The sequence below is a fragment of the Camelus ferus genome, chromosome 14, assembly GCF_009834535.1.
Source record: "Camelus ferus isolate YT-003-E chromosome 14, BCGSAC_Cfer_1.0, whole genome shotgun sequence".
Lineage (NCBI taxonomy): Eukaryota > Metazoa > Chordata > Mammalia > Artiodactyla > Camelidae > Camelus > Camelus ferus.
In genome coordinates this window covers 24,181,206-24,253,294 of record NC_045709.1, presented here as the reverse complement: position 1 = coordinate 24,253,294, position 72,089 = coordinate 24,181,206, and the positions used below count along the sequence as shown (strand labels likewise).

At 38.3% G+C, this 72,089-nt stretch overlaps 1 protein-coding gene across 2 annotated transcripts; it reads right to left on the bottom strand.

Annotated features, from left to right (window-relative positions):
* Positions 1-13,776: 13,776 nt before the first annotated feature.
* Positions 13,777-67,196, bottom strand: PSPC1 (paraspeckle component 1). Of its 2 annotated transcripts, XM_032496532.1 has the most exons (9): positions 66,679-67,196; positions 61,893-62,194; positions 54,854-54,949; positions 51,561-51,757; positions 44,251-44,335; positions 40,092-40,197; positions 20,153-20,210; positions 16,608-16,777; positions 13,777-14,636 (listed from the first exon to the last, which is right to left on the bottom strand). In XM_032496532.1, exons 1-9 carry the CDS (start codon positions 67,033-67,035, stop codon positions 14,451-14,453), a joined length of 1,557 nt encoding a protein of 518 aa, XP_032352423.1. In that variant the 5' UTR covers positions 67,036-67,196; the 3' UTR covers positions 13,777-14,450. The 2 variants fall into 2 exon arrangements, with proteins under 2 accessions (XP_032352423.1, XP_032352424.1); XM_032496533.1 differs by lacking the exons at positions 16,608-16,777; positions 20,153-20,210.
* Positions 67,197-72,089: the final 4,893 nt, after the last annotated feature.

Here is a 72,089-nt window from a genome sequence, read left to right as displayed (position 1 = left end):
TTTATCAACTGGTGCTTGCTTTGTTGACGACAATCAAAACTGTCGAGCCAAGACCATTTCCCAAGCAACACGATTTTACATACTGAACAACTCTTCTGGACGTCACAAGGTCTGAAGACCTTCATCCTGACCTTGCTGTTCTGTTGCTGGGAAGCTGGGAACACCAAAATTATGTGCCTTGGGGATAAAAACCAGTCATTCTTGCGTTTCTTCCACATAATCACCCCAACATTCAATTAACCACCATGTCCTGACCACGTTGTAATTAACTGATGTATCTTGATTTCTATTCCCTCTCCTTTTCCAGGTCTCAACTGGTTTCCCTGCCTGCAGTCAGAGTTACTACAAACGCATCCTTCCACAGTCTAGTTAACCTTTCTGAAATACAAAGCTTACCACCAACACTCTTGCCAAAACATTCCTATGGGTTCCTTATCACAGAATAAGATCTGACTAGTTTTCCAGTCTCTTTTGGGGTAACTACTAGCGTCATAGACATGTATGAGCCGCCAACCTTTGTTCCTAACTTCCCTGACACCACCTGCTCCCAGAACAAGGTATAACTCACCTCAGAGATGCCACCAGGACATCTCTACCTCCCCAAATCCTTGGACACACCCCTCATGTCCTCCCCCTTGTGTCTGACAGGGTCCACGAACCCTCCCAGCCTAAGCAGGTATGCTGTCTCCCACTAACCCTATGTGAACCCTCCCCAATTCATTTACCCTACTTTCTTTTATCTTCTCCAAACTCCCTCGAACAGTTCTGGACAAAGGCTTTATGTGTAATATGTCAAGTCACCAAGTAGAGCCAGCACTGCTGCTGAACCGTGCACACGGCAAGTAATGCTGTTAATGGGTCCTGGGACACCAGGGGACCTGCTGCACATTGCTCCAACGAGCCAGTCATAGCAAAGCACGTTCCTTACTGACCACACGGCTCCAAGGTTTAGCTGTATCCACACGTGCTTTCTTCCACCTGCCCATGCAGTTGTAATGCACATCTCAAACTGGTTATTAAACGTGCTACCCCTGCTGACGAGGACCGTCCTCTGCGCTGTGCTGGTCACTCAGCCTGGTCGGCAGTCTGGCTGCCGGAGCTCTGAAGCCACTCAGGAACCGGAGCCCTGCACCAGCCCCACCGGCCGCCGAGTCTCAGTGAAGCCGGCGTCTGCCAGGGGAGCTCACGCTCCTTCCTCAGGACCCGTGACACAGGCTCCTAGGCCACTTACAGCGCAGCCTGCCCTAGGCTCTTCCCCAACACAACAATACTATAATCCTCTACAGTTCATTTGCGGGTCCTATTTGTGTTTTAAAAATCACTCATTTTATTGAACAAATACAGTATGAGCATATATCCAGGCATCGTATGGCACCAACAAAACAAATGCATTAAATTATCATTTTAATATGTTATTTTTAATGTTATAAAACTTTTTTTTTAAAAAGCAATACTCATTATAGTACTAGCATCCTGCTATTTGTGTGTGCACGTGCTCAAAACGCTGTCGAAAAGAAAATAAGTCATAAAAAAAAAAAGAAGAAAAGAATCATTATTAGGATAAGGGCAAACGGGAAGAACTGTAGTGACTGTCAAAATGGATTCTCGAGTGATCACTAGTGATACGCTAGCCAGGAGCACACCCATCCTGGGAGAGCACCGAGGTCCTAACGGGAGACAGCACTGCTCTGATGGGAGCAGGAGGTGGCCCCCGAGGGGCTCCTGGGTGAGAAGGGCGCCCAGTAAAGAGCACGGGGAACTGAGGACGTGGTAAACATAAAAAGGACGCTGGGGACAAATTTATGAAAAACTACACAAAATAGGTCACCACACAGCCACTCGATGGCCTTAAAAACCAATTCTCTTCCCAAACTATGAAGTATGAATAAATTTTAACTATGGTTCAAATAAATGTATTAAAATACACGTGTATCTCACATACTACATATTTGCTACACAGAAAAGACTAATTTTTGGCTAACTCAATTAGATAACATTTCTCTAACTTCCGTAAAAAGTTAGACAACATATACTATTGTAACATGTTGATTATTAACCAAAATTGTACCATAAACTAGAAAAAATTTTAAATCCTTTCCAAATATAGCATTGTACATTTATCTCTCAACTTTTCACCAGCTGTGAGGTCAAGGAGAGAAATCGCATGACAGAAAACTGTTTCTTGCAGGTGCCCAGACTTGGTGGCATCCCCATTCTTCCTAACTTGCACATATTAATTTGCAAAATACATAGCCCAGGAGATCTACAAAATATACTAAATATACTTAACAAATGAAAGACAAAACCCAAAATGCAGGAACTGTATCTACTAAGTAAGTAAGAAAAAAGTTAATCTGTCTTCTTAGAAACATTTCAAAACACTGTTTTAAAGGCAACCCACAGATTAACAGCAAGGTCCTACTGTACGGCACAGGGAACTGTATTCAGTATCTTGTAGTAACTATAATGGAAAAGTATGTAAAGGAAATTATGTGTGTAAGTATATGGCTGAAACACGATGCTGTGCACCAGAAACTGACACAACACTGAAAACTGGCTATACTTCAGTAAAAAAGAGTAAGAATTAAGAAAATAAAGGCAATTCAGAAAAGCAAACAATGCCTATTTTATACGTAATTTTAAAAATCCTTACAGTTCATCCAGTTGAACAGTAATAAATATTAAGTAAAAAAGCATAAGGGAAGCAGGCAGTGAAAACAGTCTGGGCAGGAGAGAGCCAGGGGCCTGCATGCCCCTCGGAGCGCAGAAAGGATGGCCCACCCCTGAACAGGAATTATTAACACGGGAGACCAACAGAGAGAAAAGTTTCTTCAAACTGTACTACACGCTTCTCCCGGTATCTGTACAAAATACTACTTGACTCTTCTTTTGGTACAACTTACTGCAGAAAGCCTCTGGGAGGACCAGGCGTTCCCTTCGTAACAGACAGGTTTTCCTCAATTATTTCTCCTGGAAATCTTAGCCACTGGGTGACAGCAAAGTTCAATTACTAGAAGAACGACCCTAACCAGACCTTCAGTGCCGGCTGGCAGGTGTGGTGCTGCGTGTCAAGGAGGCAACGTCGCCAAGTCTCAACGTGAGACTGTCCTCAGGCTCCTGATGCGTGGCCCTCAGCAGCCACTTGCCCCCTTCGCTGCTTCTCACCCCTCAGAGACACCAACGGGGAACATACAAGTAACCTGTGATGACACCCCATCAGAAATGGCCAGGCTGTCCTGGAAGGACACTCGCGGCTCCTCTGGGCTCCCGCTTAGGGCCCCCCAACCCACCACCACCACTACGTGGGGTTCTGCCAATACGGAAAAATGTGCACTGTGATCTTTTTTTAGGTTTAACATTTTTAAGGGCCCCTTTGAGTCCTGCTCCAAGTGCTGAAAACTCATTTCCTTCCACACTCCAGGCTCCCCACCATCCAACCCAAGTCCTCCCTTCCTGCCCCCTCTCCAGCCCTTCCTTCTGGTCAGCCTTCCACACAGACACACGAGAGACATGTCTCTCAAATCCTCACTCCCCATCTCTGCGCCCCTCCTTGCTGCGGATTTACCACTTCTTCCCACGGTTTCTCTGGCCACAGTAAGAGGGACCAATTCTACTTTCATTATTTTACACACTCAACAAAAACTGCCATTTACTGAATGAATAAGCAACCTGGGGTTCTCATCCACACGCATTAACTGGTACCGAAAACTCTCAAGTCTACGCCATTCCTATTTTTACATTAGTTCAGAAATACCGAGTCCCAGCTGGGCAGTGACACTGGGAACTGGCTGAGATGAGAGACATGGGCACACCGCACACAGACAAGCACGGCCACACGCTGACAGCGACAGCAGTGAAGGAAGCAGTGTTGGGTCCCACTGGGAAAGACTCTTCCTTCAGAGTCTGACAGAAGCCCCAGACAGACGAAGGACGCCCCCCAGGGCTCAGTGAGCAGAGCAAGTGGGGGGCTGCAAACAGACCGAGAGCAGCTCAGCTAAAGCCCTCTGCCGGCAGACAGCGGGGTTCAACTCAGATGGGAAGCAACTGCATTTGAACAGGAGAGAAGGTGATCTGATTAGTGCTGTCAGACGAGGCACAGGACAAGACCTGGAAAGCAAAGAAACGCAGGACGGCCCGGGGGTGCGGGGCCGCCTTCAGGGATGAATGACAGGGTCTTAAACGGTGACTGTTTACCAGGTAGGCAAGTTTTATACAGTTTTTAAAATCCCAGCAAACCACCACAGGAACTCAAAACCAAAACATTAGAAACAGTCCAATGGATAACCGCCCCCAGCAGCTGCACACCCCCACCCTGACACTTACCTTCCGAGTCTCAGCAGGCGCATCACCCCTCCCCCAGCACTCAAACTACAGACTGCTGGGCCCTCCCGCACCCTCCTCCCGCCGAGACACCCAGCTGACCCTCCGCATCTGCAGGCACCGGATCCAGGACCCCGCAGGTACCAAGTCCAAGGCTGCCCAGGTCCCGTCTACAGAACGCGGCAGGATTGGTGAATAATCTACGCACACCCTCCTACACTTCAAGTCATTACCTCTAAGCCACTCATGACACCGAATAGTGTTACTGTTACATACATACTTGCCTGCCCATGGCAAATTCAAGTGTTGCTTTTTGGAACTTTCTGGGATTTTTTTCCCCCAGAAAATTTTCAATCCATGGTCAGTTGGACCCAAGGATGTGGAACCTTGCAGAAACAAGAGCCAACTCAGTCTGTTAAACTCCCGTCTGGAACCCGAACAGCCTGCACTGACACTGAGGACCCTGCCCAGTCCCACGTGCAGGGCTGGGTGGAGATGGTCTGTGTGGTCCCTCTGTGTCCCAGTGCTGACTCAGTCACTCCTGCACTTAAAATAACTGTCCCGACTCCCAGGCACCTGGAGGGTGACAAGCAAACCCCAACACCTGCAGCAGCCGTGTGACCCACACCTGCCTCCTCTCCAGCCTCGCATCCCGCCCCGGGCAACCCCAGGTTCCTGCTCACAGACTCTCCCCTCAGCGCTGTGACCTCACCACCCACAGCCCTACCCCCTCCCTCCTGAAAGCCCACAATGGGCAAATCCGTACTCACCTTTAAGACTTGCTCAAAAGCGATCACCTTAGTGACGTCCTCCCAACAGGAGCAGACATTCGCTCCAGAGTTTTCAGAGCATGTCCCGGCTGCATCATTACACCCACTGGTCTAACAGTTTGCTCCCAGCTCTACATACACCCATGAACTCCAGTTCCCAAGGGGCAGGGGCCAGACTTGGCTCATTTTTGTGTTCTCCTTGGTAAACACACTCTGCCCTAGAGCTGGTGTCATTCATTCACTACAGAAACATTCAATGAGGACTTGTCAGGAAATGAGGATAAGTCACTAAATGATGGATAAGGTCCCTGCTCTCTCAGAGCTGACATTCTGAGTTAAATGAGGTAAATAAATGAATAGGAAAACTTCACCAAAGTTTTAGGAGAAATCTTGTATGACAATAAAGCTTTTCAGGACTTAAAATATTAAATATTTTATGAAGAGAATATCAGGCAGATAAACAGAAGAGAAAAAATAAGTAAAATGTGGACAATGTGTACAATTTACTTCCTGAGAACCGGCAGACCAAGCCTTTCTGCGGCACAAACACCAGGTAATTAAGGATCCGACAAGAAAGACCTCACCCTGACACCAAATGGTGGTGAATCATACAAACTTAACAAATTCCAAAGTTCAACCTCAAATTCTTCATTTAAAAAGACAAAAATAAAAAGATTACATAATTAAAGACCATGTAACAAAATTCTGGGCACGTTAAGAAAAGTTTACAGCTACTATTCTACACCAGCATTGCCCAGAAGAAAAATGCAAAAAAAACAAACAAACAAAAAAAAACCTTTTAAATTTCTTAGAAGCAACATTAAAAGGGGAGAAAAGCAGATGAAATTAGCTTAATAGCATATTTTAATTAACCCAATATGGCCAAAATATTACTTCAACAAGCAGACATACAAAAAATTGGTATTTTATTTTCTTCACACTAAGTTTCTGTAACTGTGTATATTTTACACACCTAATTTCAAATGGTGAGTTGTCCTCCATACTTATGGACAGGTTTCACTAGTTTAAGATACAGAAGTAGACTCATATACTCAAACGTCCCAAATATGCTTGATACTGTACTGATTAACTGAATCTCAGGTAACTACAATAACATTAAAACTTACGCCACAATCTCACTAGTCCCATTCCAAAGATTCAACAGCGGTCTGTGGCCACTACGCTCGACGGCACAGCTCCAGTGGCAGACTCACTGCACCGCGTACTTCACAACCTCGTCTCCTCAGCACAGACTAAACCAGACAGGCTGCTGTCCCTGGATCTCCTGAGATGGCCACTTTCTGGTCCCCTGATCTAAACCAGTAGCTGTCATTTTTTCTCCACCCTTATGACCACATGGTAAGTTACCTGAAACACCTGTCACTGTTTCTCTGGGTCTAGAACACAAGGGCGAGGGAGCTGCGGGCTGGTCTGCGTGGTGCACAGCTGTGTGCGCAGGGCCAAGACCGTGAGGCACGGCTTAACTGTCAACACAGCAACTGCTGGAAACCAGTACTGAGTGTTCTACATGCCGCTAAGCTGTACATCGTACTTACATGACCTACAAAAAAGAATGGCTAGAAGCTGGTTGTGACGGGTAGTCTCCTCCCGTATTGTTCAAGTAAGTGCAAGATAATTCAAATATGAGATCTGTATTTTCAGTCAACGCAGGGAATATTTCATCCATCCATTGGTCTGAAAGATCTTAACATGAGCCACTACCCCTTACTTTTACTTTATCTCCAACACTTCAAGAACAAATACGATACAGGTTAACTTTACTCTTCCTTACATACAAGCACATCATACTGCAAAGCAGAAATGGAAAATCTGAATATGTATTTTCTCTGCCGCACTTCCCACCCCCAAAGTGTGGAGCCTGTCATTTGTGCTCAGGATCCTCCTCTTACCAATATTTTAAAAGATTTAATAGGTCCAGATAAAGGGCCACTAAGCATAATACAGAGTGAAGAAGCAAGAAAAACAAGATCCTTTACATTTTCCTAACAGACCATCATGCATAAATCCAAACAGCAGCAGCAGATCATAAAACTTTCAGAGCTTCCCAGCAGGACATGATGGGGCTAGGTATTGGCGGGGGTGCCACGGGAGCACAGGGAATCATAATCTGAATCAGGAAACTTCAGTAACACACAGACTGGGCACACATACCCAAGAACATGTCCTTTTTCAAAATGTATCATTTTCTGCATTCTCGTGCCTAGAAATAGTGAAGCACTGACTTCTGCAGATGCGCGGTGCTCAAGTACTGACCCAGGAGTTCAAACCACTTCTGGGTTGAAGAAAATTAGTGATAAATAACTGAATAAGAAAAACAAATGTATCTAGAAATTGTAACATGAATTTTTTTTAGAAGATAGACGAAACAAAGCTTTACTCTCATTAGCCTGCAATGAGAAATCCTGTTGGAAAACAGGTTAGTAAGACACCTTGGAGTAGAAGCCCTGGGCTCCCAAGGAGCAAGGAACCTAACTCTTTAACGAGGATGCCTTCCCTGATCACAGAGCCACACCCATCTCTAGTTCACAGAAACTGAAGTTCTTGGTCAAAGTGGATTTCCTGGGGAAACGGAGAGGGCGCTGTGTCAGGGTCAGTCCGTGGGCAGCAGAGCAGAGAGGCGCCCAGCGCACATCTGGATTGTAATCAGAAACTCGTCTCCAGAACTGTTTCCTTTACAGATATTTTTGGCTGACGTTCACCACAATGTTGCAGAAACTACCTTCTGAGAGGCTTAGAAGGCTGCAAACCAGGTGGCTGTTCCTCTGCACTGACAGTCTGTTTTTTGGAAGAAACCCCTGCCAACACGGCTACATGCCCTCATCACGGACCAATTTCATTATTCCAATGTACTATATAATTCTGATCAGATTCTGAATCAAATATACATGTAGCGTAAATCTTTGTAAGGTCTCACGAGGCAGGCTGTAACTCTTCACATTAAAATTACTTAACAATTCCCATTTATTGAACTTCTTGGTGGGAATCACTTTCTAAGTGACTAACAAAAATGGAAGCTGCAAAGCAAAGGAAATTACATTTAATAAACACACTCATGGTCTTAGAAAATACATTTATCAAATCTTTATCTTCAATCTAGAAAAGGAAACAATAAGCTCAAAGAAAGCCCAGGCCATCATTTTAATCCATCAAAATGGTGTCATTCTGCTCATATTTACCAGGAGGGGAGCAGAGTCAGGGAGGGTTTCAAGCCACGTGAACCATCCTCTGGCACAAGCACGTTCAAATACACTGACACAAAAAGAAAGTATTACATTGTTTCATTCTCATATTGGCAAGGATACTGAAAATGAGCTAAGGTGAAAAACCTCTACGAAATTTTTAACGTTTTTTTCTATATTCCCTCCTCACTTGAATTAACTAGGTTTGTGAACACAACAACAAAATCCTAGTTCAAAAAGAGCATTACATAATAAATACAAATTATGTCTAAGACTCTGCACTCAACAGCAGTGACATCGCCTGGTCAAGACTTGTCACACTGTCAGCAGGCCACAGCTGGCAAATCTGCGTGTTCCAGTTTGTCTCAGCAACTGCACAGGGTCCTACACAGGAACCGGGGCAATCATTCATGCCACCACCCACCAAAATCAACCAACCAAAAATGGTACTGTGTCTCTTCTGAGTAACTCTCTAGAACAGAGGTTTTCAAAGTGGGGTCCCCAGACCCAACGTCAGTGTCACCGGGAACCTGCTGGCAATGCCCACTATTTGGGTTTGCTGAGACCTGCTGAATCAGAAACTCTGGGGTGGGGCCCAGATGCTGGTGTTCAGAGGAGCACTCTAGGTGACTCTAAGGCCCACTGAAGGGCTGTCCGAGCTGTTGTACTGAGTTCGGAGCAGGGACTCCCGCTGCTGTACCTCAGCCCTGGGAAGGGCCGGGACAGAGCAGGGGCCCACAACACCTAACTGATACAACAAATAAACGGTACCGTTAGATTCTGAAAGACACGCCCCTCATAAACTCTCTGTGACTGAGAAAGCATCATTTTGTAGACAGTTACTCAACTATTATGCTCAGTTTCCTAAACTGCTGGCTCCATAGTTATTCCAGTGTTTAAAATATTCTAACCAACTTAGAGAATTAACATTATAAACTAAATAACCACGGAGCGAGGTAAGGCACTACTGCCTCCAGCACTAAAACGGTCAGAAGTCATTCAGAGCGAACTATGGAGTGAGGTTGTTTGCTTCTTCTCATTACATAAAAAACACCAGGTAACATCTGCAAATCTAAGCAGTTACACATTTGGTATGAATTTACATTATCTGATAATCTAAGGAGGAGAAATTAACTAGAATTATTCTTGCAAAATGTACAATAAAGTAAGATTTCTTTTTTTCTCATACATTAGATTAAGATTAATTTGCAGAAAATAAATTATTTAAACAAGCATACAAAAATAAAAATCTACATAACCCAGGCTGAACGTGGCAAAGACAGTGATGACAGAATTATATTTACACAGTTCTTCCAAAACCCCAAAACATACACAATATCTCATTCACAGAAGTCCGGCTGGTTGACATTTTGCATAAAAGAAGACAGAACTCCAGGAAGAATGTGTCTCAGAGATCCGGTCACAAATGACATGAAACATTATGGACTTCTGTGTCTACTCATTTAAGTTTTTTCATACTACCTGATATACATAAATTTTCTAACTTAAAATGAGATGTATAACATCTAACAAGAATGAATTTGATTCTGCAATGACAATTCTAGAGCTAGAAACAAAACACAGGTATAAACGTCAATTCTAAAACCTTCCACATTAATGCACTTACAAGGAGCATTTATGGCATAAGGTCCACTTACATTACTACTGATGCAATCAATACAGGGCCCTTACGCTTAATGAATAAGTACCATTTATTGAGTATATGTTTTTTTTTAAAAAAAGAGCATTAAAAAGAAAAAAATCATGTATTCAAACTAAACATACTTCTTAATTCTACCTAATCCTAGTAATTCCGGTCTTAATTTTGAAACAGAAGCGCCTCACATGAAATTGGGGTGATTATATTCCATGAAAAGATTGAAATTTTATTTAGAAACATAATACCACCTCTTGTGAAAGTCATTTCTTTAATTCAGAATGACAAATTAAACAGTAATTCTAACAAGATTTTTAAATAAACAGTCAACAAAATACAGTATCCGTTGCAGTATTATAATGGTGATTTGAGTCATTAATACAATATACTTGAAAAAGAATTTTTTAAAATGTGTATTATGAACTCTGGCTACATTACTTTAAGAAATGCAGTACCCTTTCCATCTTAAAAAAAAGCTTCTCTTATTGAAAATAGTGTAAAACCAAAAAAGTACATATTGCTAATTCCACCAGGTAAACAAAAATATGACATAATAAGTTTCAACCAAAAGGAACCCTTAAAGATATTTATAATCTAAACATGGTTTCATAGAAAAAAACAAAAGGTCAAATAATATTCCCAGGGTCAGAAAGCACTCTGGAACTTTAAATATTCAGTCATATAAGATTCAAACTTCAACCATTAATACTGTTACTCAGTAATCAAGAAAACAAAAGAAAATTTCAAAGTATTTTTCCTACACTCAGAAGATAGTGCTTTTGATTCAAAAAAAAAAAAAAGCTAATACAATATATAATGCATAATCCATATTTTAAAGATCAGAAACTATTAAAATAGTGAAATTCTTCACTATTTCTCCAGAGAGACATTCTGTAAATTACCTGACCACATTCAACTGGGATATGCACCCTTCATCTTCCACAACTGGGGAAAACGCTATTTCACACGTGCTGAAAGTGTTTCCCTTTTTACAAATTTAGTAGCGAGGGGTTCTGGAAAGGAAATAAGGCTCTTGGTAAAGTATGAAATGACGACTCTCAATTTATTTAATCATGATTTGTTTACAAGGAACACACCAGGTGGGGCTACACCACCAGAGATGGCGGAGCAGTGCCCCAACCCCCGTGAGCCCACGGCTAGTGTCTAAGTAACCTCGCCAGGGAGGGAACACCCACCACTGCTGAATCTGGGGCTCAGGAAGGGGGGAGGGAGGGTTCACTACGTTATTCTTGAAAGCAAGAAGTCTGACTTTAAAATCACTGCTAGCCTCTCAAATTTAAGGAAAAAATTTTAACATTATTAGATCTTGTAACAAAACTCAACACACACACAAAAAAACATTTAAATACTACACTACTCCCCAAAAAACTCCATTTTTGCAAAATAACGTGTCCCTTTTATTTCTGACTAGTGACATTTAACACTAAATATCAATATTTTTAAAGGTCTGAACATACATTTGATCACATTCATTCACAACACATTTCCTCTCAATCACATATTTATGTTCTTTCTCTTTTAGAATCTAAGTTACAATTATAAACCCAACCCCAAATTATTAATAAGTGACTATTAACCATTCACAGTAACATTAAGCAATTATTATAGACTTTACATGTAAACATCAAGTAACTGAAATACTCAACAAGTCTGTTTCTGAGTAAAATGTAAAGGTATAATTTAATCAGCATTTAGGAAACGAGCCAATGTTTCAGTCACGGTCATTATTGATAATTTCTATTTCCATTAAATGGCAATTTTAGGTAAAGCAGATATTTCCCCCCATTATTGATACTGTAGGATTAAAGGCAAATATTTAATCTCTTTCAAAGAATGCTCAGCACTTATTTTAAACAGAAAAATCCAAAAACTCAAGCAAGAATAACAAATAGTTATAAAATACAAATGAACCAAAAGTCCTTTAAAAACTGGATCTGTCAAGAAGCAAATACATTTATTTTCAAAATAAATAAAAATGGGGAAATTGACAAAATACATTGCTGAAATAAAAGTTAGGGAAATGGGTATTCCTTTATTTTGTGCATATTAATAACAGCATGAGACCTAAATCCTGCAGTCTTTAAAGCCAGTGTTTCAAATCATTACACAAAAAGAAACATAATATCGTGATCTTGTAATACTAAAACTGTTTCATATTACCATTTTATGGAAAGAATCATGGGAGCATGTATAACAAATCCACGCTTACCTAGAAAAGCTAATACTATACTTTTATACCTACCAGTTTTAAGCAAATGACATTCAAATGTCTTCCTTGGTATACTAATCCACAAGAAAAATTACAACTGATTGAGCCACAAAGTTGTTTAACTATTAAAAAAAAAAAAAAAACACTAAAAACTGAGTAACTAGGAGTTCACAGATTCTCCACTTGACTGTCACTCAGAAGCTGACTGTCCTCAGGGTACACTTGACAAGCACTGGAACAAGGGTTTTCTTGATGCAGGAAAAGGCTGTGTAGAGCTCTGTTCTTGGAGCCAGAGTGAGCCGGACACTAGAATGTTCAGGAGACTGGGGCATCTCTGTGCAATGCTTTCAAATGTTCTTGAATGAATCTCACAGAATTTCTCAGCCTTGGTCAAAGTTAGCTTGGTATTAACATCAAAGGATAAAGTTTCTCCCAATCTTTTCCCACTATGACACAAAATACAATGCTAAAAATTACCTAAAGATTATATGAATAAAAATACAGATGATGGGAAAGGTATATTTAGGTGGAACAGATCTCACTGTAAAATTACAGCTGATGTTAAAATTCCCTCCACCACAATTAATGGTCACAAATTAAATCCCACTCCCTGCCAATTCATACTCACGGAAAACACAAGAAATAGTCTTTGAGTATTGTTTTATAATATCCAAATCATTTTTTCAAAGATTTGCCGAAATCAAAAAAAAGACTACAAATTTTAGAAAACAATTCCATCTATGCTGTTGTACCTATAAAACAGAACATAAAAGGACGTAAGAAGAATGCACCTCATTGCGCTTTGCACACAACTGCTTTTATGCAAGAATTTTTTTAAAAGGAACCAAATTTCTTTCTTGCCAAGGTATGCCTTCCCGCAGAAACAAAAACCATGCAAAGATGAGAGGTAATATTTACATACTGTTCATTTAAAAACAGCACATTATTCTTCAGAAAAATGCTAAAAGCATGGTATATTAACACACTGAAACGTTATGTGAGAAATAACTACACTATGACCAATGGCGGATGCCTTATATTTGTGGTTTATGTTAAATATGTGATTCCTTAAATGTAATTTTAAAGTAAACACGGCTCACACTCAAGATTTAAAATATAATGAGAACTTTGTTTTGGAATAAAAATTATAATGTGGTAGGATGTTTCTCCCTACTACTGAAAGTCAAACTTCAAACGTGTTTGACAGTAGAGGGAGCTAATCTGATTCCAATCATCTAGCCATTCAAAGTTCATTCTGTTTTGTAAAACTGCCACTTGAGCACGGTACTCCCTGGAGACAAGGACACCTAACCTGTCAGACAAGTTCTGCAGGAGAGACTCCCGACTACAGGAGAACATGTACCACAGGCAGAAGAGCCACGTCATCTTGAACACTTCCAGAAAACTATACACTCAAAAAATGCCCAGTTTCTTCTAAATCACACAGCAAATCCTCACTTAACATCCAACCTAACAGTACTGTTTGATTTTAAAGAAAATTTAAAGTGTAAGATCTAGATACTGACATCAAATAAAAAATGGCAGATAAGATTAAAAATAAACAATCATTTTATAAGTAATAGATTTGCCTTCAAACAGTTTTTTTTTTCCAAGATTCAAAAGATTTATTTGAAAAAATCAGCACAGGACAAATATATCCTTAATATTCCTCCTCAGAATATTTGAATACTCAGAATCTATATGAAATGTAAACAGCAACTCTGGTTTCACAGGACATCAATGGTGCATACAGACGTAGATTCCAGCACCCGCCCTCCCCAAGGTACTACTCTGTCGGCCCCTCACTGACATCAGTTTTCACTAAGCTTCTATTTTTAGGGCAACTTGCACAAACTAAAAAACAAAGTCATTTTTATTTTTAAATGGCTGGGATTAGTCAAAGAAACCAAAGTATTACTGCTACAGCAAAGTTTAGTAAACCTTTAAGAGAATACCACTAATAACATTTTTAAATTATCCAAAATGATGTCTTTATTGAGATTAACTACACAGAATTCACAGTTCTAGGGCATACTTGTATTCAGCTAAGTCACAAACACATTTGAACATTCACAATGATGCGTGTCATCATTTCCATTCTAAACTACAAAGCTTATGAATGAAGAAAATACAAAAACCTCAAGTTTTACAAAAGAAAAACTTTAAAGTCTACATACAATAACAGTAAAACCATTTCTTCTAGGTAACAAGTAAAAGTGTAAAGGCATACCAATGAATTTTTTTTCTCTAAATAGCCAGGAATGAAAGAATGTTTAGTATCTACGACGCTTATTAGGGCCTTCAAAGTTGCTCCCTTGGCTCCCTCTGCCAAACCCCCCCGGACCACCACTCACGGGACCTACACCGCTCATCGGCGCTTGTGGGGTTTCAGAGCCCGTTCTACTACCCATGGGCGATCCCATCTGAGACGGCGGTCCTTGCGGAAATCTATCATTGTGCTACAGCACCACACAATAAATGTGAAGTCCATTTGGAACACGCCAAATACAAGTGACAAGAAAAATTGGCAAAATCCCAAGTGGTGGTGTCATGAAGTTCAGCAGAAAGTCCAGCAGAATCAGGAGACACATAGAAGGAAGAAAGGAGCAATTTAATTAGTTACTACATAAAAAATAAAAATTTTTAAAAAGAAGCATCTGAATGAAGAGTTACATACTGCTAACGTTATGGCCCAATTTCATAAAGTGAATGCCATCTTAAACCTAACTAGTTATTATCACAGTATTCTGACTTTTCTCTGTTTCAAAGTTTAAACTCCATGTGACAGTCCTATGTAATAAAAATACTGTTGTTTAAAAATCAGAGAGAAAACTGGGGAGGAACAGCATCACACTGTTTGTGTAATGTAAAAGCAAACACAGAAACTTCAATAGCAACGCTTTTTAGCACAGAAAGCACTAGTACAAACACAGCTAAATTTTCAGCATAAACACTTTTGAGGTGTTTTTCTGTAAAGACTATTACTGGGAAAATAGATTTAGTTCTAAAAAATTGACAGCATGTACTACTAATAGCAGAATTAAACATCTGAATTGTGTATTTTGAAAAACTTCACAGTAATAACCACATATATTAACCTCAAAGGTTGACCAGAACTCCCCACGTGCAGTAGTAAAATGTCACTGTGAAAAAGACCAAGGGGGATATTTGATAAATTTATCATTGCAGTGGGAGGTGTGGAAAAACAAGCCAATTACTTTTACTCCTAAGTTTCTGCGGATGATTCATTATATGCTACACAAAAACTTAACCAAAGAAGTACAAGTTTTTACTAGCTCTCAGACATTTTACTATGAAATAAAGCCTCCACTGAAGGAAATGGGTACACTGAGTATCATGCACCACCCTATCACAGCAGGTGCAGTTATCACGGCACTGCCTCTTTACCTAAGTAAACACTCACTTTAAAAAACTGTTAGCATGTCCAATTTGTCTAAATCTGTTAAAGACTGCATTTACAGTAAGTAAGTTTTAAAGCAGCAGAACACTGCAGTCATCAGTTCTAGCTCACACCTCCCCTGCTCGCATCTCTGCAGTCAGGAGGGTCTGGAGCTGACGGCAGGTCTGAGTCTGGCTGGCAGTGCCTTTCTTTCTTAGCAGCAGTGGCGCCTTCAGATCCGTGGTTCCAGAACTCAACTGCCTTTTCAAAATACGCAATCAACCAACTTCCCTTATCTAAATGTTACTTAAAACAACCATGAACAAAAACAAAACAAGAAAATGTTTTACCAATAAAAGCCTCTAAAACTGATAGACTTTGAGGGAAATGAAAAATGGTTAGTCCACTGATACTCAAATACAGTATGAATTACAACTGTAAAGCATTTTTGTAATAACCCACACAAAGATATCTTCACACTCTCAAATCAAGACATGAAATTGTCTACTTCAAATTTAGTAACAAATATAATTAGTAAACCTATAGTAAGAATGCAACAACGTAAATTTAAAATATAGTTTAAGCTTTAATGTAAATTACTTTACAGTTAAATTCTCTGAAATTAATCATAAGTGATCTTTTTATCAAAAACATTTACTGAAACCTGTGTTTTCACACGTATTGGAGTTTTATACCCCACCAAAGGTAAGGAGTCCACACAGGAAAACACAATCACGAAATATCTGACTGTTACAGTGATACTGGTAAGAAGTATATACAAATTAAATTAAAAGCACTATAAAAATAACTGTAATTAATATTTGTATTTGCTATAAGTACTTAAGTACAGAAGCATGCCATGGATGACAATCCTAGCTCTCATGGTAAACTGTCTCTCATAAATTAACATCTAACTTCACAAAATTACCTTTTCTTCACTGGACACGGATCTTTATGTTAAGTGTGAAGTTACCTTTGGGGCAGAAGTCTATTACTGAATATAATCACAATAATGTGTGTGATACATTACCACTGCTCCATTATCTGGCATCATTGGAGTTCCCATATTTGCAGCTCCTTCTGGCCCCATGGCAGGACCAGGGCCCATTGGTGGGCCAGGGATAGTTGCTCTGTTGTTCATATTCATACCCATCATTGGAGGAGGACCTTGGTTCCCAGCAGGTGCTGGGCTAAACGCATCTAAGCAAAACAATCTATACTTAGAGCTGTCCTATCTTAGTTGAGTAAACATCAAAAATTTAACAATACTTAAGCAATCTACACAGCAAGACTATTATCAAAATCATGTTACTTCCTTGAGAGCAAAACACTCAATTACCTACTCTGTACAGAGCGTTACATTCGCTAAACAAATGTACATAAAACAAATGAGACAACTACCAATTATTTTAGCACACTTGAGCCTATAAAGGCTTGAAAGATTTTTTTTTTAATCAGTATTATTTGCTGTAGACTGCTTTTTAACCAAATACTCTCTTACAAGTGGTGACTACACTACCGGTTTAAATTAACAGCAAAGGATTAGCACTTAGGAAAACACTTAACTTTCTTATAGTCATAACTAAAAACACTAGCATATAAATTGCACTGAATTCTGAAGAGAGAAACCATTTCCTCTAATATATTAAGTTCACTGTAAATAATTCTTGACTTACATAGTTACTGAACATCTCCCAAAATTATAGTAGGTACTGTTTAACTTTATGTAGAAATATCCAATTTAAACCAAAAAACTGAAATGAGTCATCATGATAAAACTTATTTCTAAAAGTAACTGCAACCAAATATAGATAAAATATTAATACAGCTATTTGAATTTTTTTGACATGCTGAAATTCTGGAAATGACAACAATCAAACACTTCAAATTTTTTCATCAAAAGACATCCACCTAACTCACGTTAACTGCAAGAGTGTTTAAGCTGTAATAGCACGTATGTTTATAATGGCCTCAAACAACATTTTTAGGTTATCTTTGAATTTTTTCAAACTATTCACACTTGTTTATCATTAAAAATTCGTAACAAAGACTGGCTCTAACTTAGGAGTTTTCTTCTAGTATTTCATTACCTAGGTCAATTTTATGACACTCAGAACTCAATTTCTCAAAAACACGTAACAGGAGTTGAAGTTTTCACTCAAACCCACAGCTCTACACAGTATCGACTGCAGCTCAGCTCCACAGACGGCTGAGTCCAGGGAGCAGCTGAGAGGAGGAAGTCTTGCCCCTGCCAGCCCCTAGCAGCCTCCTCCTGCTCCCTCTGAACCCGGCCCCCAGGAGCCCAGCCACTTCCTAGGGAAGGAAGTGTTCCCTCAACCCCAATGCTCTTGCTGATAAATCTATACTTTAATTATCCAAGACTATTATTTCTATTCCTTTAGCATAGCTACCAACAAATTTTTACTAGACTTCCACAACATCTCCCACAATGAAAATGAGGAAGGGTGGAGACAGTATTTAGGAGGAATCTTGTCTCAACTTTCCCTCAAAAAGAACAGATCAAGAATTGGGTTTTGTTTTATTTTTTTCTTTTTTAATAGAACATAACTGTCACACTTGTGAGGTTCAAATATGACTATACAAGTATGGGTATAATAAAATAAATTAAAAATATTTCTATCAACAATTGGGAGTCTTATTTTTAGTAATTATGTCTTCCACCACATGGCTATAATTAAACTAAATTTAAAGATCTAAGGAATGCTATAATTATCAGGCCCCTTGAAAAGCAGTTTTGTAATCTATGTCCCACTTGATACACTGGTAATACACCAGAAAATCTACTGCCCTGTTCCGTCCGTGTAATTTGATAGGGTGTGCCAGCTCAGCAACATAACAGCAACATGAGCTGCACAACAAGGACAACTCCATTAGGAAAAAGCAGAAAATTAAATCGAGTGGACGTTTGGAGGAGCTGACTAAGTGCTCAAATGTAAGTAAACATGTTCCTCTGGTGAATAAAACGCCATTAAAATTTTTAATTCTTGAATTTCTAATTAAATAAAGAATCTAAAGGTATATTCCCATATTTCTTCTGATAAAATTGCTTATCAAATAAAAAGAATGTTTTCAAGGTCTCTGAAATATCAGAAGTTTTTCAAGTTTGGTTCTGATGTTAATGACAACCTAATAATTATAAGGACATTTCAAACTACCTGCAATCCGTACTAATCTCACACTGAAAGTCCTTAAAAACACCTGGATTATATTATATACCATCCCATAATATACTCTGAAAAAGACATAAATACTGAACTATCCGTACATTCATTATACACTCAGCTGTGCTTCTTAATTTAAAGCTTCTCAAGTACTCTTAATTCACTAACTTTTTTCACGTACCCATTACCCATTGTACTAACTTCACAACTACACTCTTTTTGTTAAGGGCCATGTTTTGTGTTTCCTCTGCACACCAGAGGTGCTCAGTAAGTACTTCCTGGCAGGTGAGAAAGGCGACCAGGCAAACAACAACTGCGTTAAAGATTGAGATTCTTTGACTGGCGTGAGAGGCTGGGGGCGGGTGGAGGGCTGACCACGGAAAATGCTCGATCCACACATTAGATGCCTTCAGACTTCTCATTCCGTACACTGCAAACACACTTTCAGTACAGTGTGGATCTTCTCAGTGGGTGCACATGTTACGCACACTGTAATGTTAAAGTAATATAATCCTTACAACAATATGTACATTTGAGTTACAGAAAAGATTTTGACCTCAGCTTCTGTGGGACAAGGTGAAATTAATATATAAAATTTAATTATTTACCTAATTTTCAAATGTATGGCAATTCAAATTTAGTAAGAACTATGAAAACATCCCACACTTACTTTTCCCTTAGCTTATTTACTTGATACTGCTGCCTGACAGTCTGGTATTACAAGCAATCAGTATTAAAGACGCTAATATAGGCACTTTCTTAAAAAACTTTACAACAACTCTAAAGATACACATGAACCTAAATATGCAAGACACATCTCATGTACTGACGTGTCGCAGTATCCCCCAAACAGGGCATTTCTGTGAGCGATACTGCGGGCTAGGGCAAAACAAGTTAAGCCTTCAGTGAAACGATCAAAAATAGCTTCAAAGTTCCACAAAAAGTTACCTTAAAATAGAACTTTATAAAATACTCTCAGAAAGTTTAAAAACACAACTCAGAAATTTATCAAAATTCCAAGGTTAAGAAAAAAAGTCACTGAAGGCATGAAACTTAATTTTTAGAAATGCAACCACATAGCTGTGTTACACCATGCAATGGCTCAGTTAAGTTTCAGGTTACTTATCAAAACCTGGTTACAGGTTTCTTTTGTTAAATCTATTAAAACATAAATACATCTTTTAATCTTCAAATAAAATAAAAATGTTCTTTCTAGGCATATATTTTTAATATACTTGTATTTTTTCTCAATTTAATAAACGTAAGATATTTCACCATTCACAAATGTTTTCAAATTTTAGTTCGTTACTCATATGTAGATACCACAAACAGCAAGTACACCTTCCCAAAAAACGACAAGTAAGTTACAGAAGCCTCCGCTTCAGATCCCTACCTCCCATGTTTATTGCTCCACGGGGACCCATATCACCCATTCTCATTTCCTGTTCTCTCTGTAAGTAAACATAGTTGTCACAGTCAACCTATCGATCTTAGGACTTTACATTTCCCATCTAAAATCAAAAAGAAAAGAACAAATTGGGACATCATGTTCCATTAAAATATTTTAAAATTTCCAACATCATTTACTTAATCAGAATACTGAAAAGAAAATTCAGTCTCCCAGGCTTAATACCCTCCAAGTGTTTGGAGCACCAGTGTGTACTGTCAGATTATCAATGAGTCAGAGTACATAAAATCACAGACCGTTTCTAATGCTCTTATTCCATGAATCATAGACACATGCCTCGGTTACAAGAGGAGAAAAGCCCAGTAACGATAGCCGCCAGGACCACCTGTTTCTTCCTCCCAGGTCTCTGGCGTCTTAAACTGGAAATGACCGTTCCCACTTTTACATTTCAAACTATCCAAGCACACAACACAAACAGCTGTGGGGCACTCAGCTAAAAATAAGGTTACAGGCAACTTTCATTTTTGAAATATTGTAATTCATATTCACACACACAAGCATTCCTTCATCGAGGATCTATGGATAACACCATCAAAGCCTGCACTACACACAGTTACTAAAAGCTCAACGTAACGCTGCTTCTTTTACTTGAACAAAGATTTTACTTGGAAACCTAAATAAAAGTGTTATTACACAGTTGGAAAGTTCTGAAACAAAATGCTCTTGAGGTTAACTATGACAAAAAAGGCCATACAAATGAACAAAATGTGTTACGTTTTGTACAGAAACTACTTCCTAAAAATTCATTTACCAACAATAGTTATACAGAATTAACTTCAATGAAACCTGTAGGTGAATCACTCAATATATTATGATTGAAATTTGCACTATTATTTAATAATATTTTCCAATCAGACAAGTGTGTTAAATGCAGTAATCATAAAAAACATCCTGAGACAAAAGTAGTAAAGAAAGCATAATCGTTCTACTTTTAAAAGCAGTTTTATTAAAATGGGTTTATTTAAAAAGAATATGAAGTGAATACGTGTATGTAAATGCATGACTGGGACGCTGCACTGTACACCAGAGACTGACACGTTGTAACTGACTGTACTTCAATTTTAAAAAATTAAATTAAAAAAATAAATAACTAAAGTGGGTTGATTTAAAACACTGGTGAAAAGCACCTATGAAGCTAAAGAAAGGGAACTAAAACCCTACAATGGATAAATGTCACTAAGCAGCAAATCAACTGTCCAGCTACTCTAATGGTGATGCCTCAAAAAAGTAAATCTTTAACGAAGCTATGGCACAAGAAACAAACCACTTACACAGTATTGTGAAGAAATGTTAGCATGTTATTTAGAAAATTTTAATACGAAATCTTTCTCAAAGCTGCTTTTTAACTTTCCTAAAAATAAATGTCTTATCATAAAACATTTGACTATCAATGGATACTACTATTAACTGGCAAAAAAGCTAGACTATTTGATAAAACTGACTACTGATAAGATACATAATTTTCCAATTACAGGGAAAATGCTATTTATTCTACAGTCACACTTAGCACTTTTATCAATAAATCAAATCTAGTTCCAATTTCCTTGACACTAGAACCTACCGATAAAGTAGAGACTGTTAAAGCATACACCAAGTGTTCCAGGTATTATTTACAGTAGATCCTTGTTATGAAAAGCTGGTTGCACTAGAGCAACAGATAGAAAAATACATGGTTTGTAGACCCCAACATTTTGGGGGACAAGGATTTAATTTCTACTTTTACTTTTGATTTGCCTTAACTATGCCAGACTAAGAATGCAATATCTAACCAGCAACAGAGAGTAACTATTAACCGTCTCACGGAGACTTCAGTTTTCAAATCCCCTTCATACTCCAACGCCTCACCTGAAGGTCTGAGATTCATGGGGGTGGGGATGAGGCGGAGACAACCTTTTTACTGTCTCTTTATAATCTCAGCTTCACCTGTCACTTTCTGAAATAACAATGCTTAGAGCTTTATTATTCACAAAGTTCAGTATTTTTAAAAACTTCTTCTATTACTCTATTTCCTTCGTTCACAGAATTCTGTGGAAGGCATATTAACACACTAAAGAGATCTACGGTTTTCAGTCAGCTATTCAACAGTGGCCATAACATTTCCTTTTTGATGCTCTATTGTAAACTAGTTCCAGGCCTAAAATACCTTTCTTTAAATAAGATCATCAGAATGTCTTACAATAATCCATGCGAGTATAGCATATCACTAGGTTAAAATGACAATTCATGCTGTATACATACAGCATTTTTCACTGAACATACACAAACTCAATTTAGGAATGCTGACATTTCCTTAAAGAAAATTGCTGAATACTACTTTACATAGCTACACGCACAAGATTAAGAAAGAGAGATGGTATAATTAGATGACAAATCGTTTTTTAAGTATTTTAGAGCAAAAAGTTTTCAGCTTCCTAGTCATGTCTTAAGGATGCTACTGTAACTTTCCATAAATCCACTGCTACAGACTTTTGGTAAAATGCGAGGCAGAGGTACTATTTAAGGGTAGTGTCATCAACAGAAATTACAATATTACTTCTCATCATAACCTGATATATCAATATCAGTCAGGAGAATCACCGATTCTCTGTAACTGTGTACTCACCCAAAAACCAATACACAAGGCCCTCATTTCTTCAAACTACTTCTAATACATTTTAAATCAGAACTGATACATACTGTATATTTTAATACAATGATTGGAAATGATGCTTTATTAATTACTTTACCCAAAATTGTGGTTTTACATGCAATAACTTGTATGTAAACAAAATCTCAAAGAATGCAGTGCAGTAAAAATGATCAAGCTATGATGAAAACTGTTTTAGTTAATTCAATACATCCTCACAGCAACTCTGTCAAGTAAGGTCTACGTTTATCCTATTTTAGAGATCATAAAGCTGAGGCACACAGCCATTCAGTAACTTACCCAGGGTCACACATACAGTAAGTGGCTCAGCTGACTATAAAATTCTGCCAAAACAGAGTTCAAAGAATTTTCTCCTTCACAAGACACCTTCATTTTTCAATAATTCCAATAAAGACTAACAAAAGGCAAGATTTTTTAATGAAGTTTTACAATGTTTACAAGAACGCATGCCTTCTGATTAAATGAATTATGCATACATGCTCCTGAAAGCTGGTCACTGAAATATGCTTAAGTTCATAGCTGACTAGAAAAGAAAGCAATGCATGACTGATCCCAGCCCCGCCCACCAAAGCAGGGCTCTGCTAACGGGTTCTCACGCTGTGGCTCACGGAACGCCAAGAAGTGCACAAACTATCTCATGTCTCACTACCATGAGAACAGTTATAACACTGGTCTAATTGGACTTTTCACTCGAGACACTCATGAGGATGGTGCAAAAGCAACAGTGAGCAAAACCCCTGGTGTTTTAACACAAATCAAGACACTTGCACTCAAGTTTTACTAGTAATCACTCTATTCTTCACATTTCATTACAACTGGTTAAATAATTTCAACTATGAATACCTGGATGAAGCAGTAAAAATTATTATTAAGTCACTATCTTTGGGTATGTCTTTATTATTCTAGGCAACAAAAAAGGTACATAGATAAAGCACTTCTGCTCATTCTGAAGTAGAGTGGTTATCTCAAGAAAAACCTCCTGTGACTGGGTTGCAAGCTGAATTAAGACACATTTTCCTGGAGCAAAAGTTTACTTGAGATAGCATTTGACAAACAGATTACTGATCTGTGTATCTGGCAGGCATTTTCTGATGAGCTCAGTGGTGGATATTAAGAAATGTAATTTGTTTTTAGTTCTGTATAATAATGGATCGGTATTTTCCAACATGACATGACAAACCCCGTGCGCAGGTAAAAGATCCATTCAAAGGTCAAGGCAGACTGTGGATTCTACTGCAAAAAGGTACTTTTACGAAACTATTGCTTGTAAAGTTTTACTGCAGAATCAAACAGGAACATTCACAATTATCTGGAAAGGTTAAAATATATCAACTTGTCTCCATTTAATAATGACCTATTCATGTGAAACCAGATTTTCTTCATGTACTTTAACTAAAAGAGCATTTTGCAAAAGATGGAATGAATGCAAAAGCAAATATGGGAAGTCAGCCATTTCCTTAAAGTCAAACATTAAACAGATTCACAAAACAGTGAAGCACTACCACTCTTCCCACTACATAAAGCGGAGCATTAAAGAAATTTGCAAAAAATGTAAAGTTAAAGCCATTCTTCCCACTATAACCCATTTCCTTTCAAATTCCTCTTTTAGTTTCTATTACGGTAAACACTGATAAAACCTAAACGAAAGTTCTTTGGGGTCTTCAACAACTTTTAACAGCTTATAGAAGGATTTGAAACCAAAAAGTTTGATAACAACTCTTTTTAAGTTCCAGTCAGCATCAGTGCACAAAAATGTAAAGGAGCATAAAATTTGCACTAAACCAATACACTCCAAAGTGCAGAACTTGACTTTTTTTATGTAGAATATTGATTTTGTTCCTTTAATACTTAATACTTAGGATATCAATCTGTGATTTTGAAGACATTTGGGGGTCCTTTTTTAGATAACCTGATTTAAAAAAAATAAAATGGTGTCAGTATCAGGCTAAAATAAGGTACAATCCGAATGCCTAAGGTTTAAGAGACAGTGGAACTAAACAAATACTGACTTTCCATAACGATCAACTGGAACCACCACCAATGACAAGGTCTGTTCAGCTAAGACCGTGATCCATCTAAATTCTTGTCTGAGTGAACAGAGTCTTAACGGCAACAAAAACTACTCTTCTTTAATTTGCAAACACCGCTCACATAGAAACTTCTAAGGATTGTCTAAGGATCTCCATGTGCCACTTAGGTTCCCTGTTATAATAAAGAAAATACTAAAAATCATGGTATAAAAATACTGAAACAGAATTTTTAAATCTTCCAAAGAAAATATAATTCTAGAGAAACGTGTAAGTTCTGGCAAGTAACAATATTCAATATTTTCTCATCATTAAATATTCGTAAAATTTTTCCTAAAAATAAATTACTTTTAGGACTTGAAAATATGTATTTTCCTTTACTAGAGAAGTTTACATGAAAGAATAGGATTATTAGCTAGCTAGTCAAACGTTCATTGGAGAAATTAAGAAGAAACCATCAATATCTGAAAAATACTAGGAACAAATACAATATATTTAAAAGTAAAGAGCAGAATAAAAACTAAATATGTAAAAAAAAAAAAAAAAAAAAACAAAGGTAAAAAGAAAAGAAAGAAAAGCAAGCCACTCTGCCAAAAAATTACTCATTTAAAATCTGTTGAGATACTGAAAGGTGTACATCAAGAAACTAATCTTTTAATAAAACAATTTTAAACTAAAAAGAAAAATAAAACATGTTCCCACTAATAGTGCTCAAATAGCATGTAAATTTCCAACATAACCAACAGACAATGCTTGAAGACTTAACATTTTTAATGCAAGCAATCAGAAACATACTGAGCTGAACGAAACTGCTCTGACATTTCATCATTCGTTTGTTTGTTTAGGGCAGAAGTCAGCAGACTTTTTCTATAAAAGGCCAGGTAAAAAATACTTCATCTTTGGAGCCGTGTGGTGTCAGCGGAAATGTCTCAGGTCTGCTGTTAAACGAAGGCAGCCTGGATATGTGAGCAAGTGGACGTGTGTTTCACTAAAACTACCTGTGAGGTCAGAATGTCATGTAAAAATAAAACTCCCCAGACATTGTATCACTAACTGCTATGTGGGGAGGTGGAAAAAAAGTTTAAGTGACGTAAGAAAATCTTTAAAATATATAATCCATGGTGGTTTTTTCTCCCTTCAGTCTGAACACATGCATTCCAAAATTTCTGCACCCATGAGTATTGAGGTAATGTTCCTCAGTTTTATGATTGCTAAAATGGAACTTTACATCACAAATCGTTAGGAAACTGCAAATTAAAAACTAGATACCATAACACACATATTAGGACGTGCAAAATCCCACACAATGACAGCATGAAATGCTGGTGAGGCTGGCGAGGACGTGGAGCAACAGGAACTCTCGTTCATCACTGGTAGGAGTGCAAAACGGTATGTCCGCTTCGGAAGAGAATACAACAGTTTCTTACAAAACTATACATACTCTTACCATATAATCCAGCCATCATGCCCCTCAGTATTTACCCAAAGGAGTTGAAAGCATGTCCACACAAAAACCTGCACGTGGATTATTTGTAACAGCTTTCTTCAAAACTGCCAACGAAGACGTCCTCCTTCAGCGGGTGAAGCGATAAACAAGGTGTGGTACCTCCGGATGATGATTATTCAATGTTAAAGAAGAAATGAGCTATCAAGCCATGAAAAAACACAGAGGAGGAACTGGACTTAAACGCGTATTACTAAGAAGCCCCTATGAAAAGGCTACATCCTATGACATTCTGGGAAAGGCAAAAATATGGAGGCAGGAGAAGAATCAATGACAGCCAGGGACTGTGGGAAGGGGTAGGGCCTGGGAGGTGAGGTTACTCTGTGCGAGACTATAAAGGGGGCACGGGCCCTGACCCAGAGAACGCACAACCCGACGTGTTAACTATGAACTTGTGTCAGGGCAGGACAGCGGATTCCCTCTGTGCTATGGGAATCTGACGGCAAAGGGGACTGTACGTATGGGGCGGGGGGCCGGGGGGAATCTCTGTACCTTCTGCTCAATTTGCTGTGAAACTAAACCTACTCTAAAAAATAACCTTTATTAAAAAAAAACTTTAAGATGTTTCTTTTCAAATAACAAATTATATCTTAACCTATATCACAACTTTGAGTTATGAAATAATAAACATTTGTTGTTAAATACCAAATCAGAAATAGAGGGAACCACAAACAGAAATAGTAGGCTTCATTCTTAGCTTGCCATGCCCATTAAACACACACGCCTCTTAACCTACATTCACTCAACAGTGTTTAAAGCCTGGTTCAGGTAACTGAGTGAACAGGTTGTTCTGATGTCACTGTCAAATTCAACTGACTACGCAGCAAAATTAACTGTTACTTTTCAATACGCAGGGTGGCTTTCTAGTTGAAGATGAATTAAATGTAACTACATATATTCTAACACGCATCAGGAGACAGAACGGAATAAATATTATTTAATTGTCTTAAATAAATTTCTATTCAGCTAAGAATTTTATTTTTAATCTATATACCTGAGGAACATTTTCAAGATTATCACTTTCAACTGTCATGCCAAGCTCCCTCTGAAAAGCTATTTTTTAAAACTGAAATTAGTTAGAAATGCTTACTCTTCACATTCAGTTATTTTATCCCAAACTCCCAAAGAAATCAGCAATAGTGACACCAGCTACAATACCGACGTAACACGTTTAACAGCATCTCACCCAGGCTCACGTGACGCTGCCGACAGGCCTGCACCTCCTCCCCTGTAACCTGCTGCCCAGTGCATGTCCACACCAGACTCGCAGCAGCTGCCGCGACTGGACAGATTAAGGTACAGATGAAACAAAAGGACAAACTTAAGCATCACAAGCGGCAATTCCAAACTGGTCCCACCAGCACCCGAAAGCAATTAAATCACATGTTCCAGTGTATGAAGAATTAAGTACGTGTTCAGTATTTAGTAGAGAAGAGCACCTTTGTTTGTTTGTGATACTAGACATTAAACTAATCATCTCAGTGGTCTACCAGAAGCCTTCACATTCTAATTATATATTGTTTCTCAGTAGATCACTCTTAGCAACAGATTTAATACACATTAATGTTTAAAATATTTAAGTGGTAACTAAATACAATTCAAAGTTACTTAAAATTTACAATTACAAGAGAAACTACTATACAAGCATTTCAACTGTTTAAAAGCAAGATTTAGAAAAAGCAGTAATATGCCAAATTAAGAAGTTATATGTTGAGAATCATGGTAAATTTACAACCAGAAAACAGGATTTGAAACGTAGTTCAGCGTAGTGGATAAGATAATGAGACAAAGAGGCAAACTTACCCATATACTTTCCAAGACTTGAAATTCTAGACAAAAGTAAGTGCACTTCACCAGCAGTACACGCGCACAAACCCAAGGTCCCACTCCCCACCTCGGGTGGTCAGTTACACATGGATACTGACATTCACACTTATCTAATTTGATTTGGTAGAAAATTCTGACATTTCAGGTGACACTACAGAGCTTCACTGTCTTCATACGAAGTACAGAAGATACTGGATATTGACTGATCTAAAAAAAAATTTATTTTTACATGATCACCCTGCAGGACAACTACTGTTAATGGGCTCTAAATATTACATTAAGGAATAACAAAGCAGAAGTACCAAGTTTTTACGTCTTCCTAGAATCCTTTGTTACTGACTCAAAGTATTTAATACCTGGACAAAATTCCTATTATTTGTACTGCATGCAGCTGGACATTTAACAAAACGCGCTCAGGGGAGTAAGAGGTAGAGCTCAGTGGCGGAGTGTGTGCTTGGCGTGCACACGGTCTTGGGCTCAACCCCCAGTGCCTCCATTAAGGGGGAAAAACAAAACAAGAAACATGTCCACTTTACTTGAATAACTGTGTTCAGTAACCTTGACCCTCCTCTTCTCCAGCCCCTCTAAAAAAAGCAAACATGAGCTAAAATACCTTACCATTCTGAACCAAGTAAGATTAGACAAACTTACCATTTCAAATGAAAAGACATGAGGGTGACACCTATAACAGTGGAATAATAAATCAATCACATCAGTTTAAAATACACACCCAAAAGACAGCCCCACAACAGTGCTGAGGCTACGCACTTACTCTCCAGAAGACAATTTTCTGTAAACTCTCAGAACTCTTCAGCTGTGTCTCTTAACCTACCCAACAAGGTCCTCTGTATCTAAAAACCCTCTAAAACCCTCAAAGATGTGACACTGGGCTTTACTCCCCTGTGTCCTCTACAGAATTCAGGACTGTTCTGAACACAGGAAAACAGTGAACAAATTTTTCTTACTAAATGGAATCTCCAGTTTTCCTGCAAGTCAAGTCGAACAATCTTGAAGGGATATTCAAGTGGTAGCCACATACTAAAAAGTTCTAAGTGCTGGAAACCATGCACAAAAGAAAGGGTTACTTTACTGTTCTTTAAAATATACTCTTCATCATGTGATTCCATCATGAGTCCACAAAACTACATCAACATCTGCATCTCAATGCCACCTGTGTGTCAGAACCACGAATGTCAACACCTGAGACTTCAGCACTCAATAAATAGGTTTGGTGGCTCATTAAAGAAACACTGAAAACCGTATGATTGAGTTGCACATTGTCATTTGAAAAATAAGACATCAACTATTTAATTCTCTTAGTTTACATCTAAGTTATTACAATATTAACAAAAACAAGATTTCTGACCTCAAAAAACTCAGAGACATAAGTACTGGGCAGCAGTGTTAGAAAATAATTAGAAGGCAGTATGGAAAGTACTAATAAAGAATCATTTTTAAAATGATACAGGATCACTGCTGTAGTCAGTGACAAGTAGTCAGAGGAGGTTATCCATGCCCTGAGTATACACAGACATTCTCCAGGAAATCTTTCTGGAATATGAACCTCTTTTTGAAACACTAATGGAAGGTAAGACCAAAAGAGTCATCTAATATGACTGACATGGAAATAAGTCCAACAAAGTGTCCTCTGATGAAGTGTATAAAAAATATAAAAGGGCTCAGTAATCATTTCCATCTGGATTCATTCATAAGACTTACAAATATGAATGATAAACCAGAGGAGGAAAATGTTACTTACAACCGTGACATATGGTTAGGGTGACCACACATTCTGATTTGCCTGAGATAGCCTAACTTAAGCCTGATATTAAAAAAAAAAACGTGATTTTACATAGTACTCATATTCACTTGTCCTAGTTTGAATGAAAATTTTACTTTTCCCTACAAATGATTAGACAGTATAAAAATTTTCAAATAATCCTTCTGAGAAGTAATCAAAGATGTCAACAGCTGATTAAAATTGACATATTATCTTCAACTCAAATAACCCAAATCGTCAAAATCCTAAAGATCACTTCCAAGAGTGCATGTTAACATTAAAAACATTTATCTTTGTCTTCATTTGACTACGAAAGTTCTAAGTTCCAATTATGTACCATCCCAAAATTCAGAAAACTTCTTGGCTCACTGTATGGAATCAATTAAATTATTTCATTCAGCAAATAAATGAAAACATATTAACAACAACAAAACTGGTCATAACTAGAGCATTCTGTGAGACCACTGCAATATAACTGTTCTTATCCATTTAGATTTTTACCATCATGTGAAAACCACCAGAAGCAGGTTGCCACTATGCCAACAATAGGTATTAACCTGGCTAGCAGGTCACACCTACCATCTGGCACCAAACTCTGCAGCAAGTAAGTCTTCAGTTATTTCCACAGGCTGATCAAGAGGTTATAAGAGCTTGTGTCAGGGGTTTAGCCTTCCAAAAACACAATCTTCTACTGCAATACAACCAAATCACCAAATAATGTACTGAAAGAGAAGTTATGGCCATATGAAAACCACAAAATGTCAACTTCTCTCAAAAATTCACAAACCATTTCAGAAAACACACTTGTACCCACTCATTAAGTGACAACTGGAATCAGTTCTCTCTGCCAGCACCTAGAAATGAAATTTTATTACTGCCTAGAGTTTCTGCTTTGAGTTTTGTACACAGGACATGGGGGGTTATAAGTAAATCACAGGGTGATGTTAATAGAAACAATACTCACTCAAGAAGCAGGAAAAGACTGACACAAAATTAAACAGGCCAAACCTGGCAATCCTTATCTGAAAGAACAACGCTGTTGTCTCTACTGTCTGACATTAGCTAGGTCTGAAAGCTCCAGGACATTGGCTGCGGGCAGTGCGGGACACCTATCAGCTCTTCCTTAACTTCTGCCCTGACACCCTAGACTACCAAAGAACCTTCTGGACACTGACTTGAATTCTTCAGAAACCTTGGTTCTAGGATATGAGGTGATCTGCTCAATTAGCATTCTAAAAACACTGAAAAAGAACATATAAATTAATTAAATTGCACTTCAGTCCACAAACTTTGTGAGTTTGGTTAACATGAGACACTTATTACAGATTCTACCCCAGCGCTCAGACTGGCCCTAGACTAGAGGTCAGCAAACATTTCTGGTAAAGGGCCAGACAGTAAGTGTTTCAGGCTCTGCTGGCCAGTCTCACAATGATGTCGTAACTAGTCAGCCCTGCCATCTGTGGGCAAAGTGCCATAAACAAAGCATAAATAAGGCTGTGTTCCCATAAAACTGTTCCAAAAACAGGCAGTGCTCACATTTGGCCTGGCTTAACCTCGTCTGCTGACCTCCAGGACAGATGAGTCATTTGCAACAATACCCTCTCCATACACAGGATGAAAGCTCAACTAAGAGTTGCCACACCAAGATCCCACAGAGCATGACTCCCGTGGAATGCAGTGCTCCTTACACTGTTAACTGCATAAACCCTGTCTGCCACGTCAAGTGACCCTGAGCTCTGCCTTCACTCAAACTCCCCAGGCCCCATGAAAATTCACCACTACTACCATTCTCATTTCAACATGTCTCACTTCAACGCAGGGCCACAGGTTGTCTTTGCTCAGGAAAATAAGCAAGCGGAAGAGCTTTCTAAAATGCAGATACCACGGCTCTAAGCCACACCCACGAGACTGGATCTCAGGCATTTTCTTTTTTAAGTTCCACAGACCTGCTGCAAGGTTGAAAACTACTGGATTTAGTCAAAACTGTGATCAATGGACAACCCATCAGAATCTACTGAGACCACAAAATAAGTCAATTTGTAGGATGGAGACCTGAAAATCCACATTTTTTAAAAGCTCCCTGTGTTCACTATGTACTATTTGAAGCCACCGTGGAAGAGGCATTACACTCTTAGCCTGGCTACACCTGCTCAGTGCTTTTGGCCTCGGTGATCAATAATCCCAGGGAGTTACAGCGGAGCACCTCTGCCAAAGGAAGACAGGTCCTGTCTGAGCATGTAATACACATTTATCTTCAGGTTTATCCTGAACATGTGCTCATTATCCCAGGTTATTCCACCCTACTCAAACACAAGTAAAAATTCTTCAGTATCAATTAATATATATATATGTCTTGAAACAGATCTGAGGGGCAACTCTTTTCTTCACTAAAAACCAAACATTAATATTTACCATGCCAGAGATTTCCAGTCAAGATGGCAGAGTAGTAGGACCACGAGCTCACCTCCCCTCGCAACTACAATGAAATCACAACTGAATGCTAAACAACCATCAAAAACAGACTGGAATCTAGCAAAAAAGATGTGCAACTGGAAACATAAAGAGGGAACCACAGCAGGACAGTAGGAGAGGTGTACTAGCGATATAATTGGGCCCCATAACCCCGGATGGGCGACCCACAAGCTGAAGAACAGTGAAGCCGCAGAGGCCCTCCCATGGGAGTGAGAGCTCTAAGCCCCACATCAGGCTCCCCAACCCGGGTTCCGGCACTGGTAAGAGAAGGAGACCCCAGGACATCTGCTTTTGAAAGCCAGGGGGCTTGGCTCCGGGAGCCCCACAGGACTGGAGGAAACTAAGACTCCATTCGCTTGGAAAGCAAACACGGAAACTCGGAAACTCGAGTGTACCAGGTCCAAGGGCAGAGGCAGTGATTTCCTAGGAACCTGGGCCAGACCTGCCGGCTGGATGTGGAGGGTCTCCTGGAGGCGTACGGGACAGCTGCGGCTCACTTAGGGAACATAAAGCTGGTGGTGGACCTTCCAGGAGTGTTCATTTACATGAGCTTTCCTGGAGGCTGACTGGATCATTAGCACCAAGACCTAGCCCCACCCAACAGCCTGTGGGGAAGCCTCAGGCCAAACAACATACAGGGTGGGAACACAGCCCCACCCATCAGCAGACTTCCTAGGCCACAAAGGCCTCTAGACACAGCCCTACCCACCAGAGGTCCAGGACCAAGCTTCACCCACCTAGCAGTGGGCAGGCACTGGCTCCCCCTGCCAGGAAACCTGCATAAGCCTCTAGTCCAGCCTCATCCACCAGGGGCAGATGCCAGAAATAAGAAAACAACAATCCCAAAGCCTGTGGAAGGAATCCACAAACACATAGAAAGATAGACGATATGAGGTGGCAGAGGAATATCTCCCACGCCAAGGCACAAGATAAAATCCCAGAAGAAGAAATAAGTGATGAGGAGATAAGCAATTTATTTGAGAAAGAGTTTAAATAAATGATGGCCAAGATGTTCAGAGAACTCAAGAGGAGTACAGATGCACAGAGAGAAGTTTTTAGCAAAGAGTTGGAAAATTTAAAGAACACCCAAACAGAGCTGAAGAATAAAATCATGGAAATGAATAACACACTAGAAGTTACCAAGAATAGACTAAATGAGGCAGAAGAATGGATCAGTGAGCTGGAAGACAGATTAGTGGAAATCACTCCTGCAGAACAGAAAAAAGAAAAAAGAATGAAAAGAAATGAGGATAGTTTAAGAGAACTCTGGAACATGAAGCACACTAATATTCACATTATAGGGGTCCCAGAAAGAGGAGAGAGAAAGGACCTGAGAAAATTTTTGGAGAGATAATCACTGAAAACTCCCCCAAAACGGGGAAAGGAAACAGTCACCCAAGTCCAGGAAGCAGAGAGAGTTCCACACAGGACCAACCCAAAGAGGAACACACCAACACACATAGTCATCAAACTGCCAATAATTAATGATAAGGAGAAAATATTAAAATTAGCAAGAGAAAAGCAACAAATAACATACAAGGGAACTCCCAGAAGGTTATCAGCTGAATTTTCAGCAGAAACTCTAAAGGCCAGAAAGGAGTGGCATGATATATTTAAAGTGATGCAAGGGGGGAAACTTACAACCAAGAATACTCTATCCAGCAAAGCTCTGACTTGATGGAGAAATCAAAAGCTTCACAGATAAACAAAAGCTGAAAGATTTCAGCACCACCAAACTAGCTTTACAACAAATGTTAAAGGACTTACTCTAGTCAACAAACATAAGAAAAGAGAACAAAAAGAAGAAAGAGGAAAAAAAAAAAAAAGAAGAGACAGACCTACCAAAGATTGTTTTGGCTGTTCGGGATCTTCTGGTTCCTTATAAATTTTGGAATTGTTTATTCTAGTTCTGTGAGGAATGTTGTGAGTATTTTGATGGGGGTTGCCTTTGGGTAGTGTGGCCATTTTGATAGTACTGATTCTTCCAATCCAAGAGCACAAGAAATCTTTCCATTTCTTTGTTTCATTTCAGTTTTTGGAGTATACGTAACCTCCTTGGTTAAGTTTATTTCTAGGTATTTTGATGTTTTTGATGTAATGGAAATGTTTATGCCAGTTATAAAATTCTGGTTTTCGAAGTGAAAAAAAAAAAGTGAGTGAAGGGCCACAAATGGCAAAATATCCTTCTTTCTTATGGGTGAGTTGTATTCCATTACATATATATATGCTGCATCTCCATTATCTATTCAACTATTAATGTGCAGTTATGATGCTTCCATGTCTTGGCAATTATAAATAATGTTGCTGTCAATAGCAGGGTTTATGTATCTTTTTTAATTAATTCTTATTTTGTGGTTGGCTTTATTCCTTTGATAACTATGTTAAGTTTAAAAAGCTAAACCTCTAAACATTCTTAGAAACAATAAACAGTACATATATGCAAATTTTAAAATATATGTGCAGTTTAAAAAAAGAAATGAGCTATCAAGCCATGAAAGACATGGAAGAAACTTAAAAGACATATTACTAAATGAAAGAAGCCAATGTGAAAAGGCTACAAACTGTACGATTCCAACCAACTGACATTCTGGAAAAGGCACAACTACAGAGACAATAAAAAGATTGTGGTTTCCATGGATTTAGGAAGAGGGAGGAAGGGAGGAATGAATAAATGGAGCAGAAGGGATTTTTAGGGCAATGAAATTATTCTGTATGATACTACAGTGGTGGATACATGTCATTATGCATTTGCCAAAACCCACAGAACGTACAACCTCAAGGGTGAACCCTAATGTAAAACTACGGACTTTGGTTGATAATAATGTGTCCGTGTTGGTTCATCGACTGTACCAAATATGCCACACTGATGAGGGTAGGGGAGTATATATATGTGGGTGGAGAGGGCTATGTGTGAACTCTCTGTATTTTCTGCTCAATTCTGCTGTGAACGTGAAACTGCTCTAAAAAAATAAAGTCTATTAATTAAAATGAATAAATAAATAAATAAATGCCAGTGATTTAAAAAAAAATTTTTTACCATGCCAGAAAAAGAAACTTAGGTTTTTAAAACAAAGTAGCATCCAATCTAAGCACTGCCCCTAATTTCCTAAACAAAATATTTTATAACTGCATGATACTACTACCAAAGCCAGAATGATTTAGGTATTTTTAAGACAGTATCATCTTCCCAAGAAAGCAAAGTTTACCCTAGGAAACTTCATTAAAAAAATACTTTGATTAAAATCTCCCCTTTACTCCAACCCAAACTGAATCCAAAAATAACGACTGGTATACAGCAGTACTTAAATGCTTAAACTACTTAATCTACAGTAACTGGAACAGCTTAATTTAAAAAAAAAATCACAAGACAATCATAAACAGTGTCACAAATTCTTATTGTTAACAGAACAACCTTTGTGATGTGTTCAAAAGCAACAAAATTGTAGTAAGCAAAAATTTCAAACTCAGTAAATACTATCTAGAAAACAGTTCAAATACACTAGTCCACACCATGGTAAAGTAAACCTAAACGTAATTAAGGTGCAGCATAAAAACACATTGTTAGAGCAGGCAAAAATGCGTTACGCTACAGGAGTGAAAAATAACATGCTTAATTTAAAATTATCAGATATATTAGCAAAGTACACGACCTCCTCTAAGGAGAAATGAGGTATGAAATTGAAATGACAGCTTCTAACTGATCAAGAGCTGGCATATTCTTGAAACTTAAAAGTATATTCACATGTAGTCATAACATTACGATAAAGCTGAAGACTGCCAAAGAAAAGCATGGCCAGACATGACATGTGTTCTGCCTTATTTTTTGTTACATTAAATTATATATATTATTCAAGACAAAATCAGTATTTATTTTATACTTCAAAGCCCATACTGTTGGTTGTGTTGGAGCAGTTCTAACAGGAATACTAGATAGAAATGAGGTGGCATCTTAAACAAGTCAGGTAAACCTACTTGACTCCTGTTACTCAGGCAAGCTGAACACTTACCATTTGATTCCTCTTTCTAAACTGAACAGTGAAAACAAGAGAAGCACATAAGAGGGACTAATTTCAAAGCTTTTAAAAACAAAAATAAACATTATAATTGTTTAACAATTTTTCCCAAAGACAATTTTCAAAATAAATGCAGAATAACTGATGCAATAATTGCTTCGATTTTTTTCTATTAACACAAACTAGTCAAGACCAGTACAGAACTTTTGTTAATACTTCTTTAGTGTTGGTTAGTTTATATTAACAAGCATTACAAAGCTAGGAACCAAATAAAACTGACACCAGAAAAATGTGTGTCTATTCATAATTTCTAATCTCAAAAAAACTAAAAATAGAACAAAGACTATATTTTCCTGTAAGTATTTAATTTCATTTTGTTACATACTATTTTAAATAGATTCCTTTTCAGAGAATAAAAAACATAGTAACTTTGTGGCCTATCTAATATGAGTATCAATTTAAAAAAAAATCACCAATACTGTAGCCTATGGCTCAGCAAATTTTTTTGTAAAAGGCCAAAGAGTAAGTATTTTAGGTTTGCTCTGTGGATCACAAATACTCTGTTTAATAGTCTTATTTTTCCCCTATCCATCACTCCTTTAAAACTGTAAACCCCGTTCTTGGCTCTGTGGTAGAGTCATACGAAACGGGTGGTGCTCCCAGGCCACAACTGCAAACCTCTGCTCTAGTCAAATTACTCTTATGACGATTCAAATACAAAACATATACTTTAACTACTTGACAATAAAGTTATCTTAACACTGAAATATATGCCTCATCTAAGTTTTCTAAGAGCATAATCTTGTAAAAAAATAAAAGATCTGTTTTTGAAATGCTAATAAATTCACCATGAGTATTTTTAAATATTTATTTCTTCTCAAAGTTCATTGGGTATCTATAAAATTTTACCCACTATTAAAACGAATTTTAAATATTCAAATGTTTTTAAATTAAGAAGATGCAGTAGGGGAAGTAATAGCTCAAGTGGTAGAGCGCATGCTCAGCACCCAAGAGGTCCTGGGCTCAATCCTCAGCACCCCCTCCAAGAAGAAATCAAGGAATAAACCTAATTACCCCCCCATTAAAAAAAAACAATACAAGAATTTGCAGTATTTCCATTACAAATTGTAGCAACATTTCCATATAGTTTTTGAATAGAAGAGTTAAAACTATCTGTCCTTCATTCATTATACCTACGTTAAATGCCATTGAACATATTAAAAATCATTGGTATAGGTTTCTATCTGTGAGATGATTTCAAAGAATGAAGAGTCTGCAACCAAGCTTATGATATAGCCAACTTAATCAAGTTTAACAGCAGAATATATTTCACTTAATCATTTCCTTCTAGTCCCTAAGTAATTTACGTATATGACATCACTACAAATAGCTACACATTCACTCCAAGAATGTAAAGTTTATGCCAGAAAAATATTAAGAAAGCTAATTCCACCAACTTTACTATAAGCAAGCACTTTTTACTGTAAGAAATGTTCACGTATATAAAAGGTCTAGGAATATCCTAATCCTCACAGAACAAAATAAAGTTTCTCTAAGAAATATATCCCATGTGGTTTACATCTTGATAATATTTTAAGATTAAAAACACTAGTTACTATTCTTCGTAATATGGGCCTGAAATTTTTTTTTTTGCTTCCACATTCTTTTGTAACATCATAAAAAATCCTCACACTGATAAATCTAACAAATTTATGTTCAAATGCAAACAAACAAAAAGGTTAAGATCACAATTTAAAATATCATTATGCAAGTGCTATGTATCCAGGAGGAAAAGAGAATTGCAATAATGCCAGAAATTACCCCCAAAAATTTCACACTGCTTAAGAAACCTACTCAACTAATTTGGTAATGGAATTTAAAAATCTATTAACTTAAACCTTACTGTGACTTACAAATAATAAAAAAAAAATTTCTAATTGAATTTAAATGCAACATAATTTTCACTCAAAGGACACTTGTGTGATGGAAGGTAAGATAAAAATTTTTTGCTCCTATACAAGTTAGGATTTATTTTGCTGTGTATTCATTTTAACTAAAAATTTAAAATTTTCTAGGGATAGAAGAATAGAGACAGAGAAAGAAAAAAGGCACCAATGACTTGAATTAATACATTTAGCCTCAGAAATTAAAGAATCATGGTTTTTGAACAACTAGAGAAAAAATACTGGTATATATTTTTCCGAATAAGTTGTTAGGCTGGCATTCACCTAAGGTGAACAATAAGACTGTTGGTTGTTATTATGTGTAAGCATATTTGACTGTCCTTTATGACTGGATTACCACATTCTGTTGATTCTTATTTTGTGGTCGGCTTTATTCCTTTGATAATTATGTAAGTTTAAAAAGTTAAAGCTCTAATCTATTCTTAGAAACAATGATCCATACATATACGTAAACTAAAAAAAATGCAGTATACTGTATATATTGTATTTACATGCAATATAATGTATATGTGCAGTCAAATTGGAGTAATTCTACCTAATTAAACTGAAAAAGGAAAAAAAAAACCTGGTTGTACTACGGTACCACTCATCTGGAAATGTGTACTTCTTTCATTCAATAAATTGTGTTCCTACTATATGCCAAGTATTCTGCTAAGTGAGGATACAATAAAATTAAAATAAAATTTAAAAACTAAAAAAAAAAAAAAAAAAATTGTGGATTTTAACACACTCAAAGTATCTTTTTTTGCCCTATCATTTTGCCTCCCAGAAACAAAAACCTGAGTCAGATAGGCTTTGGAACTAACTCCAGTTTACAAGAAATTCAGGCATAAATAAACTTGCCGAACACCATGCAAGGATAAAATCAACAAAATCCAGGATGTGAGATACTCTGTATAACAGGGGTCTGTTTCTTTCTTTCTTTTTTTTTTCAAAAAGAAAAAATGAAAAAGAAGAAGAAAACCTATGGACTAAAAAGACTGCAACCAATTTGAAGGAACCAGTTGTAAAAAAACACAAAACCCATTTGTATGACCAGAGCAAACTGGGGCTTTTACTAGTTAACATTAAAGTACTGACATTTTTAAGATATGACAGTAATTTTTTAAAGAGTCCTTATCTTTTAAGAGAGATATACTGAATACTTATTAATAAAGTCGTAAGAAGTCAGGGGCTTCGTATAAAATGATTCAAGTGGGTATACTTGAAGATGAAGAAGATAAGCCAAGGGCTGTTAACTGCTATGGCCGGGCAATGAGCACACACTAGACTAACTGTGTATGTCTGAATCTCCGAAAATAAAGAATTTTTAGTACCGATCAATGTGAAAATCAGTCAAGTGAAAATGATGGATTATCAAAACTTCTAAGTTAGTAGCAATTAGAAAAAGATAAAGTAATATGGAGAAAAATTTAACATTCATTTCATAAAACATCAATATTATCTTCAGAAACTAATTTTCATTTACTACCTGTAAGAGGTTAAGGAAATCGTTAGTTTAACATAAACATGACAAACTCAGGAAGATTAGAAAATACACTACCATACAGAGCAGCATCTAAAGAAGTCTAATAGACACTGCCCACCTGACAACATAAACCACCCTAGCTGTAGCTAGCGTCTCACTTACATTTTCCATATAGTTTGGCTTAAAGCCCTCTTGCTGGCGCCTCAGCTCCTCCTGCTCCCTGTGCCGGATCATTTCCTCCTCACGACGGCGGTGCTCTTCTTCGTGCCTGAGAGGGTTTTAAATAATAACTTCAGGGACACTGACACATGAGCCATCACCAGGTAAAACAAAATCATTTCTGCAAGTTACACCATGCCAAATCTGTGATAATGACTAGCTTGCCAGTTGACCTTCCTTCTAGTTTGCTCAAAATCTTTCACAAATCAACTATTAAACTATTAGTATGGTGGGGGGAGAGCTCAGCGGCAGAGCATGTGCTTAGCATGAGGAGGTCCTGGGCTTAATCCCCACTATCTCCATTAATTAATTAGTAAATAAATAAGTAAATGAATGAATGAATGAATGAATAAAATTAATTCAAAATAAAATTTTAAAAAATTATTAGTATTAAATTAAGTCCTGAGACACTATTCTTTTCCTTTCCTTGATACATACTGCAAAATTACTCAGTTTTAATACTGGTTGTTCACATTTCTTAAATCAAGATTCTTACAATTAATAAGGCATAGGGAAAGAGTGTTAACAGATCACCGCGTGTATCTGCTAGAAAACAGCCAAGCATAGACGTTACCCATCAAATGATCGCCTCATTGTTGAGATATTTTCACTGTTAGTACTCAGCTACCTAAATTTCAAATTGAATCTGACACAGCTCTGCATATTAAACAAAGTTAGTGAAAGACCATTCAATGAAACTACCATGCACACAGAACACTGACCACGTCAAGCAACCAGTATCTCACTTATTATGAGACTAGTAACCTATTAAAAATTACAGTAAGTGCTCTATTCTATTTTGCACACTTCACTTTGTTTTTAATAATCTGACCATTCCAACTAATGTCTGCCTCCTCCTGTGCTACACAGATTCCACAGTGGTACAGCCTGTGTCTTTCCTTCTCTGCTGTATCCCTAATACCTAGGGTGCTCTTTTTCTTTTTCCTTACTTCCAACTAATTTTAAGCTTACAGAAAAACTGGGTTCCTATCTCCCTTATGCAGCATCCCTAACAGTAAATGTTAACAGCTTACATAACCACGGTACAACTATGAAACCCAGGTGCAGTATTATAGCTAAACCACAGCTCTTATTCAAATTCCACCAGCTTCCCCACTTCCATTCTCCTGTTCCAGGACCCTCCCCAGAGTCCCACACTGCATTTCATTATCATTTCTCTTTAGTCTCCTCCAGTTTGCAACAGTTCAGTCTTTCTTGGTCTTTCACTAACTTGACACTTTTAAATAGAACTGATTATTTTTGTACAGTGTCCTTAAACTTGGGTTTGTCTTAAGTTTTCTCATGACTAGCATAAGGTTACACAGTTTGGCAAGAAAACCACGGAAATGACAACGCACACTTCTGAGTGCCTTGTATGAGGGCTTCTCGACGCTCGTATCCATCTACGGAAGATGTGAATCTGAGCACTTGCGAATGCTGGTGTCTGCTGGGCTTCTTCACTCTGAATTTACTACTTGCCCATTTTTACCTAGTAAGTCTGACCTGCAAATCTCAGATCTCGAGTTTCGTGCCACAACCTTAGCACCTGAGGGAACCCTGTCTAAGATGACGACAGGCGGGCCTCACGACCACGCTCCTGAATACTGTGCTTCTACACGTGGAGGTCTGTGACAATCCCGTGTTGTCAGGTGACAGCATTTTTTTAGCAATAAAGTGTTTCTACTTAAAGTACATACGTAATGCTATTGTACACTTAAAAGACTACAGTATAGCATAAATGTAACTTTTCTATGGCTGGGAAACCAAGACATCTGTGTGACTCACTTTATCGTGTTATTTGCAGGTCTGGAAGAAAATCCCCTGCCTCTGTGGGGCTGCCTGTGTGACTGCACTTCGCCCCCAGGTGACTTTCTCTCAGATACCATCCTGTGTTATCTGGAATTCTAACAACTAGGGAAAAACTGTCCATTCTCCTCCATACTTATTTACTCACTCAATTATTTACTTCCATCAGCATGGGTATTTACTTTATTCTACAGTTTAAAAAAATCTAACACTATCATTTTTTATTTTGTTCCTGAAACTGTTCTAACTCTGGCCACTTGAAGCTCCCTTTGGTCTGGCTTGTGTGTCTGTCAATATGCCCCAGCCTTCTTTATTAAGTACTTTCCTTCTCTCTGGCACAAGATTTTTCAGGCTAATCTTGGACTTTCCAATCCTAGCATTTACCACTTCTCCAAATAGCCCTGGTTCCTTTCGTTGGAGAATGATGTTCAGAAACGATAATGTGGGCATCAGATGTGCTCACTGTTCCTAAGGGATCACTGTGTCTGGGTGGGCAAGGCTAGGGAACATCTGGACGTAAAGCACCCATGCGTTTAAACCTCAGTATTTCTGTTTTTGTCTGTCTAAACTAAATGCCACTGAGTTCATACCAATATCTCAACCCCCATTAAATACCACAGGATTCATTTTAATTTTAGCCTTTCTCCTTTCTCCAACAATGAGAAAACTGGGTCACATCATGCATATTTACTAGTTTATTCACTTTAAAAAGTATATACATTATTTTCAATAAAGTCTTGATCAAAAAAGGAAAGTATATACACAAAGTAGTTTCTGAATTCCAACCCTAATCCCTGCCAGAAATATTTACTAACTAGATTACAACATTTATACACAGTTCTTGACACTGGCCTACGTACCCAAATCAAGATACTGTTTTCCAAAGCTGTCTCAGTTCCTTATTTTCTTCCCCATCTCCTTCCAGTGTGACAATGCTGTCCAGCTATAATACAGTTAGCTTCATTTGCTATGTTTTTATACCCTATTTTGTGTTCTCCTGCATTGTTTAGTTTTAACAATTTATTTTTTCAGTACGAGAAGTATGGGACACTAACTTTAAAAGCCAAGCTGTTAAGGATAAATGGAAGATAAACCTGGACTCAGTGTGTTTATGCCAGAGGAGGGGAAGTTTCCTTTGTTTGTAAGAGCAGAAGAAACTCCACATTTACATAAAAAGGAGAGCAGCAGCAAGAACGAAAATGACAAAGGTCCCTGTGTCACAGGGTCACAGGGAGTCGTTGACAGTAGTGGTTCTCAGACCTCAGGATGTGTCAGAATCACCTGGAGGATTTACTAAAGCACAGGTGAATCAGTTTCTGATTTGGCAGTTCTGGGTGAAGGTTTGAGATTTTCTAGTAATTTCCTAGGTTAGGATGCTAATGCTGCCTGTCTAAGTACCATAAGCTAAGAATGAGTAACAGTAAAATCAGAGTAGTTCCAAAACAGAAATACATATACACTGATATATACTCAGGTACAAAACTTGAAAAAATACACTAAAATATACTGACCACTTACATTCTCCACACTGTGACGGCACTGCACACGCAGTTTCTCATTTTCTTTTCTTATTTCCCATGATCATCTTACTTCCTATCACAAGCACTATTCTTATAAGCAAAATTTTAAGTCTGCTTTCATCTATCACAGCTTTGTTTACAACAATTCCTAATTATCATTTCTGAAACTTGTAAGAGTAGTATTTACCTCAAAATTTAGAATCAAATGTTGCAGGTACAAGGAAAGCTGTTAATTTTTGTTTCTACATCTTGGATCAACAATTCTCTTTAACTTCTTTACTAAACCTAAACGATTTTAAGTTGCCCTACACAGTTGTCTGCTATGTACTGAGCTCTTAAATGCCCTTACCCTTTCTACCAGATTCCAATACCATGTATTTTTTGTAAACAAATTATCAGAAGCACAAAAATGCATAAAGGCATTCAGAGTAATATTATACACATAAAAAAATTAAAACTAAGGTCAATGCAAATATATCCATCTCTGGAAAAATGGTCCTGTAAATCACAGTGCATTCTTACAAAAAATTATATGCAATAATGCCTAAGCCCCTCATGTAAGCTTACAGTGTATGCAATGTGTCCATAACCAGCTCCAAAAATCATAGAATAACAAAGAATCACGCTAGCTTGTGGAGTAATTCCCTCAGTATAGTTAAAAATGGACAACTTTTTTCTGTATTTTCCAACCTGTACACCTTATCTGTAACACATTAATGACACATACAATGAAAACTACATGCATTCACATATATGCAATAATGATGTTCTTTTACCTCAGTTGTATTTGCTTCCGTTTCTGCAGCTCTTGGTTTCTAAGTTCTTCCAAGCGTCTGAGTTCTTCTTGACGCCTCATTAAATCTATAAAATATTGATTACAAATTACTGTTTTTAGCTTCCCCTCCTGTATTTTTATATCCACAAGCACAGAGTCTCTATGACTGGCAGTGTATTTAGTAACTTATTGATACTCACACAGCTAGCTTCTCTTTTGTGTCTACTGTATCATTTTACAGTGAAAGATTAGAAGCTGCGTAATAAATCACAATATCTTTTCTGGGCCTGTTTCTTCATATGTATGAAGAAAATAATAAAATTCATCCTTATGTTAAGAAATTTAAATGGGTAGTAACTGTTTCAACATAAGGCCAGGAATATACTAAAAACAGAGTAAATGGTGGCTATATTTTCATTTACATAGTTTAAAACAAACTAGAATTTTTTCAGCAGCAAGAGCAAAGCCCAAAAAGATGCCTTGGGAGATATTAGCACAGGGCACATAAGAACTAGATCAAACAGTAGGAATAATGAGATAGGACATGACAACCCTAAAAACAGCCTTCCCAGCACAATCAGCCCAGACTCCTCCTACATAAGTCAAGGTCTCACAAAGGAGGGCAATGAGGAGAGTGCTCCCCCAAGGGAAAAAGGCCGAACACTGGTCTGAACGAGAGTATTTTAACAAGAGGAGCACCCCCACTGTCCAATCCTCGTGGCATCATCACGAGGGGTCCAGAGCAATATCAGATAACGAAAGGTACATCTGTTCTGCACATCTGAGCAGCAGTGGATAAACTTCCCAAGTGCTAACTAAAAATCTCCATACTCTCTCACCAAATTACATGTGCATACATAATTAAAATACATAAATATAAATATATACACAAATACCCTAGATAACACAATTATCAGTTGCTTTCATTTTTTTCTATAATCATGTTATCTGAAATTTCTAAAATGAACATAAATTATTTCAACTGAATATTTCTTAATAACCGTAACAACACAGGACTCATAATCTGAACAAGGTAAATAGTCTCCTCCCCATTTTACAGACTGAAAAGACTGAATTATGTATTAATTAGGTCACAGAAAAAAGATTCAGGCAGGTTATAAATATGTTCTCGCCATCCAGCCTCATAGTTCAACTGGGATACAGGGCAAACCTTTTCTTATCCCAAAGCTCTTTCCAAAATGCCATCATCCCAAACCTGGATGATCTGGCTCAACTGAGCAACTTAAAAACAAAAATTACAAACCAGATGTTGGGGCTCTGGTCAGGGAAGTTTGCTTTGGTACATGTGATAGGGGATTCTGAGAACATGCCAGTTGAGAAAACATTTCATTATGTTAAAAATCAAACATGACTGGGGGCGGGGTAGAGCTCAGTGGCAGAGTGTGTGCCTATCATGCACGAGGTCCTCAGTTCCATCCCCAGGACCTCTATTAAAAATAAATAAATAAACCTAATTACTTCCCCAACAAAAAATATTTTTAAAAAAATCAAACATGTCTAGAATGATTTTCAAACGTTTATATCATCAGTTGTCAACTGCTCATTAGAACTATACAAGTACCTTTTAACCACAGACCAATTAAACCAGAATCTCTTGGGATGTGGACCAAGCACCAATACTATTTTTCTGGACGCTCCTTAGATGACTCCAAAGTGCAACCAACATTGAGAACCTGCAACTATCATATAATTCTATAGTTGGCCAAAACCTAGAGGAGACCAAAGATATATAACCTATTTATATTCCTAAGAGGGAATGCTTCAATAAGCTACTGCATGGGAAGTATCTTACTATCATTAATTACCCAAGAAAGTCAATACAGTATATCCTGTAATAATTTTATTATTGATTTTGTAGGTTAGCTACTCTTAAATCAGGGACATATATATATATTACGAAATGTAAAAATTTGCATTACAATGTCTTCCATGAAAAAGAAAAAGAAAGGAACAAGAACATTTGTTTTCTGATAACTGAATCTTCTCCTTTTAAGCCCTGCCAGTCAAGAAAGCTGCTTTAACCTCTCCGATTCTTCCTCACCAGTAAGTGGTGTAATGATGAGTTCAAAGAATCTGACAACCAAATTGTCAGATAAGCACATCATGTGATACTAAGTAAAAGCACTATCAACTTAAAACAAAAATACCATTTTACATCTACCAAATTATTTGAGTTACTAATACTCAGAGTTCCTGAAATTTCACTAAAGCTTACATATTTGTACACTGTCATGATAACATCCTTCTGGAGGAAAAAATTAACCAAAAACAATTAGTTATATACTATAGGTGTTTTTATCCTCTGAACCAGTAAAACATACTCATAGCAATTTCCCTTTAAAAAAAATCCAAAGGCCTCCACAGTTAGAACATCAGCTACAGCACGACTTAGTGCTAGATGAAGTAACATTTAACAATGCATCCTAACAAACAACGATAGAAGAACATAAAACTACACCTATAATTTCAACATATCATGAATATGGGTACACAGCAAAAGGGAATAGAGGGGAATACAGACCAATTTAAAGTCTGATTTGCTGGACGGCAGGAAAGTGTTTTCTCAATGTAATGTTCTTCAAGTCATGAAGACAATGTATGCTCTCTGATCTAAGACAGCTCCTTCCCAGAAATACAAGAATTGAATCTACAGATTGGAACAGCATATCTAGTCCCAAGAAAAGCTGAAATACTATGGTGTACAAGACGATACATGGCAAATATTAGTGAAGGACAGATGCAAAGATGCAATAAATAAAGCAAATAAAGAAAAACTTTAATAATAAAACCTAAGTAGTAAATACCTTAAAATTCTTTCAATGTTTTTTATGCCTAAAATTTCTCATAATAAAATGTGAGGGAGGAAAATATATTCAGGACAAGTTACCAGATTATGAAAAGAAAGAATTTATATGGAAGCCTGGCAAAAGGATCAAATCACTTACAAGGAAGCGAAAAATCCAGGCTTATCTCATACTTTTCCCACAGAAACATGCCATCAAGTACTCAAGGAAGGAAGGGCGAGAAAGACCCACGTACTTTAAAGCACAAGGCTCATGGATGTTTCGGAAGATGCAAGAACTTGAGGAGTGATGCTTCTATGAACCTTCTTATAGAAATCATGAGAATAAACACCAATTAAGTGATGAACAGAAAAGTAATGACTTAACCGACTTAAAATAGGGCTGAGATTTAAACACTGATGAGAATTATGGTTAAGGAACATTAAGTCAAAATCAAAACAGGATCTTGAGGAGACCGCACTTTCACATGCACTGAAGCATTACTCATTACAGCCTAGGTGTGGAAACAACCTAATGTCTACCAACAGAGGAGAGGATCAGCTGTTGTGTACCTACAGAGAATGGACTAACACAGACACAGACACAGACACACACACACACACACACACACACAAAAGGATTCAGCCATAAGAAAAGGAAATCCTGTCATTTGCAACAACATGAATGGAACTTAAAGGCATTATGTTCAGTGAAACAAGCCACAAAGAGAAAGACAAATACTGCCAAGTATAACTTACATGCAGAATCTAAAAAAAGTCAAACTTATATAAACAAGAGTATAAATGTGGTTACCAAGGGCTGGGAGGTGGGGGAAGCAGGGAGAGGTTGGTAAAGGGGTTCAAACTTACAGCTATAAGATGCACAAGGCCTGAGGTCTAATATATAGAATAACATAATACAAAAGTATGTATTATTAGTATATAATAATAATAATATTTAATATACCTGTTACACAGGTGTAACGCAGTAGCTATACTTGATAACATGGTATTGTGTAATTTAAAGCTGCTAAGAGAGTAGAACTTGTGTTCTCAGACACACAAAAAACAGCTTTTATACTCAAAGAAAACACAAAGAAACATTAAGTCCATATCATAAATCCAGACAAATAAGAAGAAAAAAAAGTTGAGCGGAAAGGGGAAATGTAGGGGCCAAATATGCCTATTTCCTCCTTTTTTCTTTGGTAATCAAGAATCAAAAGGTACCATTTAAAGGAAATACTACTTATATTATCAGTACAAAGGCTTACTTAAAAAAAATCCAGTGACAGAAGAAGAGAAAGTAATAGCAAAACGCACAGCAGTTAGCACTCTCCATTTTAGAACAGCTCTACAGAGTTACAGAATCACAGTAAGAAAGGTAATAAAAAGTAACTATAACAAAAATTCAGTCTCCTATAAATTCATGCCTCCTGTACTGATGATCAAAAGCAGGAGAAGCAAAAAAATTACCTGTAATAAGTGTAATGGGATGTGGGTCTAGAAGGGACTACATAAACATCAGTAAAATATAAAACAAGCAATTATTAAATGGAGGTAAGAATCAACATTCACAAAAGTTTGCTAAGATACATACATATTCACTGCAGCACTGCCTTCTACTGACAAAGTGGAAAGAGAACTGGACATCAATTACCAGAGGATGAGCTACATAAACTAATTCTGGCCATTTAACAGTGTCACACAGCCATTTAAACAGTAAGACAGAGCTGCGTAGACACACATGCAGAATGTAAGGTGCCACAAAGATAAAAAGGCTTTCTTTGATTACAAAGAAGTTCACAAGCATACATCTACTGGCACTTGCATGATTTCTTCATTAAAGGATACAGAACAAACTGTTAAAATACAGAAGAAACTGAATCCTACCAGAACACGTAAGATCGGGCCAGGGAAGGGGCCCCTCTTCTGAGCTGTGGGCTTTCTACCTCCACGGCAGGCCAATGGAGGCCTGCACTTCTGCAGACACAGGACCAAGGTTACCTAGAGATGCTCCCCTCCCTGAACACACCCTTAGAAATGCCGGACACAGTACAAAATTGTAGAACAAAGACAAAATTACAAAATGTTTTTAAATTTTTAAACAAACACTGAAACGAATTTATCACCTACAGACTTTTGCTGGAATAAATACAAGATGTACTTCAGCAGAAGTAAACCCAGAAGAAGCAAGGAGTAAGATACACTAAGCAACATGCTTTCCTAAAACTGTTAACAGGGATTATAAACACACAAAAAGCAATAAAACGAAAGCTCATAGGAAGTAACTTCACAAAATTACTCTGCTTCCAAGTCAAAATACCCTCGGGGTGAGGCAAGTCTGAGAGTGCACAAGAGTTCTATGAAGTCGTCTCGTCATCACTGCATCCTCAGTACCTCTGAAGGTGTCATCCACAGCCAACGTGAAATGCAGGCTGAAGTAAAGACTATTACATTACTATTTGTAAGCAGCAGTAACAAATATCTTCCAGTACAAATGCCTTCACATCCAGTCAATGGTAATTCCTAACTATGGCATGACTGTGATACAGATACCGGGAAAATGAAGTGGCTGGCAGAGCACCTGGCAGGCTATGCACAGAGAACAACTCACAGTGGACAGAAGGGCTACAGCAGCCATGGAGCCAAGGAAACTACAGTTTTTAAAACTTCCCAGTTGGTTCTGGTGGGTAGGCAAATCAGAAACCACAAAACCACCAGACTGGATAAACCTGAAGCTCTCACTTCCAGCCCTAAGCAACCAATGATTTTGCAACTTTATATTAGATGACAATTTTCAAGTTTTCTGCAAGAGACCTGCTTTTATCTTTAAACATACTAGTACATGGTACGAATCAGTTCCATTGTTAGAAAAAGTGATTTACAAAACAGCTAGGTTAAGGGTCCAAATGAAACCAGAAATGTCTGTTTTCAATCGTCTGTTGAGCTCGATTTTGTTTTAACTTATTTGACATCAGAACAGTTATTCATTGACTTGATCATAACTGCTCAATAAACATTTATTGAACAGAGGGAAAAAAACTAACCTAGACTTTATCCTAAAGGAAATGAAAATCTACTAAAAAGATTTAGAGATGAATGACGATCAAATTTTCACCTTTTAAACAAATGCAGGCTCTACCATAAAGAACAGTTTGGAGAAGGCCAAGATTAGATGGCACAAAGTCCAATAAGAAGGACGGTGCAGAAACCCAGGCAGCTGTCTATGCTGCCCTGATCTCTGGGGGCAGCCAAGAGAAGGCAGATGTTTACTGAAATGCTCAATTAAAAAAACGAAAGCAAAAAATTTGACAGCAAAATAAACAGCAATCATCATTCTAAGTGCAGTAAGCCAGAAAGAGGAAAAAAAAGTACTAAATGATTATCACTGATATGTGAAATCTTAAAAAAAGACACAAGTGAACTTATTTACAAAACAGAAACAGACTCACAGGCATAGAAAACAAACTTACCGTTACCAGAGGTAAAGGGGGTGGGAAGGGATAAAGTGGGAGTCTGAGATTGCAGATACTAACTACTGTATATAAAATAGACAAACAAGTTCCTAATTTAGAGCACAGGGAACTATATTCAATATCTTGAGCAACCTATAATGAAAAAGAATATGAAAAGGAATACATGTACGTGTATGTATACTGAAACATGATGCTGTACACTAGAAACTGACACACTGTCAACAGACTATACTTCAATTTTTTAAAAATGGGGGGAAAAAAGCAAAGAAAGCAAGCAAGCAATCAGAAGCTTTACATTAAAAAATACAAAATTACTACAGATAGTGAAAAAGACGAGAGACAGGAAAAACTACCTGGAGAATCAAGAACAGAGCAGAAGGAAGGAGGGAGACGAACAATAAAAGTCGGCATGAAAGGAAGTGTAGAGCAAAAGGAGACACTCTGAAAGCTTCTGAGACAGAGTGAAGCAGCTTGTCACGTTAGCTGTGTGACCAGCCACCGTAAGTTATCACCCGCTGCGACTGCTCCTAGAGATAAACCCAGCCAGCTCCGTCTCAACTGTTTACAACATTCCTGCCAACTACAAAGAATTCAGACCCCACATTCACCCGTCCCCATGAAATCTCCTTCATCTCCGCCAAAGAATACCCATCTGCGATCTTTTGACAAGTGTTAAGAATCTTAAATAGCTAGCATTTGCCCTAATTCTTCTTTCCACCAGACAAAATCTTGACTTGTGACTTTATGCCCCATCTACACACCAAGGATTACCCACCATGCTTCTCTTCTCACCAGCAGAATCACAATCCACCGCCGGCAAAAGTTAACAGCTTTAATTACCTCCAACACGATTACTTATGGAGGGAACTTATTTTCAGTAACGTTTTCTTCCTTAAGGAAGTTCTTTCAGAAAAGTGAGATTTTTTTTCCTCTCTAATATTTCAAGGTCCAACTGTCTCCAAACTCCTAGCTGGCAGCTCAAGCAGCAGCAGACAGCAGTGGGAACTGCAGCCCACAAGAGGTGCCCCTCACCTTGCCTCATCAGCATCAGCTGGTGCTCGTGCCTGGCTGCTTCCATCTCTGCCTCCAGTTTCTCCTTGGCTTCTCGGATGTTTCTATCAACCTGCTCACGCTGCTGCTTCTCCATCTCGTCAAGAGCCTTCCATCGAGATGCGTACTCAAACTCAAAGGTCCCAGGCTGAGCAAAACGTGGCGGCTGCTCTCTTTCCCTAAGGTTACATTTAAAGACACACAGAAATGTACGCACACGTAAGAATAACACGCACTGCCATTTATGGAGCACTGTCAAGCATCACCTCCCGGCAACATCATGACGCAGGTTTTAGCAAGCCTGAATTTGAGTAATTGCACAAAGATGTCAAACTGGTAAGTAATGGACCCAGGACTCAAAGCAGGGCAATCTGAGCTTGCTACAGCCTACTCTCCCCTAACTCTCACCTCCAATATTATGGTCTATCTGGTTTTCACACAAAAATTTTACAAAAGGCAGTCTGCAACATATAAGTCAAATGTGCCTTAAGTTAACTGTCTGAAGTCAGATTTTTTTTAAGTAGTAACTTTTAGAGATAGTAATAAAAGTAGATACAGATTACTGAGTGTTATGTGCCTGGTTAGTTAGGTAGGCCAAAAAATATAGGCCTAATTTACTACAATTTGTTTAAAACTTATTTCCCTTGCTAGACTATAAACTCAATAAGGAGGACACAAAACTTCTGTTAATTGCTGTACTTCAAGTACCTAGCATGTATCTAGCACATTATACACATTTAATTTCTTTAATGAATATAATTTCTTTAAACTTTTTAAAATAAAGACCTTAGAAAGTACCTGAATTTCAAAGATATTCTTCAATTATTCTTGCCTATCACAGATTCTATTAAAAAGTATTAATAAGAACACAATTCCTACCACCAATAAAAGCACAGATGCCTTGCAATCATAAATTTTAACTCTTATTTTGAGGTGAGGAGGGGAAGGCGGTGGATGGAACAAAGTTGGGAAATAAAGGGGGAAGTGGTCACAGATGGAAAATGTAGTGACAAGAAACAATGTCAAAGATCTTCAAGGGTATATAAGGAAAAGCTAAGTTAACCATGATCTAGGTATTCTAGACCTAAAAAACAGACATGGATGTTTTTCTTTTTAAAGCACTGACTGCAAAAGGGAAAGAGACAGGAGGATCTGCCACCCACCAATTTTTTTGGAAGAATTGTTTATTGGTCAGTAGTTCCTAAGCCAGACATTGGCTATAATCATCTTAAAAAAAACTCTTCATTTGCTCCAAGGGACATACTACTGGAACAATATGGATTTGGGGTCCATACTCAATTAAATTTCAATTAAATTTGAGTCATGGCTCTTATGTTTTGTGAACATTCCTTTTGAGCATAACTCTTTAGCAGTACAATGGGAGTATCATGAGATCTCATGATGTTTGCTGGGATAATTAAACCATTATACAAACAAGCACTGACTACAAATACCACTTCTTATTAACACCCTTATAATTCCACTCCTATAATTCCTGAATTCAAAAATATGTTCTATTTCAAATTTGTAATAAACTATTACCAGGAAAAAAGTTAACTGAACAGGAAATAACAGCAAGTCTTTGAAAAACAGCGTAAGAGAAATATAAGTGGTTATGAATTACACTGATCCTTCCCTAAAATACCTTCTTCCCTTGCTACTAGGACACACTCTGCTGGTTGTCCCTCCTACGACAATGACTATTCCCACTCGGTCTTCGCTGATGCCTGCTGATCTCTCAACGTTGGTAAACTGAGTCTCCAGAGTCAGTCCTCTGGCATGCTTTCTACCACATGCGGTAACTCTAGCCAAGACAGCTCACCTAAGTTCCAGAAACAAATCCAACTACCCACCTGACGTCTCCACTTGGATGGTCAAATTTAACACGCCCAGGGCAGGGCTCCTGATCTTCCTCCCCCAGATCTGCTCCCTGGCAGGGTTCTTACACCAGTCACTAGCAATTTCCATACTTCCAGTTAATGAAGTCGAAAAGCTCGACATCATCCTTTCAACTCCCTTCTCCCACAACCCCATACCCTTAAGCAAAATCCAGTCTGCTTCCAAACTACACCCAGAATCTGACCACAGCTCACCATCACCACTGTGACTGCTCCATGTCATCAGGACCCTAAACTCACCTCCCCACTTCCACCCTTGGCTCTTCACAATCTATTCTTAAAGCAGCAGCCAGAAAGCTGCTGTTAAATTTAATACTCTGCTCCTTCCTTTCTCATAAGCCACAAAAGCCAAAGTCAGCTCAACAGTCTACAAGGCCCAACAACCTGCACTCCTCCCAGCACATTCTAGCTCTCTGCTCACCCCTCCTGCTCCCAGACAGAGACCTCCCTCAGGCCTGCAGAGCTGCTACTCCTGGGCTGAGACCCTACCCTCTACTCCATCCCACCTCCGACAGCCTCCCCTCCACTCAAGCTGCTACCAGATGCATACTCACAGATGCTTCCTTAACCACAGTGCACAAGAGCCACACTCCTCTGCTCCCAGGCACCCACTTTCCCTGTCTTTTCCCCACACTTTTCCTATTTGTTTACCCACCGACCCCTTACCACCACCACAGAGCATGACTTTCTGGTCTGTTTTGTTCACTGATACACCTCCAGCACCAGTTACATATTAACCAACTTTAAATACATATACCCTTTGATCTAAGCCCTTATACCTCATTCTTGTGGTTTTTTTAGTGCCTGGCAGAAAGCCACTCCAGTATTTGTTGAATTCATGATGCAAACACTACAGTGCTACTTATTATAATAAGCAAGTGATTGGTTAAACACACACAATGTATTCATACAGGTAACTTATGTAAAAATACTTGAATCACAGAGTGGAAAGAAATTGGTAAAATAATAATATACAACATTTTGAAAACATGCTGTTTTTATCTTTAAGAATTCTTAACCTTTGCCAAGTTAACTTACTAGAGCCTCCCCCACTCTAACCCCATCCAAGTCTCCTGACTCATACTCCACCTGAAGCACACTAACTAAAGATTTTCATATCTCAATTTCATTGTTTCTCTGGCATACATATTACTGACAGTACCCTACCTAACCCACCCATGCCCCAGTTATGAAAGTTAAGACTTTTCAAAGTAAAGTTAATGTTTCACCAATATACAGAAGAAAATCAGCATTCTGTGTAGATCCGCCCACTCTGTTAACCAGGCTAAAAACAAACAGAGCACCTTATAAGCCAATGGTAATTGTTCCCCCACGCAGCGTCACACCCTAGATAGCACATGTCTGACGCATCCTTACTTGTGATACTGCTGAGTTTTCTGCATCAGTTTCTCGGGCAGGCCATCCTCGTCATCAAACTGCTCCATTGGCTCCACGATGACCGGGCGCGGGGTCCTGGGCAAGTAAAAAGCATGAACGAGTGTTCATACAGTATCTACGACCAATGCCCTCCTAGAAGTCTTTTACAATAATTCCAAGATATATACTTGGAAAATATCTTTCTGAGAAAAATGTCTCAGAAGTTACAAGATCAGTCGATAAGCAGTGGCCGCGCAGAGGTGAATATCCAAGTCAAAGGTGCCTGTTTTAGAGCACGGAGTCCACTCAAGATGACAGAAACGTCAACCAACCACCGTGAACCTGTGTGATCACCGCCGTTCATGTTACAAAGCACAATGGGAGCGAGCACCAAGCTCAGTTCTGTGTGTCATGTCATCATCCCTGACCCCCTGCCTCAAACTCCCACCTCACCCGCCTCCCAGCTCCCTCTGTGTCCAACCAGTCTTGTAAGGAAAAGTCCTTCTAAAACCTAAAATAAGAATTAAAAGGTATCAGCCAAGCAAAAGGAGAGGGAGCCAGAAGCAACACATTCAAGGAAGAACTGGGGTGAGTGAATGAGAGTGGATGATGAAAGACGTGACCTGGAAACCCTCCTTCTTTACTGCTTCCCAAGGAAAGAAAAGCTCACCAAAGACATGACAGGGACATAGGGGACTGGATGACACACTGACACTGCAATTTTCCTTGCTATTAGTCCTCCACCACACAATCAATTTATACTGTCTTCTAAACAGAGATGTTCAGAGAGAAACAAATCACTGTTAATTTTTGTGGTATTAACAGAAGAGCCAGAGAGATGAAGGGGCTTTCTGGATTCCAAATGCTTCCCTTTACAAATAAATAAAGACCCAGAGATTAACAGAGACTTTAGGGCTTTTGGCTCAGAGGCCAAACTGCAACTTTCTTCCGTCATCCCAAACCCAGGTTCGTCCGACACCAGCCCCCTCCACCGTGCCGCCTAAGTGCGACCCCATCGAGATCGAAGTCCTATCTATACCTGAGGTGCACCGGTGGGGAGGTCGGTGCCTCATCTGCTCTAGCCCCCAATGTGGGCCCCAGGGTCTGTCTCCAAAAGAGGTGGGTGATGACATCACCAAGGCAACTGGGAATTCCAAGGGTCTGGACTGCAGTGAAACTGACACTGAGAACAACAGGCCCAGACTGCGGTGGCACCTTCTGCCTCTGCCCTGATCATCAAAGCCCTCGAGGAACCACCAAGAGACAGAAAGAGCAGAAAAACATGAAGCACAGTGGGAACATCACTTTTCGTAAGAGCATCAACAGTGCCCGACAGATGCGGCCCCAATCTTTAGCTGAAGAACCCTCTGGAACCATCAAAGAGACCCTAGAGACTGCCCAGTCTGTGGGCTGCAATGCTGAGCACCACCCTCACGACATCCCAGAAGACATCCACAGTAGTGTGGTGGGATGGCCAGCAAGTTAAGAACTACCAAGAAAAGTGATTTTATAAAGGGCTATTTGACAACAACAACAGAGACTTTAAATCCTCAACTGTAGGGAAAGGAAAGGTATAAAATGTTTATTTAAAAAATTATTCCTGGGCTAGCAAACAGATTTTAGAGAGAAAAAGAAATAGAAGCAGGTGTGGAGTATCTTGGGGTGATGAAGACAATATATTATAGAAACCTCAGATAAAGTGAGTGGGAATCCAAAACAAAAAGGACTTACAGGCCTCATTCTCCAGGGTGAGATCTCAAATCTGATATGTAAAAATGGAATGTAATGAAGAATGAGTAAATACAGCCTCAAAGAGTACATGCAACCACTTCAGATGGACACATGTGCAATAATTTTTTAACCAAACAAACGGGTGGACATTTACGGTTTCCCTGTGTTCTGTAAAGACACCTGGTGGCTAACTGTGAGAACAAAGTGGCACATACAACAGCAACAGCACGACTGAGGACTGAGGAGGTGGGCTCAAGACGGCAGGAGGGAAACTGAGCCCACTTCCTCCCACAGACACACCAAAACCACAACCACGTAAAGAACAACTGCCTGAGGATGACCACAGGGCTAGCAGAGCAGATCTCCTGCAGCTAACATCACGGTGACTTAGGTGATGACGCAGCATTTCACGCATGGAATTTAAAAAGGGCTACATAATGAGGACAACCTGTTCCGCTACTAATCATCTTCACAGACACACAAATGTTCTGAGCAGGCTTTTATTTTAAGCCATTTTAACACAGTTAAGAATTGAAGAGTAATGATAAAATAATTCCTAGATTGACAAAACGCTTTATGATAGAGAAAAAATAAAATCACTAGGATCTGATAATGTTATCTCAGATTTATAAAATGATCCAATGGAACCATGTGCTAATTTTAAGAAAAAATTAGTTCATTCTATGTTTTAAATCTTTTTGTTTTTTGAAGTCCTCTAAAAAACAATAAAATATCAATCCTTACCTAAAAGTTTCAAAACAGCATAAATATATAATTTACACATACTTTTGCATACGAGGTGTTAATCATTACATATACTATATCAGGCTGTTTACCTAAAGCCATATATAGTATACATTTTATGACAATTTAAAAGTATTTTCAAGAGAAATTTTGATTACACAAGATGTTTACATTTAGAAACTAAAACCCTACGAAACCACTTGTACTACCTCAGATGTATGAGATTCAGTCAGTCTGTCAATAAATATCTGATTAATAGGTACCAAAACTGTAACTGGGGCTAAGGGTACAAAGATAAAACAATCCCTGAAAGCCTTCTAAGAGACCCCCTCACTGCCCAAAAAAAGTAAAAAAAAAGAATCATTTTAAGAGCTCAGAAGGATAAAAAACAATGTTATCAGAAAGACTAACAGAGGGGCCCACTTCAGACAAGGCAGTCAGGAGAATCCTCCCCATGAAGTGACATTTCAGCTGAGACCAACTATTTAAACAGCAGAGAAGAGCATCCTGAGTTTCATGAGAAGTTTTAACAACAAAGTTCCTGAGCAAGGAGAGTCTAGAGAAAAGATAAACCACTACAGCACAGTATAAAAAGCCAGGTATTTGGGAATCAGACTAAACTCTCCCATTTACTAGCTGTGCAATCTTAAGCAAATTACTTCATGTCTCTGGGCCAATTTTCTCATCTGAAAAATGGGACAAATAGTAACCAGTGCTGTATAAATACAAGTGATTGTGATTATGAAATAAGACACATAAAATGTTCAACACCTTGTCCGTTCCTTCAAAACTGTTTTTAAATTATTCTAAAAGCTACCTACAAAACATAGTTAAGTATTTACCAATGTCCAGCTATGACTTTAAACACCAATTAATCAAAGCTTGCAGTGGGAGAAAAAAAAAATACTAACCATACGCCCTGCCTATTGTTTTAGTTCCAGCCTTCCCTCACCCATTAAATAATTACTGTAAGATTATTACGTGGCCAGGAATTATCAGAATACAGGTGCTAGGATTATGGTGTTGAATCAGACAAAGCCCCTGACCTCTTGGAGGTTACATACTACTACTAAGAAAGAGATGCAAGTTAACACTAAGAGCTCTGAAGAAAAATAAATTGGAGAATAAAGCATCAGCTATTTTAAGATAAAATAGGCAGCTTCTCTAAAAAGATAACATCTTAGCAAAATGTGAATAAAATGCGAGAGCAAGGCCTGTGATGATCTGGAAAGCATCTCTAAGCAAAGAGAACAAGATCCAAGTCTCTGAGAGAACAAGTTGGCAGAGCTTTAATTTTCATGCTACACCTGCTGTAAAACAGCTTTAGCATGAATGCTTAACTGTCAAAAACAAATTGAAAAATTTGTTACAAGTGTGGCCAGGAAACAATTTTTTCATTGCCTTTGTACCCAATTTCCTAAACCCTAAAATATTTGACCCCAACCAATAGCACAGTAAGTGTCAGAGGTGGGCACGGTTATCAGCGATAAAAGAAATCAATAATCGACTAAGGAACTTTTATACCAAATCCAATTTGAAGACTAAGGGTGCATATCAAAAACTTCTTTGTGGGCAAACCGAAAGGAAAGGCATGGTAATATGATAGTTTAATACCTATAATTACTTTAAGACATTTTTAAGTAAATGGAGAGATACATCACATTCACAGACAGGGAAAAGTTGATACTATGAAGATGTTAATACTCCCCAGAATGATCTGTAGACTCAGCAACTCCAAAAGCCCAGTTGTGGGAGCCCATGACTGGGTTAACAAATTGTAACAGCCCAGCTGCTTGTCTCCTTTAAGAAGAACAAATGTGCTTAGTAACTGCTTTGCTAGCAGGCCCTGTGCGTCCCTCCGCACTCCTGTCTCCTTGCCGTAAAAAGCAGAGACAGTGCCTTGCTTGCACAGTTGAGGTTGTAGATAGTACTCTGCTCATTGCAAAGCAACAACCCAGGCCCTCAGCTATAAACACTGGGCGTGCCTGCTGTTCAGGTAGTCTATTATCCCCCAGACAAGGAACTGGCTGGTCTGGTGGTCTGCTTTGTAATTAACATATCTAAAGAATGTATCGTGTCCCCCTCTCGCCATGACTTCCCTAAAGATAAACTAACCCTTTATACTCATTTATACTCATTGTGGATTCTACAATCTCTATCTCATCCTGTCTTTTCCTAAGTTCCTGCATTCCATTACACAACTGTTGGTGATTTTTCCTTTGATTGTACACAATAAATGTGGGAGTATTTGAGAGGCTTGTGGAGTTGGTCCCCGATTCCTTCTAGCTCTCGACTTTCCAGAATCTCAAGTAATTCATTTCATCTTGGTGGGACTTTTCTGCTGGACAGAACCCACATCCGGTAGAATTTTTTAATTGACAAGCTGATTTTAAAACCAGTAAGGATATTCAAAGAAATGATAATAACCAGAAGAATTTTGAAAAAAAGAATAAAGTTGGATGATACAACCTGACATCAAAGCTTAGGATAAAGTAATTAAGAAAGTATAGTATTAGTGTAAAAGACATCCTGATCAGTGAAACAGAAAAGAGTGCAGATTTTTCTTCCAGTTTTTTGATAAAGGTAAAAGGCAGCAAAGGGGAAATCATAATCTTTTCAATTAAGAGTGCTGGAACAACCGGATATCTGTATTAAATAAATGAATTGTTACCTGACATCATACTCAAAATGGATCACAGGTTTCAATTAAAAAGCTATCAGGGGGAGGGTATAGCTCAATTAGTAGAGTGCTTGCTTAGCATGCATGAGGTCCTAGGTTCAATCCCCAGTACCTCCATTAAAAAATAAATAAACCTAATCACCTCCCCCGCAAAAACAAAACAAAAACAATAAATCAAAAAACTATAAAATTTCTCAAGGAAAACATGAGAAAAGATTTGCTACCTTAGAAAAAGGGAAGATTTCATATAAAGATTCAAAAAGAACCATGAAAGAAAAAAGCTGAAAAACTGGACTTCAGAAAATATCAAAATTTCTGGTCTTTCAAGAACACTATTAAGAAAATTAAAGAGGCCTGCACCCCGGGACCCTCAATTACCGAGAGCCTATTCTCTAATATCTCCTATGTTGGAGCTCGTCCTTGTAATAAATTTCAAATACTTTATGGGAAAAAAATAATAAAAAGTAAGCCACAGACTGGGAGAAACAGTCTTAAAACAGACCAGTACCTAGATTTGCTAATAATGTAAAACAAACCACTCAATTACAAAACAGGCGAAAAATGTCACAAGACACTTCACAAGACATAAAAATAGCCAAAAGCACATGAAAAGATGTTCATCATTGGAATTAGGAAAATAAAATTTAAACAATGTGACACCACTACACTCACTAGAATATCTAAAAGACTACCAATAACAAGTGTTGGTGAGGACATGATCAACTAGAATTCTCTCATTCATTGCTGGTAGGAATGTAAACCGGTATAAACATTTTGGAATACAATTTGGCAGTTTCTCATAAAGTTGAACATACAGCCATTTACTCCTAAATACTACCCAAGCCACATGAAACCATCACGTTCACAAGAAGCCTTGTACACAAAGGTTCATAAATGTTTATTTACAATAGCCAGTAGTCAGAAGCAACATGAACATCCACCCACAAAGTTGTAACTCAGCCATAAAACGGAACGAAATACTGATAGAGTGGTATCAATGAAATCTCAAAAACACTGTTAACTAAATTAGACACAAAAGAGTACACACTATATAATTTCATTTATATGAAATACTAGAAAAGACAAAAGTAATTTTAGCAACAGAAAGATCAATCACTGTCCACATGGGAACTAATTGCAAAAAGGCACAAAGGAACTTCTGCTGTATGATGAGAATGCTCTACATCTTGATTATGGTGGTAGGTTACATGACTACACACAAACACTTTTTAAAATTCATTGAGCTCTACATTTAAAATTGGGGTCATTGGGGGAGGGTATAGCTCAGTGGTAGAGCATGTGCTTAGCATGCATAAGGTCCTGGATTCAATCCCCAATACCTCCATTAAATAAATAAACCTAATTACCTACCCCCTAAAAATTTTTTTTTAAAAAATTCTAACATTGGAGGGTATAGCTCAGTGGTAGAGCATGTGCTTAGCATGCACAAGGTTGTGTGTTCAATTTCCAGTACCTCCATTAAAATAAGTAAATAAAAGACTAACTATCTTCCCCACCCAAAAATAAAAAAATAAAAATAGTGGGTACACTTTAACATGTAAATTACACCTCAAAGTTGATTAAAATGTCATTCATTCGTTATTTAGATATAACATTTTGCTTTACATACAGATGTTCAGTAAGTTGAATGAAAATCATAAGAAACATTCCTGAGATTCAAATACGAATCCATCCAGTAAAGTGTGAATACAGTATGACTGTAGCACCTAGAAAGACACAAATATACCCTATTTGTAGTCACTGAGTATTTACTTACCTACTTCCCATATGCCAAGACAATGTATGAACTAGAAGGAAAGGCAGAAATCTGAACACAGACAAGCCTATCATCACTGCACAGAAGAACAAGATGTTTCAACTTACGTTGTTAGCAAGAATGCTCCATCCCCACATCTTTCCAGAGCCTTCCGTGCAGGAGGTTTTGCTGCAAATTCTACAAAACCTTTCCCCGTAGCTCTACCACGATCATCCACAACCACAACAGCTTTCTCTACTGGACCAAACTGGGAAAATGCTTGCTCTAGAAGCTCATTGGAAACAACTGGAGAAAGGTTCTTGACAGTCAGGGCTGCTCCATGTGTAGCAAAACGAATTCGCAGAGGTCTGCTCTTCAAAATGGTGCCATCCAGCTCTGCTTTTGCAATCTCAGCCAGTGTTCTGGATTCCTTTTTAGAAGGAAAAAAATCACTTTTTAAAAATGACAGTACCACAAAAGCCTTTAAATAATAATCTGTTTCTAAGAAGAGGTGGGTAGCTCTAGGAAATGGCTGATAGTCACCTTGTTTTTGTCTATCAATTATGGTATCATAGGCATTTTATTAATTATTCAAAGATAAGTAATTTAAACATTTTAAGCAGACAGTTCCAATCCCAATGCCCTGTTAATAGTCATCACTTAAAGATTATCTGCGCATAAACAAATTATAGCTATTAAATATGCAAAACAACATCTTTTGTAAATCTACTTGTATTAAAAGAAATACATTGGGGGAGGGTACAACTCAAGTGTTAGAGAGCATGCTTGGCATACACAAGGTCCTGGGCTCAATCCCCAGTACATCCTCCAAAAATAAGTAAACCTAATTATCTATCCCCACTAAAAATAGTTAAAAAAAATAAAAGTGGAAAGTGTTTCTAGAGAAAACCTCCTGTTCAGATTCAGATATAGTCACAATGTCATAGATCTTGTTTTTTTCAGGGGAAACAAGAAATCTCCATTTTTATATTACCTCAAGTAATTTTTTACTATTGGCAGAGAATTAAATTTTTAATACTCTTTGGGCCAAATAAAATGTTTATGCTGTCAGGTATTTTCAATGCCATAATCCTTTATCAAAGTTTATACTTTTAATGGTTTTAAATGGTTCTATATGAGGGTTTCCCAACCTCAACACTAGTGATATTATGGGCAAGATAATTCTTGTGGGGGAGCTGTTCTGTGCATTACAGGATGTTATGTCAAAACACACACACACACACACACACAACGAAGGATATTTATGGCAGGAGAACCTCCAGTTTTTACAACCAAAAATGTCTCCAGACATTGCCGAATGTCCCCTGGGAAGCAAAACTACTTCAATTGACAACCAGTGCTCCATATGTGTACTGAAGTAACTGTAAAGTCAATTAAAATAATGTATTTGAAATGAACCCAAGATTTCTTTACTTCATACCCCAGAATAAGGACAATAAGATAACTTTTATCAAATGGTTACTACATAATATCTCTGTCTCTCCCCGCGCCTGGCTCCGCGTGTGTATACATTACCTTTCATTATCCTCACCAATAATTATTAAGTGGGTTTTGTTACTATCTTCACTTCGTATATAAGGAAACAGGCCTAGAGAGGTTGAAGTAACTTGCCCAAGATCACCGACAAATGCTGACTTAAATCTACAGAATTCACAATTTCCACCAATACACCATATATCTCACCTTGCAGCTGGTATGCCTGCATCACTCTGCATAAAACGTACAACTACAGGTTCTTAACTGAAAAGAATGCAAAAACAAACAAGAAACTAAAGTGACTACCCCAAGATGAGAGACTGCTTGAACTAGGGTCTAACAATTTCCACTGGACCTTTTCCAAAGGCTCTTTTCAAAGCACATGATCTTTTCTCTTCTAGTACACTAATGGTCAAAATTCCCCTACTGCAAAAGTACTAAGTTAATAAATATAAGGAAATCCAGTGATTCAAAATGAAAATATCTTCCAAGACAATCAATAAAGCTGATTAAGTAGCATACAGTACATTCTTACTGTGAAATAGTGGGGAGGGTATATCTCAGTGGTAGAGTGGTGTGTGTGTGTGTGTGTGTGTGCACACCAAACAAAAAATAAAGTTGAAAACATACTGTGAAATACAATGCAGTCATTAAAAAGAAAATAATGACATGAAAAGAAGTCAAAGATATTCTAAATGAAAAACTGAAATACTGAAAGCACAATACAATGTGTATAGTATGATATAAATTTTATGGAAAAATTACACAATGTTTAACAGTGATCACGTTTAGTAAATACAGTAAGGGAGGAAAAATCTTTCACTAACGTTAAAATTGTAATTAAGAGAACATCCCTTAAAAAAAGGAGAGAGAGAACATCCCTGAAATAAAAGATGACTTCAAATTAAATGCTAGGCAGGACAAATTAAGTACATTCTCTGTCTTCCCTAATATTTGAACATTCTGTAAGAAGCGTATCTCACTTCATAATTAAAAATAAAAAGCATGAGGAGAGGGGGTTTAATCCCCAGTGACTAAACAGAAGTAAATTCAGTTGACTTTTAATTCTTTAATTAGAACAACAGTTCTCAAACTTTAGCAAGCATCAGAATAACATGCAGGGCTGGTTAAATCCCAAAATTGCTGGGCCCCAACCTCAAATTTTCAGATACAGATCAGGGCGGGGCCCTAGATTTTCCATTTCTAACAAACTCCAAGTTAACTGATGAGGTGAGACAATTCTTGAGATGGTACAGGGTCAGCACTGCTAACATGAATGGTAAAGGAAATAATTTAAGTGGCCTTCTGCTTGGAAGAGATCTGAAGCTACTGGACAGGGACCACACTTTCGTGAAATCACTGCTCCAGAAATCTCACTTACTAAAGCTAAAAGTAGGGGAAAATAAAAGTAAAAGTCAAGCTCAGGTCAAATCAACAACAGTTACCACTACATTAAACTTGCTTTAAAATGCACTACAACTTTTTAGTTAATTTACTCAATTTAAATTGTCAGTAATCATTCAAAAACTAAAAAGCATCGGGGTCTAAAATTACACAAAAAGTGTCCACATTACACACACACTCTATTCCATCCTTCATGTACCAGAGACTCACAACATGGGTTAGAACCTCAAGAGTAGCTGCCACTTAAATTCTTTTCCGCAACATTACAGGCAGCAGCACTGACCCTACACCATTTCAAAAATGTGGTCTCACCTCATCAATTAACTGGAAAACTACAAATAACTGGAAATAAATTTCTAAGAAAATTTACTTGCATTTTAAACTTTAATTACTGAACAAGTAAAAAGTATTCCTAAAAATATAAATCAGATAAAATTACATCACTATTTTAGAGACACTACACCATCACCACACACTGCAGCCTCCATACCATTATCTATATTCAGATCAGGTATGTGCTTTGTGATTTTCCAAGTAGAAAAAAATAAATGATACCTCAGAAACATTTAAAGCTTTTAGATTAACCTGTTAATCACAGAGCTCAGACTAAACAGTAAAGTTATCCACGAAGTCAAATTTGGAAAACTAAATTCTTATTTCTGACTGGCAAATCTTCAACATTCCTACACAAAACTTTAGAGTGATGGGTTTGGAGGAGCATATCCCAAAGGAGAAGACATAAGTAGCCCTTCTCACCTCTCCATTTTATAATCCCATAAAAAAAATTTTTTAATAGTGAGGAGCTGTGCTGTCCAATATCTAAATTAAGAATAAATAAAATTTAAAATTCAACTCCTCGACAACAATAGCCACATTTCAAGTGGTGAACGCTCCCATATGGCTAGCAGCTATTATACTGGACAGCGCAGATACACAGTATTTCCATCACTGCAGAAAGTTCTATTGGACAGTCCAAGTACACTAAAGGAAGGATTTTTAGCAACTTTAAAGACAGGAAGAAAAAAGATTTTTCCATGTCAAAAATACATTTATTGGCTTATTTTTAAGTGAAAGGTTAGAGAAACAAAGAAATGCAGCCCTACCATTCTTCCTCTGCTTCAGAACAGACCAAGATGGTGCCAGAGGCTCAAGACTATGAAAATGTTAAATATCACCTCTTCAGTATTTAACCAAAAGTTTCCTGTAATACTTAATTGTAGAAACCTAACTTCCTTTATTTTAAGATAAGATTAGGATTTATATTAAAGACAATTTTAATCAAGTGACAGGCTTCTTTTCTGATGTGCAAAAGATAATTAAATGCGCTTATAATTTCGTGTTCAAATGCCGATTATTAAACTCGAATTTTAAGGAAATCTCTAACCCTTCTCTTGAAACCATTTAGATCTCCAAATGCTCTCCCTAAAAGCAGTGTCATTTAATTACAATCAGTTTTCACTACATATAAAATTTTGCCTTGTCCACTCAATCATGTGCTTTTGAAAGTTAAAGTTCCAAAAAGAGAGCCTCCGCAAACTACAGTGAACATAAAACTTCAGGGTCAAACTAGAAAGGCAACACACACACAAACCTCTTATTTATATACAAAGGTCTCCAAGAAAGACGATTTTGTTCAGGAAAAAAAAAGTCCAGCACGTAAATACGAATTACAACAACGCTGTGTAACTGACACTGAAGGGATTCACCAAGCACACAGGAAAACCCAATAAAGCATGTATCTGGTCCTGTCAGTGTGAAGCCTCACTGTTCAATGTTTTTTTTTAACGTGAGAGAGGCACGACTTCTGCGTGGTATTGGAAAACGTATTAAGATTTAGATGAAAAGGGGCAAAGCCCGTGCTCTCCTAGTATTCAAAGCTACAGACAAAAACAGAAGACAGCCCCTCGTGGAAAGCCCCTCACGAGCGGCACGACGCCCCCGCGCCCAGGCGGTGGGGAGAGAGGGGCGCCGGGGGCAGTGGACCCGCGACCCCCGCCCGCCCGCGCCGCTCACCAGCCGGATGAAGCCGAAGCCGCGGTCGCGGTTGATGAACACCTCGCTGGGCTCGCCGTAGCGCTCGAACAGCCGCTTGAAGTCGTCCTCGGTGATGTCGGTGGGCAGGTTGCCCACGAAGAGGCGGCAACGCTGCGTGTACGTCTTCTCGCCCGGCTTGAGGAAGCTCTTGATGTCGATAGTGAAGCCCCCCTCCTCAGCCGGCCGGTCCTCGGCGGGCGCGGGCGCGGGCGGCTCCCCGGGCAGCGCGAGCGCCATGGCCGCCGGCTCGCCCTCGCCGGCCGCCGACTCCAGAGCACGGAGGCGCGCCGGGTTCTTCTCGATGCGCACTTGCTTCAGGTTTCCTCTCAGCATCATCGCGGCGCGCGCCCTCCGGACTCAGCCCTAGAGCTCGATGTGCGTCTCTGAGTCCGCCCGCGGAAACGGGGTCGCGAAGGACACGGACGGGGACGCCGCCAAACCCCAGCCGCACTCACGCCCCGGCCGCACGCCCAAGATGGCGCCGCCACCGCCGCGGTCGCGAAGAGACGCCGCGCACGCCCCGCCCCCGCTGAGGCCGCGCCGGAGTCGGCGCGCCTGCGCACTCCTGCGCCAACGGCGCCCTGGGGCGCGCGCATGCGCGGCGTTGGCGCGTCCGCGTTCCCAGCCTCCTCTGGGCGCGGAGTCTGGCGGGTTCCTGCAGGTTGTGATTGCCGGGGATGGGCACGTTGCCCAGTGCGTGAAGATGCAGTGATGGGGAGCAGCCGGAATCTCTTGAACGTCCAGTTCAATCCTCAACACACAGCACTGAATAACGAAGTGTTTCCCAGTAATTGAAACAAGTGAAGACACATTTCTGACCATTGCAAGAGCAAGGTTTTTATTATATTTCCTAATGAAAAATGCAATTCTATAAAGTAATTGTGATGTTGATTATTCACCTTAGAGAGGGACTCCATGGAATTGTCAATGAAAGTAGTACAACCAGGCTGTGAACTCCTGAGTGTTAAATGAATTCGTTGTCACTTGACAACACGATTCAGCAGTTTCTCGTAAATGCTCACTTAAGAGCTACAATCCCATTGTTATTTAACCAAGTGACATGAAAACGTGTTTACACGGAACCCTGGATGCAAATATTTATAGGGGCTTTATTTGTAATCAGTGAAAACTAAAACAACCCAGTGTCCGACTGGTGAATGGATTAATAGTGATACATTCATATAATAGAATATATTCAACAATAAAAAGAAATAAACTAGTGATAGAAGCAACAATGTGACTCAAAGGCTGCACACTGAATACATGACATTCTGGAAACTAGTCACAACACAGATCAGTGGTTGCCAGGAGCTGGGAAGTAGGGAGGGGCCGACTAAGTTAAGATACAGGGAAATTTTTGGAAAGATAGAAGTCTATCTTGATTGTGGTGGTGACTACAACAATTGTATGTATATGTCAAAATAGGCAGACCCATGCACTAAAAGGGTCAACGTTACTGTATTTAGATTACACTTTCAAAAAAAATATAACTATCCAAAAGAATAAAAATGAAACACCATCAGAACTAATCCCTATTTACCTCAAATTCTAATCACCCAAACTCTAATCCCTGCACATCTCTGTCAGTTCCCCAATCTGACCCGATTCCCCTCACCCCTCTCAGTTGTGCCAAAGCCTTCTACAGAGTGTTTGGAAACTCACTCTGTCATCAGCAAAATCCCTTATTTTTATTTTTTTCTCTGAATACCCCTTCACTTTCCTGCTTTAACTGGAACATGGTTTTCCTCTGGAGACTGCTTCCCCTGCAGTCGTTTCAAGGAGGGGATATGTTTATTTCCTCCATACCATGTGTCACCAGACTTGAAGATGACATTCTCTGTGATCTCTGGCAACTTGGAGACCATTTCCCCTCCACTTGGACAGAAAATGCCAACTTCAAAAATCTCATGCCAACATAGACTTTCTCTTCCCCTCGCCCCTCTTTTACCCCTTGCTATCCCCCTATAGTAACTATCTTACCACTCTAAAATTTTGATCACAAATATCGGTAGGACTTCAGCCCCTAGTTATTTCTCTTGCCTAATTTCCTATATAATTTCAGACTATTTTCTCTATCCTCAGACCAACACTCCTCCCCCCCTCACTCATAGCTGATATTGTCAACTTTTATTAATTTCACTGAAGACAAAGACATAATCAGAATAAAATCGCCTCCTTCTATCAGCACCATATCTACCAACTTCATTCCGTATGTGGCCACACGCACTGCTTTCTTTCCTGTTACCATAAATGAATTGTCAAAAGATCCCCTCTGAGGCCAAACCACTGGATGGAACCTTTCCAAGTACTTTGCTTCTGCGGTTACCCAATCCCCTTCCCAAGTGATCAGTTACTTGATCTGTACTGAACTATTCCCACCAGCAAAAGGAACTGTTGATAAAGCTTTCATCTTGGGGAAAAAAGAAAGAAAGAAAAAAAACTTCCTAAACCATATGTTGTCCTTTAGCTGCTATTTCTTTACTCAAGAAAGAAAGGAAACAAGAGTTGTCTAGATTTTCTGTTATTGTTCTGTTATTGATTTCTACATTGATGCCATGGTGGTCAAGGAGATATTGTATAATTTCTATTCTTTAAATTTGTAAGATATATTTCATGACCCAGAATGTGCTCCAGTTTGATGATTGATTCATGTGATCTTGAGAAGACTGTGTAGTCTGCTGTTGCTGGATGAAGTGGTCTGTTGATGTCAATTATATCCATTTGAGTGATGATGTTCTTGAGTTCAACTATGTCCTTACTTTATCTGCCTGCTGGATCTGTTTATTTCTGATAAGTGTTTTGAAGTCTCCAACCGTAATAATGGAGTCATCCTTTTTTTTTTTTTTCTTCAATTCTATCTGTTTTTGCATCTTGTAGCTTGATGCTCTGTTGTTGGGCACATACACATTAAAGACTAATGTCTTCTTGGAGAACTGACCCTTCCAAATTATGGAATGCTCTTCTTTATCACTGGTAATTTTCTTTCCTTTGGAGTCTGCTGGGTCTGAAATTAATAATGCTGATCCTTCTTTCTTTTGATTAATATATTATTGAATATCTTTCTCCACCTATTTACTGTTAATATATATGTGCCTTTATATTTAAAGTGTGTTTCTTATACACAATGATGAATTGGGTTGTTTTTTGATCCACCCTGACAATCTCTGCCTTTTAATTGGTGCATTTAGATTAATGATGTTCAAAGTGATTACTGATGTAGTTGGATTATTATCTACCATATTTGTTACCATTTTCCACTTGTTGCCCTTGTTCTTTGTTCCTTTTTAAAAAAATTGGGGGGGGGGCAAGTAACTAAGTTTTTTAATATACTTACTTTAAGAGAGGTAGTGGGATTGAACCGAGGACCTCCTGCATGCTAAGCACGCACTCTACCACTGAACTACACCCTTCCCCCTGCCAAACTATTTAAAATTTTTCTGGTTACATTTTGGGCACTGCTTTAGAAATTCTTGCCTCTCCCAAGGTCATAAAAATATTTTGCTATGTTTTCTTATAGAAGTTTTATTGCTTAATTTTTCACGTGTAAGTCTATGATCAATCTCAAATACGTTTTTCTGCATGGTGTAAGACAGGTCAAGGTTCCCGTTTTCATATGGAGATCCAATTTACCCAGCACTGTTTATTGACAAGACCATCCTTTCATCACTGAATTGCAATAGTGCCTTTGTTGTAAACCGGTGATTAAATATGTGTAGTTTTGTTTCTACTCTACTTATGGATCTATTTGACCATCTTTGCAATGATGTCAGACTTGACTGCAGTTTTAGAATACATTTTGATGGGGCAGGGTAAGATAGATCCTCCACATTTGTTTCAAGAATGTTTGAACTTTAATTCTAAGATCTTGCATTTCCTATCTTTAAAATCAGTTTGTCAAAAAAAAAAAAATCAGTTTGTCAATTTCCACCACACACAAAAAGACAAGATGAGATTTTGACTGGGATTGGGTGGACTCTAGATCAATGTTGGGAAAGCTGACAGCTTTATGTTCATATCAAGTCTTCCAATCCAGGTTTTCATTAATGTTTTATAGGCTACTGTGTAGAGATTGTACATCTCTGTTACTAGATCACTCCTGTTTGACTTTTTTGTACTGTTGTAAACAGCATTTAACTTCATTTTCTAATTGTTTATTCCTAATACATAGAAATACAATTAATTTTTAAAAATATACTAGCCTTGCATCTAACTTCCTTCTTAAATTATCTAATTAATTCTAATAGTTTGCTATAATTCTGTTTCTCTGTTTATAGACATGTCAAATGCAAATGATGGTTTTATTCTCTCCTTTTCCAATCTTTGTACCGTTTCTCTCGCCCTATTAAACTGACTAGAACCTCAAGCAATGTTGAGCAGAACTGATAATAGTGACTCTTTGTTTTTGTTCTTAAACTCAGGGAGAAAAGTGTATTTAACTCTTAAGTATGATCTTAATTAACTGTAGGGTTTTGTGGATTCCCTTTTTCCCAATAGTTTCCCTCTATTCTTAGCTTGCTGAGTTTTGTTAGTAGTTGTTGAGTTTGATCAAATGCTTTTCTTCTACTGAGATGTTTGTAACTTTTTCTTCTTTTACTTTATTAATGGGGTAAATTATACCAATTGATTTCAGATATTAAACAAGCCTTTTATTCTTGAAATAACCATAGGTATGATGTATCATCCCTTTTATTATTATAATCAATTCCTAATATTTTGATTAGGATTTTAGTTATGTTCATGAGAGAGAATGCCCTGTAATTTTTCTTTCTTGCATTATTCTTGTAAGGTTTTCGTCGTTTATTTGGTATTTATTCAACATCCTGGTCAGAATGTTTTTGGTCGCACACAGCAGGCTGGGAAGTGCCCTTTCCTTCTGTGCTCCGGGAATGCATACTCAGGGTCGGTGCTGTCTCCTCCTCGAGGAAGATCTCACCAGAGAAGGGTTCTGAGCCGCCTCTGCTTCTCTCTGTGGAAAGGCCTGTAATTTCAGAGTCAGTATCTTCAATAGACACAGGCCTGTTCAGATTTTCTCTTTTTTCTTGGGACAGATTTGATAAGTTGTTTCTCAAGTGAGTACTTTATTACATCAAATTCGTCAAATTCTTTGAACTAATCTGATCATAATACCTCCTTATGTTTTTAATGTCCACAGGCTCTCCAGTGATTCTTGATATTGGTTATTTTTCTCTTTTTTGATCCCTTGATCGGTTTTACTAGTCAAAAGGAGCAGGACCTGTGGGGTGGGCCTTCCTGAGTATGAGCCTCTCCAGGATCCCCATCTTTTTGTTTGTAGAAAAAGCTTTAATCTCCTAGGCCTTCCCCAAGTTCCAAAGTGCAGACTCAAGCAGTTAATAACCAGAGAAGTGAGAAAATACAGAAACAATAACAGC

Excerpts from the sequence above, each read along its gene's own strand:
- PSPC1 (XM_032496532.1), bottom strand. The coding sequence starts at position 67,035 with ATGATGCTGAGAGGAAACCTGAAGCAAGTGCGCATCGAGAAGAACCCG. Across the intron at positions 54,950-61,892 it reads GGAGCATTCTTGCTAACAAC|GACCCCGCGCCCGGTCATCG; the intron begins GTAAGTTGAAAC and ends TTACTTGCCCAG. Across the intron at positions 51,758-54,853 it reads AAAACTCAGCAGTATCACAA|GGAAAGAGAGCAGCCGCCAC; the intron begins GTAAGGATGCGT and ends ATGTAACCTTAG.